The following is a 72089-nucleotide window of genomic DNA, read 5'->3' as shown; positions in this document are numbered from 1 at the left end:
TAAGGATACAGGTGGCTCCAAAGCCAATCATATGCCATGCGTGATCTCCTGTCGACACTCCGTCGACCACATTTAATGGTCCGTAGACTTCACTTGTACACCCACCGACACCTTATCACCCTCACTGGCCAGTCACCTCACAAACTTGCCCGGGCGAACGAAATCACAAACTTGAGCTTGAGTCACAAGCTCGGGTCACAAACTTGGTCACCTTCTCGGTGAACCGGATTCACAAAATTGGTTCATAACATGAATCTACAAACTTGGTGACCTCAGACTAAGTTGGACTGACTTCGACCAAGCCCTAACCGGCCCGAATAGTCCATCTAGGTCATGAGTTCAACCTCAAACTCACAAACTTCACAAAATTTATTCAAAAGTCACCCCGAGCCACAAGCTCAAGGGGTTTAGTTCCAAAATGATTCATATACATATGTCATGTACAAATATGTGCACAAACTAGGGTTTAGGTCGAGTGCGATAAAGTACACCCTCGCCTAGGTACCCTTTTCATACATATCGAAACGCATAAGCAACTAACATACAAAAGCGGCCTGAATACTTACTCAAAATACAAAAGTAGTACTAAAGCAAAATCGCTTCGCGCGTGTTCGCTAGTAGTGGGCCCCACCGGCTCCGCCTAACTCACCACTGTCTGAAATAGAAGATTGTGTCATAATATATCACAAACGGCCACTAACGTACTTAAAACAAGCAAAACGACAAAATTGGCACACGCAAGTGCGGAAACGGCAAAAAGGGGCACACGCGCGCGCGGAGGGGCAAACGGGACGGCCAAATCTGTCATTTCAAACCGTTTTGGTCAAACGTTAGGCTAGGAGTGTCGGATCAAGGTGGGTGAGACACCGTTTCGAAGCTAAGAGGAAGAGCTACAACTTTAATTTAGACATCTCAACCCAGATCTCAATAGGTATAGGTCAAAAATGCACGAAATAGTGCCAGCTGTTTCATTACGGGTTACCAAACAGGCCCTGTTTGCAAGGCCGTAACTCACGGCTCCGAAATCAAAATCAGGAAATTCCAAAGGCTTTAGAAAGCTGAGACATAAGGCTAAAACTTTTATGTTTTGGCCAAGATCTGAATCCACTCAGAATAGAACGAAAATCGAGTGCCAAAATACCCGTCAGAACTGTCCAAATACAAGGCAGTTCTGACGATCGATATTGTTTTGATCATAACAGGAGCTACGGAACTCGGATTTCGACGCACTTTATACCGTTTTAAAGCTGAGACCAAGATCTAAATTTCTTATGAAGGAGTCGACATCCAGATCGAATGGGATCAATACGGAAAAACCCACTGTCAGAAACTGAAATTCAAAACGTACACAAACGAACGTCTAAAACAGGCCTGATGGTTTTTTTCCATAACTCAGGATACACTAATCCGTTTGACCTGAAATTGTACAAGTAGATTCAGGACCTAAGGGGCTACAATGTTGAAGAAGGCCACTCAATCCAGTTTCGAGTATAACTAGGTCAAAAATGCAAGATACTACACCAGCATCGCAAAAACAGATTCACAAAACGTATTCTAGCACAAACATCATAAAACAGGCTACCTAAGTCCAAATTCCGAAATTCCAAAGCCATATTAAAGCTAAGATTTAAGACTACATTTCATCAGAAGACCATAACAACCAATTCAGAAGCAATCCCAACCAAAACAACCAATTACAATCGCAGTTCTTACATTCGGCCAAAACCAGAACAGCAAGGGTAAATTTGACTTTTCTCACTCTACGCTACTCCGATTGACCTGAAATTTTGTAGGCACCTCTAAAATGTCATTCCCTACAACTTTCATGTTTTAAGACAAGGCCCATTCGGCCTCTATCTATGACCAAAATTTTCGGACAGAATGAAGAACCAAGAACCCTAATTTTCCAGATTTCTTCCAAAACAGAAATTCCTTGCAATCTTCCACCATTTCCACCCTCTAGAATCATTATATACCATTTCCAATCATCATAGATAGCCACACAATCATGTTCATTTTAAAACAGAAAAATTACCAATAAATAGAAAACTTCACCAATCCAACCAAAATCAAGATGTAATCCATAAACTTGCATCTCATTTCATCACCAAGCATGAATTAAACATTATTAGAAGAAGAAAGTGGTCCTTCACAACTTACCTTAGAACAAGAGAGAGAGAGAGTACTAGGTCCTCTAGCTTTCCAACCAACTCCACACAACACCTTACAAGCACTAAACTAAGAGGTTTTATGGAAGGAATTCAAGATTAACCGGTTAGTTTGTGAGATTGGGCAAGATTGGAGTATGAAATTGAGAGAGGTTTTTCTTGTTTCTTCAAGGGAGAGAGCCGGCCAAGCTTGCTATGTTTTTGAGGGATTTTTGGTCAATTTTTGGTTTTATTTAGAATTTGGAAAAAGGTTGAACAAAAAGTCAAAACAAGAATTAATCATATGGTGACACATGTCACCCTATTTAATGCAAGTTTATCACTTTGTCTCTCTCCACTCTCATCCATATATCAACCTTCAATTATCTCATAATACCCGGTAAATTAAATCCAGTATTCAGAACTTAACCTAGTTGGCCGAAATTTTCCGAACTTTTCGCACTAGTGGGTCCCACGTCCGATATACGTTCTTAATTTCTCAAAAACTAACTAATACTAGAAAAATCATCTAAAAACTCTATTTACTCAATAAAAATTATCTGGGAAATTTTCTAATAAAGAAAATGTAGAAAAACGGGTTTTCAATCTTAACCGGAACTTAGGGTTTAAATCTTAATCCCTACTTAGGGTTTTCGAAATACTCCCAAAACCAAACGTTACCGCCCAATTAATGAATATATCAACGTAGAACGAACTGGGGCCTCACAGAACTACATTAAAAAACAACCCCCTTTGTAGAACAACTTTTTTTTCATAACAGTTTAAGAATTTTCTCAGCATGTTCTGCATGAGGGTCAAAATATACAGCACGGGCTAAGAAGGATATCAAGTATGATCTCAAAAGAAGAAGATTTGCCCAACAAAAGCTCTCCTCCTTGAGATCAAATCCATTCACAAAAAGTCCTGGTTTTGATTCACAATGGAAAACCAATAGTTGAGTTCCTTGTATTGTGATTCTCCAGTACATATAGATGAGGTATGGTAGGATGAGACCCCATTGTTACCATCTGATCCTTGCAAGAAGGCTTAAGCAAGGTTTCAGGTTGACTTTATTGACAAAAATGTCCTGCCACTACTATACTTCTTTGCCATGTTTTTGCCTTTCGGTTTCCCTTTTTCTTTTTCAGATAATGTCAGCCTATCAATTATAGAAATATGGTCAGCCTTTTTTTTTTTTTAGCAACACTGAATCTTTATTGATCAGCAATGAACGTGTACGCAAAGGAATGTACTCATTCCAACTATGTAAGCTGCTAGCACTATAACTATTACACAAAATGATGCCACAATCATCAGTTAACCAGAATACTTATCGATTGAAACACACATTAAGTAGCCCCAGCTGCACAGCCAAGCCCCAATTTTGCGTAGTTAAAGGCATGCATCTCCCGCTCCCAACTATATCTTTCATAGAATCAAGGACAGCAAATACCGAAACTTGCTGAAAAATAGCTTAGTTTCTTGCTTACCACAATTGATACACTACGCTAGCAAACTCCAAAAGCACAAGTCTCCTCACCTAGTCCATAAAAGAGTTTGAGCTACAATGATCACACAACCATTTCAACTAGGAAAATTTTACACTTTTTGCCATACTATGCTTGATGCTGGGCAATCAAAAATTATATGGTCCATGGTTTCAACTTCTCCTTTACAAAGCTCACAGAGGTCATAAGCCGTAGGAATTCCCCAAGCCGTAAGTCTGTCTTTCTGGACAGCTTCCTTTTGCATATAGCCAAACAATAAAAGAGTAACGTGGAAATGTACCTTTTCCTCACACAAGTTTAAACCAAGCCACCTTGTCCCCCTTGGTTCTAGTCACTGCCATGGCCGAATTAGAGGTGAACCAATCAGAGACATGTGTAGTGCAGTATACTTCATCCTTGCTGCTTGGATTAGGAAGCAATGAGAGAGCTAGTTGACTTGTTGCGCTAGTCAGTATTGTGTAGCTAGTTCCTATGATTTTTTCCTCAATAAGAAAGGCTTTTAACTTTCAATGAAACAGTTCCAGCAGGCTGATGTAATGCTAAAGCAGAGGTTGATATTTGCAACCTTATGTTGATCTTAACTGAAGCTGATATTTCTTTGAGATAGCAAGGTGGACAACCTGTAGAAATAGACGAGAGAAGGTTTTTACATTTTACCGACAAAAGATATGTGGACGTACCTTCTTTCTGTTGTTACATCTTTCTCTTATATCTCGGCCTTTAGGTGTAAGCAGTTGGTACCGTATGTCACTGTTTGGTCGGAATTTTTTGCCGTTCGAAACTTGCAAGACAATTATTAGTGATGGATGATAACAAGGGAAATCTGTCCTTTCTGTATCTTTTCTCATTCTCCAACTGTGATTAATTATTCATGCAAATATCCAATTATAAATCCTTCCGTTTACCTGTAAATGTTCACTGGGCTCAACATCCTTCATTCAATTCGTTCAAGAGAGAGAGTGAACGAAAGTCAATATAGAGGCCAATCGGGCACCTTTTTCAACATAGAGACCAACTCTCAAATTTCTTATGGAGGAAATTTTCTACGTGATTGAATGGCAACATTTCTCGTATGATCGTGAAAGAAGGTTGAAAATGCTTTACACTCAACTTTAAAGTCTTGCACAAGTTGTAACTAACCCAAAATAAATTCATCCAATAACACGAGATTGGGTAATAAGGTTCAATACACATACCATCTGTTACACACTTTGATTATTGTGTAATATGAAAAACCTCATGATGAATGTCAGTATAAGAAGAACCAGTTTGGATTGGAGTTGTTAAAAATATATATAATGTAGTGATGTGAGTACAAAAAGATATTTGAAAAATGTGTCAAGAAAATATTTTAAAAATTTTTCTAAAAATTTCGCAATCCAAATGAGACAGAGATAGTCTAAATTGGTTTAACAAACAACTACAATCATTTGGCATCATAGGCACAAAGAAACCAAATATTAATAAGCTACATAAGAATTTCATAATGAATTATGTCCACAGCTAATAATTTCAAAAACATTGGATATCCTCTTCAAGAACTGTTCTAACTCCCTTGAAGTATTTCAAGAATGGATGGATGCAAATTGCAATGTGTAATACTGATCAAGTGGGATGTAGAAGAGGTTAGCATCAACTTTAAAAAAAAGGCAAAAATTCTATAAAATCGTAGAGAAAGAAAAAGAAAGGATGAAGGATTATGTTTAATAATTTCTCTTGAACATGATTTTGAAGTTCACTATGTCAATTGGATTACTAAATGGGAAACAGTCTTTGTACCGCCATAGTTCCCTATCGAAATCCAGAGAAGAAAATACACTATTTTCTATTTTGACTTTGATAGGTGTGGCCTTTTTAATATGGCCACGAATATACGATGGTCTCATAATAGTGCCCTTTCAGTGTATTATAGGGGAAAACTAGTGGATCGAACAGGATCCTTGTAGAACGAGCGAGATCCCTTTCAACCTTTTGATACGTTAACATAGTTCTGGTCCTCATGATCGTGTTACTTTCATCTCTATAGAAGGGGTAGAGCTAGAGCTAAATGATGGCTTTTGAGCATACATAGAATTAATTTTTTACGTGTTGACAGTGTAAATTTAAATTTAAATTTATATTATGTGGTACGATCAAGATCTTGTTAGTATAAAAATAAGGACAAAATACACTTTATGCTCTTGTAATTTAGTAATTTTTTATACAATCCTCTTATAGTGTTAAAGGTTATATATAAAACTCTCATAGTTTGGATTAAAATGTCAAAAAGATGGAAATGATCATTTGTAATGAAACCTATCAAAATATCGAAATTACCTTGACAGGTTGTCAAGCCTGTGCAATAATAAATGCCTGCTCAAACGAAATATAATTTCTGTAGATAGTGATAAGCAGAGTCGAATCCTCAGGCACTAGGGATATTTGTCTCTTTTGAAGTTCAAACTAACAATGGGGGGTTTTTTTTTTTTTTTATAGAAATTAACAATAAGTTATGCTAATCGAATATTGCAATTAAATATAAATTAGATGGCAAATTGCAAAAACTCAAATAGTATTGGACAAGCTCTAGTTAAGAAGCAACTTCGGAAATGGTTCTCCTAATTGATTATCGATGCAAGAATAATTCCACATATAAACTGATAAACAAGTTATAATTGTCAAACAAGCGATAACAATCAATTTCTCCTTAATTATCGATAGTTAAGGTACGACCGTTAGCTATTACCCTAATTACAAAATAACTCTAGGTACGGCTGTAGAATTCAATTTTGCAATTGCTTTAAGATTTAGAGAAACCCTATTCTAACCAAACAACATGCTATGAGGGTTGTTTACAAATTAGCTCATATATTTCCAATCTTGATTGTGTCAGTTGCCACTAATTTAAAACAATTAAATAATTACGGATTTAATTACTCTAATTGGTTTTAGATTATTGAATTAATCTAACATCCGGGTCCAGGATACTAGAATAATACAACAACCATAAGAAAATAAAGCAGGAAAGATACGAATACCAGAAAATAATAGGAAAAAGTAAAATCAGTTAGATCTCACAATTTAAGTTGAACCAAATCCTCCGTTGTTCCTTGGCTAGAAATAAAAGTTTAGTTCATCTCTGTCGAGGGGATCCTACACAAAATTGCCGAAGTAAATGTTGAAGGCATTCTTCCTCCAATTGAATATAATGAAAAAACGATGGAATAGTCCCCCAAAAACAATGCATAGTCAACGCCCCAGGAGAACTAGCCAACAAAGTCCAAAAACAAAAGAAAGAAAAATCAAAGTCGTCTGACCACCTCTTCCTACCTAATTTTCCTTCCTATCCGGCTACTAAGAGGAATAAAAGGGAAGACTCCTAGTCTCTGTTAACCTCCTCCTCTTTTGAAAACTACCAAAAGAAGAAAAAGGAGAGTCCCCCAAAATTGCTCCTCGTCTACCGCAGTTGACCATTGGATAAGGAATACCATCTCCGTTTGGACTCCTGTTTCCTTTTACTACTCCAACTCTTCTATTGACTATCGTAAAAATTAATTTGACTAACCCGAAGGTGTACAACTTGACAAATTTGCACTTTTTTTATGATATTTTGTTCCAACTCCCTGCAATAAGCACAAATGCCAAAAATGAATAGAATCGGCTAATTAGTGCACATTCGGCAAGGTAATAGGAGGAAATTAATTATAAAATAAATGAAAAAATTGTGACCTATCAATTCCCTGCACACCTAGACCATGCTTGTCCTCGAGCATGAGAATAGCAAACCAACATCAATTCCTGATAATGGCTATCACTCCATCTACCTTATTGCCAAGATACCAAAAAAAACACATATCAAGCATCAATGGTCAAGATCCAAGAAACATCACCTCAGTTAGCTTCTATACCGCAAGCTCCTCCAATTTATGGCTAACTATTCTAAGAAAAAGGTATGGTCGATCAACATTTATCAGATGAAAGAGCCCGATTACTCAGTTGCAGTCGCTATAAGACCACGTACTCATAGAAATTACTACCTTTTGACGCGAGGATCGACATTTTTGGTATGGGCCCCTAGTTACTTAGCAGTAATAACTAGTGGAGTACTGCCAAATTTTTTTATAACCAGGCAGCAAAATAACTCAAGATATCACATAAAATAATAGCAGCTAGCCTCATTTCCTCATACATGGAGAACTAAGGTTAATAATTAGACCAATTTACAAGTAAAATGTCAAGCAGTTATTCTCTATGCTGAGAAAAGTTAACCAAAAATTGTAAGCATCACAAAAGCATCAATATTCACCAAAGAGATATTTTGGACTTAACCAAATTAACTTGATACACTTTATTACTAAAATTTGATAATAGGAGAATTAGAGTCAGCCAACCATCATCAATCCTTGGCAGTCACAGAAATGCTAATTACTAATAAAAATGAAAAGAAAATAAATGAAACAGAACAAATAACAAGAAATAAAGGAAAAAATCTAAAAACTAAAATACTAATTGTACCACAGCTTCCCCACACCTAAATCCAACATTGTCCTCAATGGAGGTCATAAAGCAAATAGGACAATGAAACTTTCCCGAATACGTAGTGGAGGGTCCCAACCGACTGTGGAATAGGTGGGAATGGCGGAGTGAAGCCAACATGGTGGAAGTAGGCGGCCAAATTCTGAGACATCTGGGCCACTTGATCAGCAATATTCATTACCCGCTCGTCCATATGATGAACCTATGCTCATAGGTATTGCCACTCAGAATCGGAGGCCAGCGGTGGAGGAGGTACAAAAGAGGAAGGTCCGACAGTGTCATTAGTAGATCCAAGAGTTGAAGAGGACCCTACTCGTGTAGAGGGGCGGTGACCTGGTGTTCGAATGGATCCCGGGAGTGTAAATCAGAGGGTATCATCAACCCGCTCTATAACTCCCATTTTTAATAGACAATCGTCATCCAGAAATTTCATGTCAAAAGCCAAATGGAGATTGTGGTTTTGGAGATTAAGAACCCCTAATTGGATTGCCAGACGTGTGATTTACGATCTGAGTATCAAGGGTTTGTTTTTCTTGGCTAAAACTGCCTTAAATTGAGATGCCAACCAACACCCCAAATTTACCTTAATATTGTTCTTCATACACCAGATAAAGAAGAACTCGGGGTGCGAAAGTATACCGGAGCTATCCTTGCGACCCGAGTAACTGTAAGCTAAGAAGCGCTGAATATATCGGGAATTGGGTTCCTTAAGATAAGAACTCCTAGATCTAGAAGGGTCATAACGGTCGCTTTCAACAGACATTTCCTTCCAAATATCGGGGTAGTGAGAATAAAATGATTCTATGTAGTCACAAGCACTCTCAGCGTACTCCCTAGTCTCAGCATATTCCCAAGTAATGAATCCAAATACCAAATTGAACTGAGTAATGGAGAAATGGAACTCTTGACCCATTAGTCGAAAGTGAATCACATTTGGGGTATCTACAGAGTACCCTGTAGGCAGGTCAAACTCAAAAGGAGAGTAAAACTCTTTAACCAGTTCTACAAAGGTGGGGCAAAAAATATCAAGATAAGATCGCCAACCAATGGCGGTAAACATCCGTTCAATCTTTTCCCTTATACTCAGTACATCCATGGTAAGCTTCTCATTACTTTTGTAGGGGATAATTCGCCGCTCACAACACATAGCATATCGCTGCTTATCAGCAACCTTACTGAAGTTTAAATGACCTTCAAAGTGTGTGGGTATAGCCACGTGGACTCCTTTACCCCTACCGAGGCATTTTCGTACACCCGAAGAGAAAGGTTGGTTGGTAGGTTCATTCACAGGAATAGTAGGTTGGGGTGTAGAGGGTTGAGGTCTACGGGTTCGAGATTTAGAAGTGGATATTTGTTTGACCATAGTGTCTACCATGCACAATCACCAAGAGAAACAGAATTTTCACCAAATATATGAAGCAAATAATCTAGAGGTTGTAACTACGTCCAATGCAACAATCAACTCATTAAGCACAGATTATTGCACAATTTATCCAACCAAAATTGCAACGAATGTCCCAAACAAATCAACACACAATCAATAGGAAGATTACTCCTTGTAGACACTAAAATTTCATTTATTTTATTCAATATTAGCTTTATTCTTGTTTTATTTTATTTTATTTTTATTTTTATTGATAGTTAATGTTCATTTTTCTTTATTTTTATAAATTAGGTTTATTATTTTTATTTTTAAGGTATGTTTGTATTAAATTTCTAAAAAAAAAAATTCTCACAAAAAATTCAAAATTTGTCTTTAATCCTTTTAGACTCAATTTTTTTAAGATAAATGAAAATTGTGCAATGCATTTGCAATTAGGAATTAACATTTATTTTGTTTACCTAAATTGTTTTTGAAAAATATATCTACCTATTATATAAGAAAAAAGCCAAGTTACTATAGCACCCCATCTTTTTGACACATGTATTGCACATATTTTTGATAAGTGGATTCTTGGTCATTTTAGCTAAACTTTTCCTTCCCCTTTTTGATTCAATTGGGCCAAAATAATTAAAATATTTTTTCTCCTTCAGAAAATCAACTGTGTCGCTTCTTCTTCTTCTTGCGGCAAGTGCTGTTATTTTTTATTTTTTAAAACTAATTTAACTAAAATTGTTGCCATGTTCTTTTTTTTTCGTCAAGATGATTAGCTACTTAACAAAGAGAAGTTTTTATTATTTTTTTTATCCCATTTTACATTTTCTTTTCTTCCTTTTTTTTCTTCTTGTCTAATCTCTCACATTTGCTCTATTCTTCGATCATAATGTTATAGTCAACTGGCATTTGTTTGTTAAATTTATAGGATGATGCTATTATTTGGTATTTTTCATGGATAAAAGGTGAAATATTAAAATATGTAAAAAGATCTTAGAATTCATTTTATACCAATGATCATTTTCTATGAAGAATAGAACAATAATTCTTTCTTTTCCTTTCTCCTCCCACGATTTGATTTCTTACTTCACATTTTTTTTCTTTTTCTTTGTTTTTGGTTATATTTTGTAATTATCTACAATTTTGTGTATTTTTTAAAGAGAAAAGATATATCATGTGATGCTTCCACCAAGATAAATCTAGCTAGGCATTCTTCTACCTCTGTGTTCTATAAGATTTTGTATATATTTAAACTAACGTTAATTTTTGTTTGTTTTTTAATTATTCAGGTTCTGTAGTATCAATTGGGTTGGCATATAAAAATTGTAGTTGGTGGTAGAAGTCACAATTAAAAATTGTTAGAAAATTCAATTTTGATTAGGAAGATGTTTTTGCAATAAAAAAAATGGTTCAATTCTAATTTGTATATATAGATTTGGAAACGTAGCAATTTATATTTTTTATCTAACCTTGCTATTTATATTCTGGAGCTGCAGGATAATGTTGTCACCTTTAAATGGGATTTAAATAAATAAAGAAAGAAAAATGTGAAACTTTAGAGTAAGTTATATTGATGTTGAAGATTGTGACATGTCTTAGTGGCTTTCTAAACTTTTTCTCATTATTAAAATACTAGAAGCATTATGACTGCTTTTGATTTAGTTACAACTAAGACTATGCTGCTAATTAATACAGCAATGCACTTGTAGTGTATTGATTTTCTCTCTTTTTTGGGTATTATCATAATAATAGTTAAAAAATCTTTATTCAAATCACAATAAATAGGGGTATTAACTTCATAGATGGAATTTCTCTTCACAACAAATTTTGAGGGAAATTTTATTTATACTCTATATTTTATTAATTGTATTCCTACAATAAATAAAAACTATATGATAAAAATAATAGTAAAAATGTGATTAACAAAAATGAGAGTTCAAATAATATTTGTTAATTTTAATTGTTTGAGGCCTAATTTTCTCCTATATTTCTATTGATTTATCATGTATCAAAATAATTTGATGTTATGTGTTTGACTAAATTTCTAGGGGCCAAGCTGTGCAAAGCACAGCTCAAGTACCTCTAGTAATAAATAAATGAAAATAAGAAGACAAGTGTATTAGAGGATCATTAGACAAGTGTATTAGGGGATATTAGACAAGTGGAGTGCATGCAAATAGGATAAATGTCCTCATTCTTGGTTGACAACACATGCAAAGGGGGGTAGGTGGCAAGACACTTGGAGGCTTAGGAAAATTCTAGAAAAAAAGAGGGAAATCTGGCAAAGGGATAGGCCATGGGCAACGAGGCAAGAGCAAGAAGGAGAAACCGGAAAAGAAAAAGAAAGGGTTGGAGGAAAGAAAGAAAAAGTCAAGCGAGAGAGAGAGCTGAGGGTGACGGGCTGGAGGAGAAAGGGTAGGAAACCAGAAAGAGAGACCAAGAAGAGACAGGAGATTGAGGGAAAAGAAAAGTTACGGGCAAAAGCAAGAAGGAAAGCTAGAGAGCTTTCGGGCAGTAGAGAGGAAACAAGGAAGGGAAGGCTGCGCGGGGGAGGAGCAAAGAAAACCAGAAAGGGCTTCGGGCAAGAGAGGTTTTAAGAGAGGAAAAGAAAAAGGGTTTCATGGGGAGAAATCCAAAAAAAAAAAAAAAAGAGGGGGGAACAGCTGAACAAGGAGGGTTTCTGGGATAAGGAAGCAACAGCAAAGAAAGAAAGAGAGCTGGAGGGAGAGAAAAAGCTTGGAGAGGCTACGGGCTAGGCAGGAGAAAAACCAGGGAAGAAAAAGAAAGGGGGGCTGCTACCAAGAGAGAAAAAAGAGAGCTTGGGGGAAATATGAAAAAAAGGAAACAAGAGGAAGGAAGGAGCTTCGGGCTGGCTGGAGAAGAAAGGAAGAAGGAAAAGTTGCAGAAAATCTGGTACCAGGCTGGCAGACCAATGCTAGACCAAGCTTCTGATTCTGATTTGTAGTTTTTGAGTGATTTCGTGGGTTCTGCACCTTCTTGGGAGGTATTAGGAGAAATTTTGTTCACAAAGCGCTGGGAGAAACGGCTCTAAGCAAGTGAAATCTCGGCCCAAAGTAGCGCCTTCATCAGGGCTGAAAGTTTTTTGCAAAAACAGTTCGTGGGTTGCGTCTTCCAGAACCGCTCGTTTCTTGGGGCATTTCACGATCGTCTAGCGGCTTTAGTGCTCTCAGGTAATCATGGATTCCTCTCAATGTTGGTTTAATACAACTTTCATAGAGATTTGAGTCACTGATGCATGATTTTCTTCCTTTTCTAAGTTTTTAGTTGTTGCTCATGCCTGATGACGATGACTGTGGGTATGTTTGAGGATGTTGTTGTGCTATTGATAGGCTTGGTGTCGGCCCTTTGTTCATTTAATGTGAATCTGAACTAAGAATTCAATCGAGAGGCCATGAGCAGATAGTGTTTCCCACATATGTAATCTGATGAACTAAATGTTGCATTTTTGGTTCCTGTTTGTGTGTGTAATTTGGTTCTGAGAATTCTTAGGAGGGCAAAGTACAAGATTTGGGTTTGATTGTTGTTTTGGCTTGAGAGTTTGGTGCTTGTTTGATTTTGACATGAAAACCCAGAACTTGAAACCAATGAACGAACCTGGGTTCTTGCAAGTTCCTCAGTTCAGATTTTTCCTTTTATGTGTTTAGCATCATATCTTGATGATGGGTTTGGGAATTTGACAAGGACTTGAGATTGGATTTGTTGTTAAAATTGCTGCATAAGATTCCAAGCTTGTTTCGGATGAACCCAGAAACAGCTAAGAAGAAGAATAGCTTCTGCGAAGCATGCATGAAAAGCTTTCCAAAATTGCAGTCCGACCCCTAGACTTTCTCCTTATTCTACTATGGCCCATAAAATTGGGAAATTTGACCAATCGGGTCCTTTTTAAATGTTATTTTTCTTTGATATGACTTAATGGGTTTTTGAATAGATTTTTAGTGAATTTTAGGATGAATTTGAAGGCTTAATAATTTTTTTGATAGATTTATAATCTTGATTTGAATTTTAGTAGAATTTTGGGGTAATTTTATTGTTTAACTATAGCAAATGGGTTTTCATTCATTTTTTGTGGATTTTAGCATTTAGTTTTGATAGACTTTATCTTAAACCTTAATTCTATTATTTTCATTTAGACCCTAATATTTGTAATAATAATAATTTGACCCCTCAAACTTCTTTAATTGTTTCAATTGGGTCCTTGTTTATTTTAATTTATTGAATATGGGTTGTTTATTTTTATTTAAATGATTTGATTAATTCAATTTCGTATTTATTTCCATTTCTTGTGATTATTTGTTAATTAAAGTGATGCCTTGACCATTTTATTGTTTTGGAGGTTAAATAAGAAAATTGCATTTCATTAGACAACCAATTCAAGGGAGGTACGCTCTACTTCTTTATTTTGATTTTATTTGACCCAATGTGTTCCTATGTGATTTTATGTGTGTAATTGCATGCTTTTGAATGTGTTTCTTTATTTTATTTTATTTAATTATTCACTTTATTGGTTTTTATCTTGTATATTCATTTTTTAATTTCGGTTATTTAAGAGGCATTAAATGCCAAAATTATAATAGTTAGGTTATTATTTCATTTTATTTAATTCTTTCCCCTTTTATATTGTAGTTAGGGTCCTCCGAATGTAATCGTTAGGTCTTTATTTGCTTTTTTTGTTTTGCGTGTTTTACATACTTGTGTGTTTATGTGTTACTCGCTTTCTTAGGGTCTTGCATCTAGATATCATGCTTATGTGCTATGTGCTATATATAATTTATATGTTTATTTGCTTTATTATGTTTTACATGATTTATTTGATTGTAATAAATGCATGACGTCACCATACTAGTTCAACGTTAGTTGTGGCCCTTTTTCTCGATTCCACACTAGTTCAATACTAGTTGTGGCCCTCCTTTCTAATTTTTCACTAGTCCAACGCTAGTGAGAACTTATAGATACGAGTTAGTCCAATGCTAGACCCTTAGAGACCATTCACGCGCTAGATCATGTTTGTATGATAATCACTACATTTGCATGCATATTTTCTATCTTTTAGGGTCCTTACCATTTTTGTATGATATTTTCCCCTTATGTACATCCCTTATCCATATTTTCCCTATATGTATATTCCTTACCCCTATGTGTGGAACATGGCATTTTAGGACTTGCATTCCATTTAAGAATTAGAATTAGATTAGTACATTTTTGCTTGATTAGATAGAAAATACCCCTTGAATATGGGATATGGACGAGTGTGGCTTTTCTATCCTTAGCACGCTCGTTTTCTCTCTATAAAAGGAAAAATTGAGTAACGAATTTTAGCCCCACACCTGTTATGATACATTCCTTTAGGTCATGTATATTATTATTTTCTTTTCTTTTCTTTCTTTCGAGTCTTATATTTTGCATGTTCGTGACCTCTTCGAAGAGTCACTCTTGGGCATTACAATTAATGTGATTTGCACCAATCAAGTTTTGAAGAGATATTCCGACCCCCTGATATCCTCTTAGATTTAGGTTTTGCATCCATATAGTGACATCCAAATGTGATAAATTCTTAGGTTAAAATAAGAAAAGTTTTTGATTAAATCACGCAACTGGCTTTGGTTAGATTGAAAGGGTGCCTTGGATTTTATCATTGCCTTCCCTTTTTTCAAATGTGACTCCCGACCCCTTTTCTCTTGATTTTTGCATACTTGAAATCGTTTAAAAAGGGTTTTCTCTACTTTTTTTTTTGAAAATTCATTTTAGGTAACTTGGTACACTTTAACTTAATACCAAGTGGCGACTCCTTTTTTTTTTTTTATTAAAAACCCTTTTTAACTATTATTTTTGGGTCAAAATCATCGCACTTTTAGTCCCATTTAGGCCCATTTTCTTTATTTAGTTTCTAAAAATCAAAAACTTTTTTTTCAATCAAAATCAATCAAAAAATTCATTTTTATAAACCCGTAATCGTAATTTCATTTTTTTCCAAAAAATGGGGCGCGACACTCCCAACAATGCAATTTAATTCAACCGATTTCAACAACCAAATCAAGGGCCACTGGTGTCTCCCAATTCAATAGTCAAATGCAGAATTTATCGAACCACAATATCAAAAAATTTCCGAACAATGCAGCAGTTTAAATGAAGAATCAGATGACTCCCAGATTCGGTATAATTCAACAGAGCATTTCCCAATTGAGTCAAATAATTACTTCCAGAAATAATACTTCAAAATTTGATACTCCAGGGAGTTAGTTGAGGGGGGAAATAAGTGGATTACATGTACCTCTGAGATAATAAAGTGTGGCGGTTGAGGGATTGGCGGTGGCGCATGTTGGTGGTTAAGGCAGCAGCGTGCAACGGCTTGTGACGGAGCTAGGTGGTAGACGGCCATGGGTCGGGCGCGATGTGTGTCAAAGCTGTGGTGGCGTGCATCGGATGCTGCAAGAGAGAGAGAGAGAGAGACGTGGCGGCGCAACAATAACGGAGCAGCAACAGTAGCGGCGCGCGACGAGAAAGGTACGCTAGGGGAGCAGTGGACAGTGTGGCAGTCATCCATGCTATGGTGGGCGAAGCAATGGAGAACAGCAGTGGCAGTGGTTGCGACAAAGAAGACGGCGACGGACGTCAAGGCGATAAAGACGGTGGTGGCAGCAGTCGTGGGTTTCGGGTGAAAAGGAAAAAGGGAAGACAGGGGAGGAAGAAAGAAAGAAAAGAGAAAGAAAGGAAAAAGAAAGAAAGAAGAAAGAGAACCAAAATAGGCTGCGATTTTTTTATATATAAAGATGAATCTAAAGATTTGAAAATTAAAAATTTGAATTTAAGTGAAATTTATTTTATTTATTTATTTTTTATACATACCTTTCCCTCGAACATGATGTAGCACGTCAAGAAGGCAAGAACCTTCTAATAAATGTCTGTTAAGTTCAAAGTTACCACATACCCGGTTGATGCTGACGTGTCATAAGGGTGGAAACCTTTCTGATGAAGATTTTGAGGATTGCACATTACCACGTGCCCAGGTGACGTGGGCACGTCATGAAGGCAAGGACCCTTCTAATGAGAGTTGTTGAATTAAAAGTTACCTCGCGCCTTGTTGACGTGGACGTGTCATGTCGGTCAGTCCGCTCCAAGATCGAAGGAAGAGCTCTTTAGGTGACTTGACGCAAGCACGTTATGAGGGTTGAAACCTTTCTGATAAAGCACCTGGGAGTTGTATATTACCACGCGCCCTGTTGACGCTGGCGCGTTATGTCAGGGGAACACCTACTAATCATCAGAAACGAAAAATTAAATCAAAAATTTGGAAAAACTTTAAGAAAACATATTGAAGTTATCAACTAAAGTTGAACAACAACTAAAGGAAATTGGGCTGCCTCCCAAAAAGCGTCTTTCTTTAACATCTTTGGTTAGACATGGTTAGGTGTTAGCAATTGGAGCAATTTGGTGCGTCCAAATGTGTCACCTTCACTTCTCCACTTGGAAAGCTCTCATAATAGTGTTTGAGACGGTGTCCATTCATCATAAACTTTTTGGCTGTCGTAGTGCTCTGGATTTATACTGCACCATAGTGAAAGATGTGAGTAACAATAAAAAGGTCAATCCATCTGGAATGCAGTTTACCTGGAACAGCTTAAACTTGGATTGGTATAGGAGAACCTTTTGACCAACTTCAAAAGTCTTCCTAGAGATTTGTTGGTTATGGAACACCCCACTTCTCTCCTTGTAAATTAATGCATTCTTATATGTTTTGCTCTGGATCTCCTCCAATTCTTGCAAGTCCAACTTTCGATGAGCACTAGCCTCCTCTAAATTCATATTACACTGCTTTATCATTCAAAAGGCCTTGTGCTCAAATTCCATTGGGAGGTGACACGGCTTCCCGAATATCAATCTATAGGGTGACATCCCTATAGGAGGCTTATACGCCGTCCAATAGGTTTAAAGTGCATCTTTCAACCATTGACCCCAATCCTTTCTATCGGGTCACACCATTTTTTCTAAGATAGACTTGATTTCTCGATTCGATACTTCGGTTTGGCCATTGGTTTGAAGGTGGTATGATGTTGAGACATTGTGGAGCACACCATACCATCAAAATAGCGTAGCTATGGTCTTATTGCAGAAGTGCATCCCCCTGTCACTAATAATGGTTCTTGGCATCCCAAAACGCACAAAAATATTGGAATTAATAAAATCTGAAACTACTTCTGAATCATTAGTCCGGGTGGCTTTAACTTCCACCTATTTGGAAACATAATCAACTGCCAAGATGATATAAAGGAAACCAAACGACATGGGAAAAGGGCCCATAAAGTCAATCCCTCATACGTCAAAAATTTCAACAAAGAACATTGAAATTTGAGACGTCAGATCTCTACGAAAAATGTTACATACTTTTTGACATCTTTCACACGACTTACAGAACATGTAGGCATCTTTGAATAGTGAAGGCCAGTAGAACCCGCTCTCTAACACCTTACGAGCTGTCCTCTTAGGTCCAATGTGACCTCTATAGGCAAAAGAATGAAAAAAAGTTAAGATTGAGTGATATTCATTCTCACTTACGCACCTTTGTATTACTTGATCAGCACAATGCTTCTACAGATACGGTCGTCCCATATGTAGTATTTGGCGTCGCTCTTTAACTTGTCCCTTTTTGCTTTGGGCCAACCTGCATGTAATTTACCAGTTATTAGGTAATTAACTAAATCAGCATATCAAGGCAATTTAGAATTTAGAGAAAATAATTGTTCATCAGGGAATGTATCTTTCAATAGCACGTTCTCCTCTCCAACTGATATGCGACTTAAATGGTCAGCTACCAAATTCTCCGAATCACTTTTATCCCTTATCTCCAGGTCAAATTCTTGCAAGAGCAATATCCACCTTATCAGCCTCGGTTTCGCATCTTTCTTGGTCATTAGGTACCTCAACGTTGTATGATCAGAAAATACAATAACTTTACCACCTAATAAATATGACCTGAATTTTTCTAAAGAAAAAATAACTGCTAAAACCTCTTTTTTAGTAGTGGAGTAATTCAATTGACCTCCACTCAAGACTCCGGACGTGTAGTAGATGACGTGAGCTGCTTTTCCTACTCTCTGCCCCAACACTACTCCCACTACATGATCACTAGTATCATACATGATCTCAAATAAGAGATTCCAATCAAGAGGTTGAATGATCGGTGATGATGTCAACAGCTCCTTTAACTTGTCGAATGCTCTCTCACACTCGACATTGAACTCAAAGGCCACATCTTTTTGTAAGAATTTGAATAGAGGAGCTCCGGTGTTCGAGAAATTCTTATGAACCTTCGGTAGAAACCTACATGTCCAAGGAAAAAATGCACTTCACGCACACTCGCGGGGTAAGATAAGACAGATATAATGTATATTTTAACTTAATCAATTTCAATACCCTTAGAGTACACTACGTGACCTTGACCTATCCCATGTTCAACTATAAAATGACATTTTTTCCACTTAAACACGAGATTAGTTTCTATACATCTCAAGAAGATCAATTTCAGGTTATCTAAACAATTATCAAAACTATCACCATATATACTAAAGTCGTCAATGAAAATCTCAATAATTTTCTTAACATATTCTGAAAAAAAACTCACCATACATCTCTGAAATGTTGCAGGGATATTGCACAATCCGAAAGGCATTTGCCTGTAGGCAAAAGTTTCAAACGGACACGTGAAGGTGATTTTCTCTTGATCTTCTAGTGCGATTGCAATTTGAAAATACCCTAAAAACTCATTTAAAAAATAATAGTAAACTCAACAAACTAATCGTTCAATCATTTGGACAATAAAAGGAAGTGAAAAATAGTCTTTTTTCGTGACAACGTTTAATTTCCAGTAGTCGATACACTGCCGCCATCTAGTGGGTTTGTGTACTGGCATGAGTTCACCCTTCTGGTTGGCCTCCACTGTCACTCTTGCCTTCTCTGGAACTACCTGTACCGAGCTCATCCATGGGCTGTCTGATATTGCATATATGATCCCCACATCCAGCAGCTTTAGTATTTCGTTCTTCATCACTTCCATCATAAGGGGATTGAGCATCCTTTGAACTTGTCGTATAGGTTTGGCATCTTCTTCGAACCTTATTCAGTGCATACATACAGAGAGACTGATATTCTTAATGTCGGTGGTAGTCCATCCTATTGCTTGCTTGTGATCTCTAAGAATTTGAATTAGCTTTTCTTTTTGGATTTCCAACAGTCGCGTCGAGATAATCAACGGAAGCATTTCCTTCTCGCCCAAATAAGCGTATTTCAAATGTTTTGGCAGAGATTTTAATTCAAATATAGATGCCTACACTACAGACGGTAATACCCTTTGGTGAGATTTGGACACGAAAATAAGTAGGAGCTCATACCTTGTCGTCTTGACTGGCAACGATTGCAACGTCCCAATCGTATTCTTCAGATCTTTACTCAATTCTACCTCATGAGTTGTGTTTAACTCGAGGTACTTGGTTACAACAACTTTTAACTTATTCCTGCCAATAATTTCAAACACTTCCTACACCGTTGGGTCAATAGCACTCATAGAAAAAACAGAGTTAAAATTAGAGTTCGAGGGGTATTTCATGATTTCAAAGATATTGAAATGAATAATTTTTTCATCAAATTTCATGGACAAGGTACCCTTATTAACATCAATTTTAGTTTGGATTGTGAACAACAAGAGTCTACCTAATAGCAAAGGTAAGGGGTCGGGGGAATGATCATTATTTATGTTAAGTACATAAAAATCAGTTAGGAATTTTAACCAACACATCATCGACCAACCCATCAGGATAAGCATTCATTCGATCAGCTAATTGGATTATTATCCTAGTTTCTTTTAACGGACCTAAGTTCAAAGAAGCATAGATAGATTTAGACATTACTGATGTTCCTAGGTCCAATATGACATTTTTAATTAAAGTATTACTTATTTTACAAGGGATAATGAACATATCTGGATCCCCGCAATTCGGTGGAAGTTTCCTCTGTAAAACCGCTGACACGTTCTCTCCCACAATAACTCTTTCGTCTCCTCTCAACCTTCTTCGGTTGACGCACAAATCCTTCAAAAATTTTGCATACTTCGGCACTTGTTTGGTTGCATCTAAAAAAAGAATGTTGATCTCTACTTTGCGGAATATGTCCAAGATCTTTTTCTTCTTGTCCTGTTTCTTTGGTTTCTCCAACCTGGTAGGAAAGGGAAGTGGATTAGCTTTAAATTCAATGATTGGGTTAAGGAGTACCACTGGATTTATGCCATTTATGTCCTCTGCCTCAAGCTTTTTCTCGATCTTTTCTTCATCCTTGTCTTTGGAGTCACAAGTTCGGATCCCTGAATTTCCTTTCCACTCCTTAAGGTCATCGCACTTACGTTCTTCGGGTTCAGTTCAGGTTGAGACGGCAATTTTTCGTGAATTTGGGACTCCAGACGGTTGATTGATATTGCCATCTGACTTCTCTAACTCTGCATCGCTTGCATCTAACCTATTTGATTCCTTATATTTTATAGGTCAGATTCCGTCTTTTGTTGACTAGCAATTAATTGTTTCATCATTTCTTTCAAAGATAGGCTTGAACTTGGAGGAGGTAGTGGCTGTCGAGGTTGGTATTACTGTTGATACCCTTACTGTCTATTCGGTGCAAAATTTAATTGTCTATTTTCCCCATAATTGAGGTTATGGTGATCTCTCCAACCCGAATTGTACATATTAGGGTACGAATCATATGGCTTTCTTGGTGCGGGCGCATGACCAGCCATGTTTACTTTCTCCACACTCTTTTCTTGAATCATATCTCCATAGAATGACCCATGGCAGTGCAAATTCCATACACTTTGACTTGTGGTGTATTTGCTATAGCCAATTGCATAACAAAAGATGTTAAGTCAGATAACTGCTGTTAGATAGAGGATGTTTCTATCTCATTCACTTTGCGTATCGGGATATCCTCCCTTATACCGAACTATTATGAGTTCTCGGTCATTCCTTCAATTAACTACCACGCTTCTCGAGGAGTCTTGTTCGCCAACCCCCCTCCACTTGTAGTATCAATAATATTCTTGTCTTTGAAAAGTAACCTCTCGTAAAAGTACTAAATGAGCAACTGCACACTTATTTGATGTTGAGGGAATTTGATACATAACTTCTTAAATCTCTTTCAGTAATCAAAGAGCGACTCTCCTGAATATTGCTTAATACCGCATATTTCCTTCCTCAGACTTGCAGTTCGAGATGCAGGAAAATACTTTTTCAGGAATTTTTTCTTCAACTGCTCCCAAGTGGTGATACTACCTGGAGGTAGTAGTACAACCAGTCTTTTGCTGAATCCTTAAGAGAGAAAGGAAATGCTCTCATTTTTATTTATTCTTCCATGATTTTCGGGGGTTTCATAATGTTGCAAACAACATCGAACTCTTGCAAGTGCTATGAGGCTTCATACCTGATAAACCATGAAAAGATGAAAAAAGATGGATTAGATCAGATATTAACTCAAACTGGGTGTTATCATTTAAATTCGGAAAAGTAATGCATAAGGGCTGCTGATTTAAATTAGGAGCAACCAACACCCTTAGTATTCGTGCATTAGCCATAGTGACTTCTTCTTGATCCAAGTCACTCGAAGTATCACCAAACGAATTTGTTACTTCAACTTCTAGATTAAGTCTTTGAGATGCAACACTAGATTGCTCTTCTCTGAGCTGTCTGGTCTCTTTTCAGATTTGGCGCACAGTTTTCTCTACTTCAGGATCGAAAATTAATTCACCTGTACGAGAAAAACAAGACATAAACTAGAAAAAGTACCAGAAAATTAAAACGAAAATGAACTTAAAAAGAAACAAATTTAACTAACACCAGTCCCTGCAACGGTGCCAAAAATTGACAGTTGCCGAGCCTGTGCAATGATAAATGCCTGCTCAAACAAAATATAATTTCTATAGATAGTGATAAGCAGTGTTGAATTCACAGCGACTGGGGATATTTGCCTCTTTTGAAGTTCAACAAACAATGGGGGGTTTTTATAGAAATTAACAATAAGTTATGCTAATCGAATATTGCAATTAAATAAAAATTAGATGGCAAATTGCAAAAATTCAAATAGTTTTTGACAATCTCTAGTCAAGAAGCAATTACGGAAATGGTTCTCCTAATTGATCATCGATGCAAGAATAATTCCATATATAAACTGATAAACAAATTATAATTGTCAAACAAGTGATGACAATCAATTTCTCCTTAATTATCGATAGTTAAGGTAAGACCGTTAGTTATTGTCCTAATTGCAAAATAACCCTAGGTACGACTGTAAAATTCAATTTCGCAATTGCTTTAAGATTTAGAAAAACCCTGTTCTAACTAAACAACACGCTACGAGAGTTGTTTACAAATTAGCCCGTATATTTTCCTGATATAACCCCGATTATATCAGTTGCCACTAATTTAGAATAATTAAACAATTACAGATTTAATTACTCTAATTGATTTTAGGTTATTGAATTAATCTAACATTTGGACCCATGATACTTGAATAATACAATAACCATAAAAAAATAAAATAGGAAATATACGAATACCAAAAAATAATAGGAAAAAGTAAAATCAGTTAGATCTCACAATTTAAGCTGAACCAAATCCTCCGTTGTTCCTTGACTAGAAATAAAAGTTTAGTTCATCTCTGTCGAGGGGATCCTATGCAAAATTGCCGAAGTAAATGGTGAAGGCATTCTTCCTCCAATTGAATATAATGAAAAAACGATGGAATAGTCCCCCAAAAACAATGAATAGTCAACCCCCAAGAAGAACTAGCCAACAAAGTACGAAAACAAAAGAAAGAAAAATCAAAGCTGTCTGACCACCTCTTCCTACCTAATTTTCCTTCTTATTCAGCTACTAAGAGGAATAAAAGGGAAGACTCCTAGTCTCTGTTAACCTCCCTCCTCTTTTGAAAACTACCAAAAGAAGAAAAAGGAGAGTCCCCCAAAATTGCTCCTCGTCTGTCGCAGTTGATCACTGGATAAGGAATACCATCTCCGTTTGGACTCTTGTTTCCTTTTACTACTCCAACTCTTCTGTTGGCTATCGTCAAAATTAATTTGACTAACCCGAAGGTGTACAACTTGACAAATTTGTACTGTTTTATGATATTTTGTTCCAACTCCCTGCAACAAGCACAGATGCCAAAAATGAATAAAATCTGCTAATTAATGCAGATTCGATAAAGTAATAGGAGGAAATTAATTATAAAATAAATAACAAAATTGTGACCTATCATACCCTTATTTAGAAACTAAAGTAGTTGAAATGACTAAAATATATATACATAATATGCATGACATTTTAATCCCGTACGATTTATGTTTTACCATACATCTCTCTTATAGTTTAGTATTTTACCATATAATCCCCTCATGATTTTTAAAATATATACATAACTCAACCTTTTGATACGTTAACTTAGTTTTGACCTTTACGATTGAGTTACTTTTGTCCCTATAGAAGGGATAGAGCCAGCCACGGATTTAAGGGGGGGCTGGTGGGGGCTTAAGCCCCCCCCCCAAGATTTGGACGGTAAGGATAAGATTGCATTTGTCAAAACAATTTTTCTGAGTCCGTTGTTTCCTTTGTCAATTAATTTCTTACCCTCGTGACTGCCTGTAGTCAAGAGTAAACATTTTGGTTTAGAGTAGGCCAAAAAAAAATTTTTTTTTTTTTTTTTTTGGGTTAGAAGGAAGAGTAGACCAAAGTTCAAATAGAAAAGTCAATTGTTGCTGGTGTCCATGGCCCATGGATTTGACTGACGTTGGGAAAATGGACAGAAGGCCCATCGAAGCGTGCAATTCTTCAGCCCAGCTCAACTGGTGTCAATTGTTGCTGCCTCAAGAAGTCACGAGTGGTGCCGTTGGAATTAAACAAACATTTATTCTCTTCACAAAAGTGCTGCTACGAATGTTGCCCCGGTTTGGCAAGCGAGTTTTTTGGATCTTTGTTTAAAACTTTACTGTATCTTATTATAGAAGTTTTTTTAAAAAATTTTGAAGTGCGTAAATTTTTCAATATTTTGAACTGTGTAGTTTAAAAATTTTGAGAAATTTTTGAGATTACTATAATTAAAGTTTTTAAAAAATTTGTAGCAAATAAACTTGGCAAAGCTCTGAAGCTGCCCCAAAGTAACTGTTGCTGGGAATCCTAATCCATTATATTACGGTGGTAGGTAAGAGCAGAGGTCCATCTTCCGACTGTGTTTTTTTTTTCCTGCAATCCCACCGAGAAGGATATTTTTGCAACAATTGAAAATGAGCAAATATTGCAGCGTTTTCAACGGATGAAAACTCGCAGAATGCAATTGCCTCCTCTTCGTTATTCGAGTGCAACAACTACCAATACTTCAAGTGTTAATCAATAACAAATTTTTGGGTATGTATAATTACATGTTTTTTTATTTTTATAATTATTGATTCTAAATTTTACTTATTAAATATATTTATTTCGTCACAAAAAAAAATTTTTAATACACTTCAGCCCCCCCAAAAATAAATTTCTGGCTCCGTCCCTGGATAGAGCTAGAGGTAAATGATGGCTTTTGAGCATATATAGAATTAATTTTTTACACGCTAACAGTGTAAATTTAAATTTAAATTTATATAATGTGATATGATGTAAATTTGTTGATGTAAAAACAATTATATACTGGCGGTATATAAAAAAATTAATTCTAGTACCCATTGTCCGGACCAATTTAGACATAAGATGTGGTGGGGTACTCTTTTCTTGTTTTTTTTTTTTTTTTTTCGTGGTTTAGTTGAATTGTCTATGTTCATATTTTTTCTTATTGAACTTAAATAATGTGCAAACCAGGAACAGAAAAAGGAGCGAGAGAGAGGGAAAGACAAAAGCTTGAATGTGATTACTTAAGGAGTGACGTCAAATTCCTTAAGACTCTGCGTAAGCACTTAGCTAAAAACTTGGGAACCTAGTAATTAGGGACCAGCCGCAGCAGCTACTAAGTAGACAATCAAGAAAAAGAGACCATAACCTTTTCCGTGGACGCAAGTTTCTGTTCCTTAATTTCTTAGTCAGTGTTTTAATATTTAGCAGTTTAATTTCCACCAGGCCGCTGATTTGGTTTGAAATAACTGGTAATGGGAATTATTTTACTTAAAATTACCAGAATCTTCTGATTCATTAATGGAGAAGATAATGGCGGAATTGTGACTACAAAAATTGTCACGTAATTTTGTGCGATTAGGAACAAGAAAGCAAGACAAGCATCCTAGAACAAGTTCTAGACAACGAATATTCCAGCACAAATAAATAATATTTATTTGTTGAGTTCTACAATCCTCTACTACCTTTGATTTGATTGGGGACGGCAGTCAAATGGCTTTGTATTTATCTCGAAATATTTATTCAAATTTAGAGAAATTGAAAAATAACAAGCCAAAAAGGTTTTAATATTTGGTCGTAGAGACAATGTTGCAACTTTTTTTTTTTTTTTTTGTCATACATCAACTATGGGAAAAAAGGGTACAGGAGCAATCGAATTCTAGAAATCGAGGAAAGCTGAACAATCATTAGATCACACGAATGCAATAAGTACTTACTGGATTTAAAAGTAGCAATTGGTGGGAGGCCACAAAATTGTGAGTAAACAGCAATTATGCACACGTTATTAATCTCGTGAACTTTCTATCAATTTCTAGTGAGTAACTGGAAAAGGAAAGTTAATTTTGTATTCAAAATATTATAAAGTAAATTAAGTTACATGCTAAAAATTTGAGCATATATCAAACCAAAAACGTGCTAGTATAGGTTGTAAATTCCTAAAGTGGCTTTCAAGAATCTTAAAAAAAAAAAAAATTAAAGAGTCAAAAAAGATCTAATTAATAACACATGAAAAAGAGACCCTTCATTATCTCAATATTTAGAAATTCTGGTTCTAATCTTCCTTCCCTTACCTTTGAATCCTATCCCTACTGCTTGAAAAAAAAAAAAAAAACCTGCATTTTGACTTGTGGCCTAGACGACCCAAGTGTCCTGGTACAATCAACCACTTACCAACCATTATTCCTTCATGCTGCCATCACCAGCCTCTCATTCACTATAAAATGCAAGACCCCGGTTCTTATACCTTGCCCATAATTCAGCTATCTTTTCATCACCTCTAGCGAAAAAATCCTTTCTTTTTTTTTTTTTTTGCTTTGCTCGAATATCATCTGAAAATATGGCCGGTGACAAGGTGGTTGTGTTGGGTACATATGGGAGCATGTTTAGCATGAGAGTCCAAGTTGCTCTGGCCGAAAAAGGCATCGAGTATGAAAACAAAGAAGAAGACTTGGCTAACAAGAGCCCACTTCTTCTTGAGATGAACCCTGTTCACAAGAAAATCCCAGTTCTGATTCATAATGGAAAGCCTGTTTGCGAGTCGCTTATCATTGTTCAGTACATAGATGAAGTGTGGCATGACAAGAATCCCTTGCTGCCATCTGATCCTTACCAGAGAGCTCAAGCTAGGTTCTGGGCTGACTTCGTTGACAAAAAGGTAACATTTTTTTCTTATGGAAACTCTAATGTTGTCAACTGCTGTTAATCAGTTATTCGGGCAAGCATTTCTACTGTCTTTACCAAGATCGTCTAGTCGTGGAACTAAGCATTTCTTAACCTATTTTCACTAGATTATTTTAGGCAAACAACATAAGCAAGCAGGACAAGTTAGATATGGGATAAAAATATTATGTTAAGGAGGGATTTTTCTGTTCAATTTTTTTCTGAGAAAATTAAGGTGAAATGCAGGTTTATGATTGTGGAAGGAGGATCTGGGCCACAAAGGGAGAAGAAAAGGAGGCAGCCAAGAAGGAATTCATAGGGATTATGAAAACATTGGAAGGAGAACTTAGAAATAAGCCTTACTTTGGAGGGGAAGACTTTGGATATGTGGATGTGGCTTTGATTCCTTTCTACTGTTGGTTCCATGCCTATGAGAACTTTGGGAATTTCAAGACAGAAACGGAGTGTCCAAAGCTGGTGGAATGGGCCAAAAGATGCATGCAGAGGGAGAGCGTTTCCAAGTCCCTTGCTGATCCTCACAAGATTTACGAATTTGTTGTGTCCTTGAAGAAGAAGCTTGGGATCGAATAAAGTCTCTTTCAACTTTTGCCTAAATGGAGGATCAAATAAAGTCTACGCATGAATCTGTATTTGGGATTGCTTTGCTTTTTGTGGGCTTCGTAGATCTGTCTTAGAATCCTTTAGTTTTGTTTGCTTGGCTTTGTGAGAATAAAAGAGATTTAGCGTCGTCTTCCTGATATCCTGAACTGGTAGTAAATGATGTTTACCACTACTACTAGGATTTCATGGATAGGCTGTTTATATGTATAATTTCTTCCACAAATTTATAGGACAATTGTCTGTGTCTTTAGTTAAGCAGAGTGTTCGTACAATGTCCAAATTATGTTAATGTGGTACTACTTTCTTTTCCAGGATTGTCCCATATATTTCATATCATCTCCTTAGATAAATTTTTTTTTTCAACTCTCTCCCTTCCTTTGATTCCTTAGTTATTGACTTGTGAAATATGTGCACTTCATTTACAAATTCTGTAAATCTCTAGACCAACTCATAAAAACAGCTCACTGACTTGGGGCGTGGAGCTCGAAGGTTCCAGGAATGATCCGGTACCATTTCATGGTACTCGTTCAACTTAAATAATAAAATCCATGACGACTAAATGTACTACTATTAAAAAAAAGGAGGAATCTGTACACACTTCTTTTGTGGTCAACCATCAATTTTCTTTAAAAAAAAAAAAACTAGCAAACCAGAGAAAACTCCTCCTCCTGCTTCGTACCATCCTCTGAGAAAATGGCTGGTGAAGAGGTGATTTTGTTGAGTGTCTATCCGAGCATGTTCAGTATGAGGGTCAGAATAGCACTAGCCGAGAAGGGTGTCAAGTATGAACTCAAGGAAGAGGACTTGACGAACAAGAGCCTGCTTCTTCTTGAGATGAATCCTGTTCACAAGAAAGTTCCAGTTTTGATTCATAATGGAAAGCCAATACTTGAGTCCCTTATAATTGTCCAGTACATAGATGAGGTATGGCATGACAAGAATCCATTGGAACCATCTGATCCTTATGAGAGGGCTCAAGCAAGGTTCTGGGCTGACTTTATTGACAAGAAGGTACCCTGCAAGATTTCTGTGTGAATTTTATATTTTTCTTTTTTTTTTTTTCCGGAGAAAGTCTTCTTTTTGGAGTTAGATTCTGCATGAATTAAAAGAAAATTTTTTTGACTAACTAATGTTAGGTGTGAAATGGAATATAACTAAAAGTTACATTATGCAAGAAGAAACAAATTTGACTAACTAATGGAGAAAATGCAGGTTTTTGATCCAGCAAGAGGGATCTGGGCAATAAAAGGTGAAGAGCAGGAGGCAGCCAAGAAGGAATTCATAGAGATTCTGAAAATATTGGAAGGAGAACTTGGGGGAAAACCGAGCTGAAACTTTTGGGCTCGTGGATGTGGCTCTTATTCCTCTATACAGTTGGTTTTATGCCTTTGAGACCTGTGGAAACTTCAAGATTGAGAGCCAATGTCCAAAGCTTGTGGCTTGGGCCAAATTTTGTATGCAGAGGGAGAGTGTGTCCCAGTCCCTTTCTGATCCTCACACTGTTTATGATACTGTCCTTTTTCTGAAGAAGATGTTTGGGATCGAATAGATTACCACACAATGTTCCATTTTCTTCCTGTAGATTATTCACAAAAATTATTTGGGAGACCAAAGATGTTCTGGTTTTGTAGTCGAGATGCACTTGTACTGAACTTTCAATTCGGCTTTCTTGTGGCCTTTCATTTATCTTCTATATAATTCACAACTCGGTCCAAGGTAATGTTCCGAATTCAAAATTAACTTTGTGGATTTTATTTTAGGCTCTTTTGTTTTTTTGGTGGGAAGGGGAAGGGGCTGGAATAGCAGGGAGAAGGAGGGATTCAAGCATAGTTTCTTGGACTCGATCGGTTTGTCAGCTGTTTGAAGAGTTTAAGGAAGATAATTGAAATGCATCACCCATATCTTGAACAAGTATTAGGGGGCGTTTGGTAAAAGGGTATCGGAATGAAGGAATGGAATAAACTCCATAATTGGCGTTTGGTTCACTGGTATAGGAATTGAAATTTTGGAATGATTTTTAAAAATTTGGCATCCCTCCATTCCTTAGTAAAAGGGTGGATTTTGTCCAAAACCCAAGTGTGATTCCAAAATCTTATAATTACATAATATTTAGTACAATTAATATTTATATATATTATATATTTATATTTATATTTATATTATATTATAATATTATAATAATAAAATTTTATTATAATTATATATTTTATTATAATATTAGTATATTATATAAACATATATTATAATTATTTAGTTAAATATAATTATATTTATATAATATATATTATAAATTTCTTAATATTATATAATAATATATTTATAATATATATGTATATTTATAAATGTATATTATATGTGCATATAATTATAATAAATACATGTATATAATATTAATAAATTATATAATATATTTATTATTTTAAATATAATAATATATAATAATAACTATATCTAATTAATATGCATTATATTTATATAAAATATTAGTACAATTAATATTTATATATTATATAATTATAATTATATATTTATATTATAACATTCGTATAATTATAATTAATTATATAAATAATATTTAATTTAATTAGTTACAAAATTATAATAATGATATTATTATATTATATAATTATATATTATAATTATTTAGTTAAATATAATTATACTTATATAATATATATTATAAATTTATTAATATTATATAATAATATATTTATAATATATATGTATATTTATAAATGTATATTATAGTGCATATAATTATAATATATACATGTATGTAATATTAATAAGTTATACAATTATAATTATAATTATTATTTTAAATATAATAATATATAATAATAACTATATTTAATATGTAATATGTATTATATTTATATAATTAATATTTGTATATATTATATAATTATAATTATATATTTATATTATAATATTTGTATATTTATATTTAATTATATATATAATATTTAATTTAATTAGTTACAAACTTATAATAATATTATTATTAGTTATATGTATTATATAATGTATATTAATTTATGTAATATAATTAATATTATCAATTATACTAATAATTATACATATTTACTAATAGAAATTATTAATCAGTTAGACTAAATTTACTAATATATTTATATTGATATATTTAATTAGTGAAAATTTCTTATATCCCATTTACAAAGAGTCAATAACTATCATTTACGATGTGGTTTATAATAATTTATTATATTCCATTTCGAAAGAGTCGACGAACCAAACATCAACTATAATAATGATACACATTCCAAATACTTGAACCAAACTAATGTATTGGAATGAAGGATCTCATTCCAAACCCAGGATATCCGATTTCGAATCCGAATCCGATTCCGATGTGCGAACCAAACGCGACCTTAGTGTGGTACAGCTCTAACTCTCTGGCTTCTCGTACTGTATTCCATAGTTTATGCACATATGAGGACAAGGCGGAGTTCCAACTTCTAAGTTCTAACCATAGAGATAGAGAATTGCCTAGTCAAAATGTTGCACAGTAGTTGAAATATAGTTTAAGTACTCAGATGCCAGTATTCTGTCTCTTTTTTTTTTATTTTACTTAAATTACACTAGATAACAACCCTTTCAAATTTCAACGAATTAAAAAAATTAATCCATCAAGTAATGCTCTAATCACCTATAAAATTGACATATGAGTACTAAAATTTATACAGTTGACAAATTATGCAAGTGTTCATACCAAATCAATCCTGTAACTTCTCTTATTTTGATGCAAATCATCTGAAAAAATGGCTGGTGGAGTTGTCTTACCGGATGACTATCCTAGTATGTTTGGCATGAGGGTCAGAAAAGCACTAGATGAGAAGGGTGTGCAGTACGAATACAGAGGAGAAGACTCCAACAACAGAAGCCCTACTCCAGATGAATCCTGTTCACAAGAAAATCCCAGTTCTGATCCATGATGGAAAGCCCGTTTGTGAACCTCTTAGTACAATTGTTCAGTATATGGTATAGCTCACTGATTTTTTTTTTTTTTTTTTTTTTTTTGTTGTGAGCTTCCATATAGATAGCAAATGTTCCTAAGCTTTTACTGTTTGACTGATACTATGCCCTACTTTTTTATAACACCAAATTTGAGGTGTTTAAAGCTACTTTGATCTCTGATAGGTAATGTTGTGTTAACAATGATTTACATGTATTACCATTTACTAGTGTTGTTCTTAAATTCACATTTGCCCAGGTTTATACTGTAGGGATAAACATTAGAGTTTTCTTTTTTTAAGGCAAAAACTTGAGCTTATTAGTAGTGTTGTTCTCAGATTCATATTTGCCCAGGTTTATAATGTAGGAAGAATAACTTGGGCTACAAAGGGAGAGGAGCAGGAGGCAGCCAAGAAGGAATTCATATAGAGATCTACAAAATTTTGGAAGGAAAACTTGGAGATAAGCCTTACGTTGGAGGTGAAAATTTTGGATACTTAGATGTGGCTCAAATACCTCTCTATATTTGGTTTCATGCCTACAGACTCTTGGAAATTTTAAGATAGAGACTGAGTTCCCCAAGATTGTGACATGGGCTAAAAGGTGCATGAAAAGGGATAATGTGTCAAAAGTCCCTCGCTGATCCTTGCAAGGTTTATCAGTATGTTTTCACATTGAAGAAGAAGTATGGGATTGATTAAGAAACAAAAGTACCAATTCTTGTTGGTTTTTGTTACTCTTGACTAAAAATCCCTTGTGTAGTTTACGTTTCAAATAAGTCCAGAAGCAAATATTCTGTTTACTACTGGCAAAAAACTCGAATCATTTGTACATGTTCAACTGGGGAATGAAAATTGCCGGGGATTTGCCTTGCTGTGGGAGTGTAACTGCATAAAATTACAATTATGAAACTAGTGACAACATGATTAAGTGAATCCAATGTTGAGACACATGCTAAGATTTATGATCATACGTGATATTGGAAAACAAAGCCTAACAGTAAACTATTCAGTTTCCTTATCCGCCGAATATTGTTTCAGAACCATTCATTCAATTAGAAGAAGAAAACTATATCCATTAAAAAACTGTGCATATTATTTCATGGCTTACGAAATCACAACCTGGACCTACCAACCATATGTTTTAGCTCCAACTCAGGCAACTTATATTATATATACGAGTCAGTAAATGTGACACTAGCCCCAATCAATTCCATTGCTTCTATCACTATCTCGTGTCCAAATTAAAGTCTCTGTCATTGTTGCTTCAGGTCGTTGCTGAAAAAATGGATGGTGAAGTGATTCTGTTGGATGCATATATTAGTATGTTTGGCATGAGGCTAAGAATAGCTTTAGCTGAGAAGGGTGACAAGTATGAGTTCAGGGAAGAGAACTTGCCCAATAAGACCCCATTTCTTTTCCAAATGAATCCCATTTACAAGAAAGTCCCTGTTTTAATTCACAAGAGAGCCCTTCAATATATTAATGAGGTTTGGCATGATAAGAGCCCATTGTTGCCATCTGACCCTTACAAGAGAGCTCAAGCTAGATTCTGGGCTGATCTTGTTGACCAAAAGATACTAGGATTAGCATATGGACTGTCTCTGTGTGTGTGTGTGTGTGTGTGTGTTTTTTTTTTTTTTGTGTTGTGTGGCTGCACATTAAAAATGAGATGGTAGAACCAACCATACTCATTTAGATTTTTGAAATGAATTTGTTAAGAATTGGACAATAAAAATTGCATGCTATGGTCAATTATATTCCCATACGTATTTATTGACATCTGCAGTTGTGCAATGCAGGTCCATACTTTAGGAAGAAAAACCTGGGCCGCTAAAGGGAAAGAACTGGAGGCAGCCAAGAAGGAATTCATAGAGGCTCTCAAGGTACTAGAAGGGGAACTTGGAGATAAGCCTTACTTTGGTGGTGAAGAGTTTGGATATGTAGATGTGGCTTTGATTCCTTTCTACAGTTGGTTCCATGCCTATGAGACTTGTGGAAACTTCAAAATTGGCGCACAATGCCCAAAGTTTGCGGCTTGGGCTAAAAGGTGCATCCACAGGGAGAGCGTGTCCAAGTCCCTTGCTGATCCTGAAAAGGTTTATGACTTTGTTCTGATGCTGAAGAAGTATTGTGGGGTTGAATAAAGAAACACATATAGAGCACTCACTGGATTGCAAATCTTTTTTATTATTTACATGTTTGATTTTTATTGCCTAAATTCCCTTGATTTCATCAGATCACAGGTTAGGTTACTTCTTAACTTTGTCATCAGGATCAGTAGTAAACAAGCTGTCTGCTACTAGGGCCATTTGCATTCAAGAAGAGCTATGAAGAAATAATTGAAGCTAAAACTTGGTTTTGCTGGTATGGCAACGAGTTTCTGACCTGAAACAATCTTTCATTATGCCTGTTTTATGCATCAGTTGACCTGTTAACCATCTGAGCTTTTCTTTGAGATCTAGAATTTTAATCTTCTAAATTTGAAGCCAGTATGAACATCAAAGTTTGTCTGATCTACGAGCTACAACTTGGAACGCGAAAGCATTGATTATTGTGGCAAAAGGGTTATTACATCCTAATCCACTTGTAATGCAAACTGTAAATACACAAAATTCTCCAAATAATCACACTTAACGAGGTATTATCCTTCAAATCTATCTATCTATCTACTCTAGTTTCAAATGGATGATGAAATTAATATAGTCCGACATAAATCCCCACAACAACGTAATTAAGCTAGCTTCTCCATGTTACTCCTGTCCACGAAGCTTTTGCCACAGCAACACAGATTCATAGACCTTTATGGGGTCAGCAAGAGACTTGGAAACACTGTCCCTTTCCCCAAGCTATCAGCTTGGGGCAATCGGCTTCTATACTGAATTTACCAAATTTCTCATAGGTATAGAACCAGTTATAGTTTCCAAGAAGAGCCACATCAAGAGACCCAAAATTGTCACCTCCAAAATAAGGCTTGTCTCCTAATGCTCCTTCCTCCAGCGGCTTTAGGCAATTTATGAAGCCAATCTTTGCTGCCTGCTGCTCTTCTCCTTTTGTCGACCATATTTTACGAGCAAAACCGTCTAGCTGCAATAGGTAACATGACACTCATGAAATCATGAACTTACATACACGTATTCCTGCAAACAGAAAATCACAATTTGTTACCTTTTTGTCAGTGAAATCAGCCTAGAACCTAGCTTGAGCTCTGTCATAAGGATGAGAGGGCAAGAGGGAAGCTTTGCCCTTTTATACCTCGTCAATATACTAAACTATAAGTAGGGACTCACAAAAAGGTCTTCCATTGTGGATAAAAACTGGAATTTTCTTGTATATGGGATTCATCTTTAACAACAACGGACTTTTCTGTAAATTCATTAGATCTTCTTCCGTGGATTCATACTTGACTTCTTTCTCTGCTAGAGCAATTCTAACTGTGGTAGCGAAAATGGTAGTCAAGAAGTCCAAGAGAATCACCTTCTCACCCGTTCTTCCACTTTGATGGCAAAGGTGACAGACATGATTAAGATATAGTAGCTACCCTCCGCATATTTATTTTTTGGTTGACAAAAATGTAGTTTTGGTATTTAAATTTTGACATATGAGCGGTTTTAGTTCTCAAACTTTTGACAAAAACAAATTTGATATCCAAATTTTCAACTTTTGAGCACATTTAGTATCTTTGATAGTTTTTATCCAAATTGCAACTAAAAGAGCATAATAGTCATATGTTCGGCAAACTATTGTATTAAAAATGTAAAAAAAAAAAAAAAGAAAAATATCAGACATGAAGTTCAAGGACTAAATTTTACATTTTTTGGCATTTTATTATACAATAATTGGTGGATATATGAGTATCACATGATTTTTTCTGATAGCAATTTGGAAAAAATCGATTAAAGGTATTAAATGTAAAATGTGTTCAAAAGTTAAAAGATTAGATACCATATTTGCTTTTATCTAAAGTTTGGGAACAAAAGCCATTCATGTGTCAAAATTTGAATATCAAAACATTTTTCTCTCTCTGTTTTTTTTTGGTTTGACAAAATTACTTTTCTTACACTTTGAAAAATTTTCATACATCTTGAATAATCTACCAAGTACTTTTTTGACTAAGGACGTAAACGTCAGAAGTCACCATCAAAATAGGTCATTGCTCCTGTCATATAAAACCTCACCGAAACTAATTTTTAAGGGATAATTTCAGAAACCTCCCCTGAGGTTTCTGACAGTCTCACTCACCTCTCCTGAACTTTACAAAATATCAGATACCTTCCCCGAACTTATAGTTGGAGTAACAAGATTAGCCCATGTCAGAAAAATGAGCATTAAAAAAATATTTTTAGGAGTGAGATGATATCTGTGTTCCACATATGCCCTTTTTGCTTATCCACAACTTGAGCTAAAGCAAAAGGAAAAAAACAAAAAGAAGTAATAAGTTGAACCAGATAGAGACAAATGCAGATGGTTTCTTCAAACAATGTTACAATGCTATTTATATTTTTTTGTTTTAGCTATTAGACATTTATTTAGCTAATATGATCATTCAATTAATTGAAACATACTTCTGGTGATATAAAAAAAATGTATAGTTTTATAATTTGAGTGATTAAAAGTATAAATTTTTATTAGTTAAGTCATAAAAAAAATATTATTTGAGTGAATAAAAGTATAAATTTTTACTAGTTAAGTCACAAAAAAATTTTCACTATTTGGTTAATTGAGTGAATGGCAATTGCAATTAAATAAATAGTGTAACGATCAAATAACCAAATTCTCAATAGTTTAAGAACTCTTTGGCGATTTTCTCTATGGAAAATGAAATGAAGTAGCAAGATACTTCATTTCATTTAGTGCTAGATACTTTAGTTGAGATTTTTAAAAAAAAAAATTAATTCACACTGTAGTTAGTCGAATTTATTCAACAAGCTTCGTTTGAATACCATAACTTAGGTAGATCTGATTTTCAAAAAATTCAATAACCCAAATTGTGTTGCATCACTTTATGAGATGATGTAATATACAATTTACGTCATTGAATTTTTGAAAACCAAATTTACCCAAATATAAGTAATGAGTTACACTAGATAATTGTCTTACAAAAAAACACATGAAATGCATGACTTTAGAGAAAGGTAATACTAGTGCTAAACACTTCATTGGTGATTGTACTACGTATAAAAAGTGTAAAGTGGAATACAAGGTATATCATAAGTTATATCAAAAGTTATATCTCTATTACTCATTTAACTAATTTTGTCAAAATAGCTTCAAAATATATCATAAGTTATGAGGGTATATCTGTCAATTCATTATCAATGATATCACTAGGGCCCAATAATCTAACAAGGGAGGTATATGATATTTTGCAAAGTTCAGGGGAGGTGAGTGAGACTGTCAGAAACCTCAGGGGAGGTTTCTGAAATTATCCCAATTTTTAATACATTTTTAGAATTACCTTTTCTCACTAAAATAATATTTTTCTGTATTAACTTATCTGGTCAGAAACTAAGATAATGTTTGGTTTTACACTACACTTTTAATTACAATTTTACTTTTTATTTTCAAGCCTTTGCAATTTTACTTCGTGTTCCTCTGCCTTTTTATTGAATCTCATTTTAATTTATTGATGATAAAGGGGGATAAATGTAAATACTTGAATCAAGTTTAATGCTAAAAGTATGATAGAAATGAAATCTCTCAACCTCTTCAACTTTAAAAATTCTTCTTTCGTCACGATTGTTTTACTCAATTAATCATTCCATTGAATGGATTTAGGATGTTTATCCAATATAACCTTTTTAAAGTTAAAACAACATGTCTTTACATTGTGTTTCTCTATCAAGGTCTGACTATTATTGCTAGGGCTCGGATTCCAGCAGCCATAGCAATTATTGAAATTTTATTATGTATAGCAGAAGTGAAGATTGTCATTTGCTTGATGCCACCAAATTAATATATACACCAATAATTACAATTTAGCATGTTATAGTCGACCAGACAGTACTCCCCATTTATGACATCTCAATGTGTTAAAAGCTGCTTTTTTAATGTATGGGTAGTTTTAAGATAACATAGGAGAAGCTGACGCTGAACATCCCCTTACTCCATTGAAAGGGAGGTTTTTTTTTTTTTTTTTTTTTTGGTGATGGGTAACAAAAAGAAGTAGTAAAAGAAAAAAGTTCGAGAGCTGCATATGGATATATGGTATACCTCAAATGGAGGGATGCCTTTTCAGGCAATCAGAGACAAGCTGAAGAAGATGATGAGAAGTTTTCGCGCTTTGTTACGTAATATAAAAAGAAATAGGACTAGCAAGCTTTGTACATCCTTAATAGAACTAGCAATTACATTTATTATTATTAGCAATTACATTTACTGTTATTAGCAATCCAGAATTCTTTCCAGTAAAAGGATATGATGCGTCCAGGGATTGGAGATAGCAATGATTCGAATCTTGATCATGGAGCTGGATATATTTGAAGATAGGAAAATGAAAATGTGATCTTCTGTCCAATATATCTGTTCATTTTTTCTATTCAATGTAAAATTACATAGTTCCACTAACTAATATTGTTGATGTCGCACATAACATTGAATGCATATTTGGAGAGTATTTGGTAAATGAGTTTCAAATTCAATTTTAGCATGGACGGCCTACTTTCTGAATCAACATGATTACACGTAACTGCAACTCCTACTTTCTGAATCAACATGATTACACGTAACTGCAACTCTGACAAATTCAAGGATCTCATCCTCAAATGCTTGCCTAATCTCATCTGAGCCATGCAGCGTATAATTCCAAAGTAGAAAACTATGGATACAATTAGGCATAAACAAACATCATTTGTGGATATTATTGAATTTGAAACCGTTTACCAAACACTTCCTAAATATGCATTCAATGTTATGTGTCATATCAATAGTATTAGCAATTGAAACTACGTAGTTTTGTATTGGACAAGAAAAATGAACAGATATATTGGACAGAGGATCCCGTCTGGGAAAATGCTTCAACGGTTTTAGAGAATGGGAACAGACCTTTAGGGTGAATCACCGGCTTCAGCTTCCCCTCCTCTGTGAAAGGTTTGAGTTTGTTTAAGACAGAGCCAGTTGAAGTGACCACAAACATGAAAACAGGAGGAACCTCCGATCCGTCCCCCGCGATTGTCACCACCCTTCCGCCTTCTTTTAAAGCCTTGATACCCCTATCACTCTCACCTGCTCATTTTCGCACATTGCAAAATTAAATTCTAGCAGCAGAACCTTTTATCTACTGCCCAAAATAGAGAGAAAGGGATTCGTTCTTAGTTCTTACCAACGGTATCATATACCACGTCAGATTTCTCTGGCAAATCTTCATACTAGTTGTTTTTGTAGTCGATTGCCAAATCAGCTCCTACGGTTTTAAGTAACTCCAGTTTCCCAGCGCTACAAGTTGCTGCCACTTCGGATGCACCAAACACATTCTTTGCCAGCTGCCTCTGATCAAGAAATCATTTCAGTCATGCATGAATTTAGGTAGTAAAATGATTTATCGTCGGGTTCTAATCAAAGGTTAACCTTCAGAACTGCTTTTCAATTTGTCTAGTAATTCAAAAGCCAAACCTTAAATTTCTGCGAAGGTTTAGCCAAATATGAAATTTTGATTGATACAAAAAGTTACAAACATTTCTTCGTCTCTGCCAAGAATGGCTTAGCACAGTACTGCTACCAGTAGTTGTTTATTGATCCTCAATAATTATCACTAATTCTTTGGAAATGACCAACTACATCTGATTTTTCTAGGGTGTTTCAAAGTATTGGAAATTAAGGGTAAAAATAAACACATGAAATACCTGAATGATAAAAGATCCAACTCCACCAGCACCGCCCAGAACAAGAAGTGATTTACCAGCTGAAAGCCCAGCGCTCTCAAGGCCCCCATACGCTGTTTCAACAGCAACAGGAAGGCTTGCTGCCTCTGCAAAACTCAAATTCTTTGGCTTCAAAGCTAGTACCTTCTCCTCCACTGCAGTGTACTCCGCCAGTGACCCACATCCCTTTGGGTACAAAGCGTGCTCGTGAATGTATCCGTATACTTCATCCCCGACCTTGACTTCCTTCACTTTGCTTCCAACTCTAACTACCACAGCCGCAACATCATATCCAGAAACAGTCTACCAGATTGAAAAAAAAAAGGAACAGTAAATCTACACAAGGACTACCTAGTAAATAAAACAAACAACAAATTTTCCGCTGAAAAAAAATGAAAAAAGGTATTTACTGGGGGTGGAGAATCAATGGCCTTGAAATAACCATGCATGTGTTTGAAGTCGATTGGATTCAGTGATGCAGCAACTACTTTGATCAAAACCTGGTCATCATTTAGGTCAGGAACATCAGCCTCGGATCCCAATTTAAGGACATCTTCGGGTGTCCCATATTGGCCATTGAGGATGCTCACCTCGGTCGTCCCGCGTGTCCGAGGTGAACTCACTTCGTCTCTCATCGGAGCTCATCCGCGTCTTAAGCATCACCTCTAAGCTCGGCCGGATCCCTAGTCTACCGTGTAGGTGACCTCGGCACATCCACCTCAGCTGCACGCTGATGATGTCAAGCCACCTGACATCATCCGGGACCAGTGCTTTACCTGAAAAGCACTGGAGGCTCTTAATGGCACCTGCACAGTACTCTCCGTCATCATACACAGGCGGCTACAGTGTCAGAGTCAGATCTCCTGACAGGAAACAGAGCCGTAATGCCAGGATGCGGGTCCCACCAGCATGAGCCCTCCGATCTGTCCTTTGCTCCTACTCTATAAATACCTCTCATGCACACCTCAAGTAAGCACACTGTTCATTTGCTTATAATTTAGCATTTTCTCGTTCTCATACTAACTTGATCGTCGGAGTGATCCCAGGGGAGAAGCCCCGCCTTCCACTTCGACCGTGCAACCTCACTTCATTCCATCCGAGGTGAGATAAGCAAGTTCACCTCATCTCAGAGAGGACTGATTTAGGTCGGCTCACTTATCCGCCAAAAATCGCCTCTTCAATTGGCGCCGTCTGTGGGAACGAGATCACTATTAACATGAGATCCACGCGCTCCAGAAGCGGAAGAGTTCCCTCAACTGGGGTTGGGCAGACCTCAGGAGCCCAGCAAGACAGTATCTCTGAAGAACAAGGGTCCCAAAGGACCCGGCCCAACAACGAGGACGCCATCGCCAGGATGGCCGAGTTCGTATCAGACAACCCCAACATTTTTGAAGAGCTAGGGAGGTACCTCAAAAGACAGGGGAAAGAAAAGGCCGAGTCTTCCAAGAAGAGGCCGACGAAGTCCCCTGAGGTGCTTTCAGGTGAAGACTCCGATGAGGGGCGTCTCTCTCGGAGTACCTCCAGGCGTGCCTCCTCCAAGGCGATCTCCAAAATTGCCTCCATCTCCCGGGCATTTTCCCGGGGACTGATAGGAAAACGAGCCGAGGACCCACCTCGGCGCCCCGGGGGCCTAGCTTCGGACTACATGAGGGCTCCGCCCTTTACGGATGACATCAATGGGGAGATGGTTCCCCCGAATTTCAAGCTCCCAAACTTGCACACCTATGACGGCCGAGGTGACCCCGAGGATCACCTCCGCGCCTTCATCTCCGCATTCCGATTCTACTGCGTCCCCGACGCCGTGATTTGTCGGGCTTTTCCCATCTTCCTACATGGGACTGCCCGGAAGTGGTTCTGGAGTCTAGAACCAAGGAGCATTTCTTCCCTGGATGAGCTGATAGACCGGTTCATCCACCGCTTTGTGTCGTCTCGACCAATCACCAAGACTTCAGCTTACCTCTTGAACCTGCAACAGGGTCAGGGCGAGTCACTTCGCTCGTACGCCCAACGGTTCAACGAGGAGAATGTGCAGATACCCGATCAGAACGAGCAGGTAACTATCGCTGCCTTCACCAACGGGTTAGTGGCAGGGATCTTTAACACCGAAATCCATCGGGAGTACCCCCATACACTTAGGAGCTCTGGGAAAGAGTGGACCAGGGAATCCGAAGTGAGGATGTAAATCGCATGAAGCGAGAAGCCCAAGCATCTCGTATGGGGCAAGATCCCCGGAGGAGGAAAGACACCGGCCGAGGTGAACCAGGCCCAAGTGGCACTTCAAACCAACCCCGAGACCGCCGGAGTGTCTTCGACCGGATTGTGAAGGGAAGATCGTCCACCTTGGACGCCGAGCTGACGCCGCTAAATTCCGGCCGATCCCATGTCTTGGCTGTGATGAGACAGAACCACCTCGGCCGAACCCCTCCTGAGATCCCGGGAAGAAGGGATAAGAGGAATTCTAACCTCTACTGTGCCTACCACAGAGATGTGGGGCACGAGACTGAAGACTGTAACGACTTAAAGCGAGAAATTGAAAACCTGATCCGACAAGGATACCTGAAGCAATTCGTCCGCAAGGATGGGGGCTTCAACCGAAGCGCCTCTCACCGGGAGAGCCGAGGTCCCCGCCGAGAGGACAAGCGGGATACGAAGCTTCATTGCCGAGGTCCCGAGGAACCTAAGGGGGAACAGAGGCCTCCACGCGACAGATCACCAGGCTACGGCCCAAACATCGCCGGGGTAATCAACACCATCTCGGATGGCCCCACGGGAGGAGACAGTCAGAACTCCCGGAAACGGACATACCGCCAGGCCGGCATGGAAGCTGCCGAGCCGAGCTCCCGGTTATCCGAAGTGATTACCTACGGTCCCAGCGACCCCGTCCCCGCCGCCTCCAGCAATCACGAGGCCCTCGTGATTGAAGTCCTCACTAACAACTATATAGTCAAAAAGGTCTATGTGGACCCCGGAAACTCGGTAGATGTCCTGTACTACCGAACTTTCGAGAGTTTGAAGCTGACCCGGGAGCAACTCACCCCGGTCAGAACTCCCCTTGTCGGCTTCGGGGGACACGTCGTCCACCCGGAGGGGATGGTGACCTTGATGGTGACTATTGGGAGCCATCCCCGCTGCCGAACTGTGCCTGTTAGCTTTGCGGTGGTCAAAGCGGACTCTCCTTACAACATGCTGATAGGCCGACCCACGCTCAACGCCTTGAGAGCCGTATACTCCACCTACCACCTGAGTTTTAAGTTCCCAACACCCGCAGGGGTGGCTGAGGTGAGCAGCGACGTGGGCGTCGCCCGGGAGTGCTACCTCGCCACCATTCAAGCAGCAGTCGCACCTCGGCCCTTGCCGAGGTCAGAAGAAAAGAGGCCAGCGGTCCTCTCCATAGACTGCATCGACCCTAAGAAGGCAGGAGAGCCCAACAGGTTTGAGCCTGGGGATGAGGTGGAACTAGTGGTTTTGGATGAAGCGAACCCTGACCAAGTGGTCCAAGTAGGGGCCGGACTCCCCTCACCCCTGAAAAAAGAAATGATCTCCCTGATCAAGGACCACCGAGACATCTTCGCGTGCTCCGCAGATGAAGTGGTCGGAGTGCCACCCGAGCTCATGACTCACCAACTCAACGTTAACCCACAGACCCGACCTGTGCGGCAGAAACGAAGGCACTTCGGCCCCGAACGTAGCAAGGCCATCTCGGATGAGGTCGACAAGTTCTTGCCGGCTAAGATGATCCACGATGTCCAATATCCCACCTGGCTGTCCAACCCAGTCATGGTCAAAAAGGACACCGGTGGATGGAGAATGTGTGTAGACTTCACCGACCTCAACAAGGCCTGCCCCAAAGATTGCTATCCTCTGCCGAGGATAGACGCCCTCGTCGACTCGGCGATGGGGTATGAAGTCCTCTGCTTCCTAGATGCCTTCAAAGGGTATCATCAAATAGGAATGAGTGAAGAGGACCAAGAAAAAACGGCGTTCTACACCGACCGAGGTACTTATTGTTACACTACCATGCCCTTCGGGCTAAAGAACGCCGGGGCGACCTACCAAAGGCTGATCAATTGACTCTTCAAGAATCAGATCGGCCGCAATGTGGAGGCCTATGTGGATGACATCCTCGTCAAAAGTCTCGCCACTTCATCCTTCCTATCAGACGTGAGGGAAGTCTTTGGTGTCCTGCGAGACTCGATGATGAAGCTGAATCCCAAAAAGTGCGTCTTCGGCGTCACCTCGGGAAAATTCTTGGGGTATCTGGTTTCCCACAGGAGAATCGAGGCCAACCCCGACAAAGTCAAGGCCATTCAGGACATGTCCCCACCTCGGAACGTCCGAGAAGTCCAAAGGCTGAATGGACGCCTAGCCGCACTTAACCGCTTCCTGTCCCAATCAGCTGAGAAAGCTCTGCCCTTCTTTAAAGTGCTGAAAAAGGCTGACCAGTTCACCTGGACTGAGGAGTGTCAGGCTGCCTTCGACCAGCTGAAGCAGTACCTCCATCACCTACCCACTCTCGCTTCACCTCGGCCCGAGGAGAAACTCTACCTTTACCTCTCGGCAGCCGACGAGGCTGTCAGCGCTGTGCTTATCCGAGATGAGGGCACCCAAGTGCCAGTCTACTATGTCAGCCGAGCTCTCCGCGGGCCGGAGACTCGATACACTCAGATAGAAAAACTTGTGTTGGGACTAGTCCACGCCGCTAGGCGGCTGAAGCCCTATTTCTTAGCTCATCCCATCTCCGTCAGGACCGACCAGCCAATTCGGCAAATATTGGTGCGACCCGAAGCTTCTGGTCGCCTCACCAAGTGGGCTGTCGAATTGGGAGAGTATGACTTGTCATATGAGCCCCGCACGGCCATAAAAGCTCAAGCTCTGGCCGACTTCCTGGCCGAGCTGACTTTCACGGAAGGTCCAGAGTCCACCTCCACCAGTGCCGAGGTGTTCACCCCATCATCGTGAATTTTGTATGTCGATGGGTCCTCTAATGGAGATGGTAGCGGAGCCGGACTGCTCCTGGAAGGACCACAGGGAGAGGTGTGCTCGTACGCCCTCCGCTTTGGCTTCCTGGCCACCAATAATGAAGCCGAGTACGAGGCTCTGATCGCTGGACTCCAGCTGGCCCGTAGGCTCGGCGCCCAGCAAATCCACGTCCGCAGTGACTCCCAACTCGTTGTACGCCAAGTCCTTGGTGAATACGAAACCAAGGATGAGACCATGCAACGGTACCTCACCAAAGTTCACCAACTCACCGCGTATTTCGAGTCGTTCGAAATCCAAAGAATACCCCGATCCCAGAATAAGCGAGCCGACGCCTTATCCCGGCTGGCTTCCACTTCATTCTCTGACCTCAACAAAACAGTCTTAGTGGAGGTCCTGAGTGAACCAGAATACGTGGAAGAGGTGGCCTGCCCCGTGCACTCTGAAGAAACCTGGATGACCCCGTTCATCCTTTTCTTGGGTCAGGGAGCCCTCCCTGAAGACCGAGCCGAGGCGAGAAAAATACAACGCAAGGCGGCTCGATACGCTCTCCGCGATGGAGAGCTGTATAAACGCTCCTACCTCGGCCCATGGCTGAGGTGTGTCACTCCCGAGACAGGACGCCACGTTCTCCATGAGATCCACGAAGGCTTGTGTGGAGTTCACGTCGGCCCCAGAATGGTAGCCAAGAAGGCAGTGCTTCTTGGATATTTCTGGCCCTCAGTTCGGCAAGACGCCCAGGACCTCGTTCTCGGCTGCCCTTCCTGCCAAATCCACGCACCCGAGCACCACCAGCCCTCAAACTTCATGGTTCCCATCACTTCACCCTGGCCGTTTGAGCAATGGGGGACGGATATCATAGGTCCTTTCCCTAAAACGGTCGGGGGCTATACCTTCCTGGTGACCGCTGTGGACTACTTCACCAAGTGGGTTGAGACCGAGCCTCTGCGGACCATCTCAGGGCTGGCCATTCAAAAATTCTTTTGGAAATGCATTATCTGCCGCTTCGGCATACCACAGATCATCATCTCGGACAATGGAAGGCAGTTCGCCGAGAACCCCTTCAAGACTTGGTGCGAGAACCTAGGCATCAAGCAACACTTCACTTCGGTGGGCCACACCCAGGCCAACGGTCAAGCAGAAAACTTCAACCGAACTCTCTTGCATGGCCTCAAGACCCGGCTACACCGAGCTGGAACATCTTGGGTCGAAAAACTTCCCAGTGTCCTGTGGTCTTATCGGACCACGCCGAGGTCAGCTACGCAAGAGACCCCCTTCTCTTTGACCTACGGAGCCGAGGCTGTCATCCCTGCCGAGATCCTTACCCCCAGCCCTCGGCTAGCAGCCTATGCAGTTGAGGTTAACGAAGAAGAGAGACAGTTGGATCTCGACCTCGTCGATGAGCGAAGGGACCTCGCCTCAGCCCGGATAGCTTCCTACAAGAACCTACTGGCACACTATTACAATGCCCGCGTCAAACACCGTAGATTCCAACTTGGAGACTTGGTTCTGAAGAAAAACTCAGTCAGCCAAGCTGAGCCACAAGGCAAATTGTGCCCGAAATGGGAAGGCCCCTACCGGGTTGTCGAGTCTAATCTTAAGGGATATTGTAAACTAAGCTACCGAGATGGCTCACTAGTGCCGAGGTCTTGGCACGCCGAAAACCTTAGGTTGTATTATGCTTGAAGTTATGACTTCATTCAGTTATTTCATCAAAGTTGACTTCATTCAGTTATCTTGTCAAGTTATGACTTCAGCTATTTAGTTATTTTTCAACAATATGATGCCCGGCATCCGTTATTAAAAAATAAGGGGGACAAGCAAGGGACGAAGCAAGAAATTGAAAGAGCCGAGATGAGAAGAAGTAGATATTCCATTCAATAAAAAGGCATTACAAAGAATACAAGACCGAGGTCGGAGCCCTACTAAGCACTCCTCACCTCGGCCACCTCCCTAATGACTAAGAGCCCAGACCCCCGTCTCGGCTCCCTTCCCCGCCTCGGCCCCATCCTGGGCAGCCTCCTCTCCGGCCTCTTCTCCACCGGGGTGAACATCTTCTCCCCCGCCGGGGTGAATCCCATCTCCCCCATGCTTTTCACCGATGTCCCCTCCGGCTTCGTCTCCCCCAGTTTCCTCTCCTTCAGCTTCTTCTCCTTCACCCTCCTCGACCACTTCGTCGAGTTCGGACAGCCATTTGTTGAACTCATTCTGGACTTCGGCCAAGTTCCTTCCTGCCTGGATGCCTTCGGCCATCCGATCGCATAACTCCTTGGAGTCCTCGTTATAACTGGCATGGTTTTTCAGAGACTCCAAGACTTCGGAGGGGAGGTGAGCCGCAGCCTCGTCTATGGCTGAGGTGAGCCGCAGCCTCGTCTATGGCTGAGGTGAAGCCAAACATGAAGTTCGGTGTGAGTAGCTGGCCGAGATCCTTGATGAAGGCCTCGGACCTCCGAAATGCGTCCACTGCTGAGGCTTCAGCACTGTTGAGGGCTAGTTCATGGGACTTCTTCACCTCGTCCCCCCTCTTCTGCTCTTCCTCGAGGGCCGATCTGAGGCTGTTGACAGTGGCCACGGCCTCCTCATCCTTCACCTCGGCCTCCTTAAGCCGTCTTTCTAGCTCGGCCTTCTCAGACTCGGATACCGCCAGTTTTTTCTCCAACTTGGAGATCTGATTCTGCAACTTGCCGGTGTCCTGCTCCTCGACCAGAGCACAGTACCGGTGTGTCATCTCGGCCACAAAGGCTGAGGTGGAAGCTGTGGACACCATGAGGCTCTGGACCTTCTCAGCCGGGGACAGTTTCTTCATAAACTCCAAATCCCTTGGCAAGGGGGAGTGCATTACTAGGTCTTGGGCAACCCGAGAATGCTGGCACATGTCGTTGACCGAAATTTTCCAGTTCGGACAGCAATGCCCGCCGGGGTGCGTCTTCTCTTCCCCGGGAAACACCGGGGGGCTATGGAAACGATTCCAAGTGAGGTCCCCGAGACTGCATTGGCCGGGGGCTTCAACTGCTTGCCTCGGCCATGAGGAGGTGGGAGTGCTGTAACGACTCCAAGGGGCACTCCCTCTGGCACAGACGAGGTGGATCCAGTAGCCGCGGTGGCCGAACTGCTCTGGCCAACCTTGGTGGGAGTGTTTTTAGCCGCCGAGGTCTTGGCGGCCTGTCCTTGTGACTTCTTCTTCGGCGGAGGTGCCGATGTCTCGTCGGTGCTCTTCCTCTTCTGCCTCTTGGCCACTTCGGATGAGCCCGATACGACGATGTCAGACAGTTTAGTCACTGCACAAGAAACAAATATTATTATTTGCTACAGCAGAAGTCAAAAGAAAGGCCATGAAAGAAAATTACGAGGTTTCTCAAGTTTAGTGGAAAAGAAGGGAGTCTTGGTAGTATTGATCACGGCTCGACTTATTCCCCCATCGACGAGCACGGCTTCGGGGTAGTCTTGGCTGAACAGCCGAAGTCCAGACTTCATCAACTTCTGGAAGGACTCCTTTTCGGCATCCCCCGCAGAGGAATCGGCTTTCGCCTTGATTGGCCTCCACCAAAAACCCCTAGGGAAGTCCACTCCGGATACGAAGAAGTAGTCGCGCTTCCAATTTTTGATCGAGCTGGGAGCACCAATCACCAACTTCGGGATGGCGTTGTTCCGGTTGCAAACGTAAAACCATCCCTTATCTGTCCCGTGTGCCTTGAAGGTATAACATCGGCGGAAGAGGTCCACAGTCGGGGTCACTTCTTGATGTCGGCATAGCATCTCGAAGCCTACGAGAATGCGGACCGCGTTTGGGACGAGTTGAGTGATCCTTATGCCGAAGTGACGAAGTACGTCTCTTAAAAACCTCGACGTCGGCATCCTCAGCCCGGCCTCCAACTGTTGGACATGTATGGCCACCATTCCAAAGGGGGGCTTCTCGGCTGACTCATCCACCCCGGGCGGTAGAATTTCGTACCCCGACCGGAAAGGGTACTTATTTATCACCTTCTCGACCCTATCTCTTCCTACGCGACTTCTAAACTTCGGCATCTTGCCGAAGTCAATGTTGGCTACATCCTTAGGAGCGACGGGCTCCAATACGTCCTCGTCATGTGGTATCTCGACGCCGAGCTCCTCATTATAGTCCACCTCGGAACCACCTTCGCTCATCTCGGACGACCCCAACTCCGAGGCTGCCTCTCCGGCTCTCACCTCGGTTGATCCTTCCTCAGAGCTCGGTGTCGACCCCTCCGAACTGGATGTCGTCGTTTCTTCCTCAGGATCCGGCCTCACCTCGGTCTGGAAGCTCGGTGCCACGGTTTCTTTATGGGTCTTAGCTGTTTTGGCCATGAGTGAAAGACGAGATAAGAAAGAAAAAGGATACTTACTATTGTCTACGGAACTGTACGAAGTAGATGACTTCGGTTGTGATCTCGGCTAGAAAGACTGACCTCGGCAGCACTCGCGAATCTGGCAAGTCTTAGCAAAAGAGGAAAAAATGCGTGGAGCTGATGAAAGGGACCCCCCTATTTATAGGGGTTTAGGGGAATCCGAAGAGGCGGCAAGAATGCGAAAAGACGACCACGTCTGAATTCAAAACGCCGTGCCTCCCTCTCTCCTCATTAATGACCCGTCCTTTCGACTGACACCCCATCAACGCGAAACGTTCCACTACTCCACGACGTGACGGTTGCGTGTCGACTGACCCTCTACGTCCTGTCAACTGACTCGCCCACGTGTCACGTCCCCGCATCTTCCGGAGCAGTTTCGGGACCCCGACTCTTCATGATTTCGGCACAAGGAAGCCTCAGTACCTCCCTTGCCCGGAGCATCCGAGGCTTGTGGGGCTTATTGAGGATGCTCACCTCGGCCGTCCCGCGTGTCCGAGGTGAACTCACTTCGTCCCTCATCGGAGCTCATCCGCGTCTTAAGCATCACCTCTAAGCTCGGCCGGATCCCTAGTCTACCGTGTAGGTGACCTCGGCACATCCACCTCAACTGCACGCTGATGATGTCAAGCCACCTGACATCATCCGGGACCAGTGCTTTACCTGAAAAGCACTGGAGGCTCTTAATGGCACCTGCACAGTACTCTCCGTCATCATACACAGGCGGCTACAGTGTCAGAGTCAGATCTCCTAACAGGAAACAGAGCCGTAATGCCAGGATGCGGGTCCCACCAGCATGAGCCCTCTGATCTGTCCTTTGCTCCTACTCTATAAATACCTCTCATGCACACCTCAAGTAAGCACACTGTTCATTTGCTTATACTCTAGCATTTTCTCGTTCTCATACTAACTTGATCGTCGGAGTGATCCCAGGGGAGAAGCCCCGCCTTCCACTTCGACCGTGCAACCTCACTTCATTCCATCCGAGGTGAGATAAGCAAGTTCACCTCATCTCAGAGAGGACTGATTTAGGTCGGCTCACTTATCCGCCAAAAATCGCCTCTTCAGCCATAAACCCAGGCCTTCATTTTAGAGGGGATGTTAACTGGAGTACTGGTTGCCATGGCCTGTAGGCCCTCAAGTAATATGTTAAAACAACCCAAGTTATGAATCAGAGCTAAATCGCAACGTTGCTGTGGACAAACGAGGAAAAGACAGACGACTAAACGAAACGAAACGAAACGAAACGAAACTGGGAGGTGACTTTATTGATAGGAATGATACATTAACAAGCCAGAAAAGGTCTTTATATAAGACCATTCACTGACAAAACCTAATTTGAAGTTAGAACTAAACTATCAAATCATACTAACAATCCGAAACCACAATTGAATAATAATAAAACAAGTAGTTTGTTGAATAATTAAACTAATACTAAAAAGATTTGGTATAATATCCGAGAAGTCTGAATAATTTGACATTCTCGTAAGTTCTTGTTTAACAAATACAAAGTCGATTGCTTCAATTACTGGAAACCGTATCTCCAATACAACGTTGCCAGAAATGTTAGGGGCCACTTGGTTTAGGGGTTTTGGTACTTGGAAATACAATAATTCCAATACTGCACGCTTGGTCCAGTATAATGGAAATTAAAATATTGAAATCATGCCTTAAAATTTGGCCATTCATGATTCCTAACTAAATTGGGAGAAATTGACCAAAACCCTCATTAGTAGGCCCTCTATCCATTATTCTATTTCCCTTTCCAATTCCAAAGTAAGAACCAAGTGCCCCTTAATGTCAACCGCAAAACCAATCCCTTGAAGGGATTCGTTAAAAAAGACAAAAATGTTTAGGTGATTGAAAATGAGCATGCAAATTGTATTAGAATATTATTATGGTGGAATACGATAACCTATTATGAATAATGTATTGTTTTACTCAGCAATTATATTGACAGAATATTATGTAGTACAAGTTACTACACCTAATACAGACAGATTTTTTTTTCCAGTCATTAGAATTTCATCTTAATCCTACGCTACTTGGGAAGGGCGGATTCCAACCAGGCAATATATGCGGGTTAGAGGGAGAGAACTTATCTCTAAACCAATTAAGTGCACTACTGCACCCTTTGAACTTTTTGCCGAAGGGAAGAACGGTGCTTCACTTCTTATACACCAGCAATGGTCGAACTTTTAACTTAGTGCACGGTAGAGCCTTAATAAAGATAGATACGTACAAAATATCTTAAAGTTATCAACTGATATGATATGATTAAATCGTGCTTTTTAAAATAATTCTTAAGGTAAATTACTCATAAATCCATGTGCTTTTGCGTGACACCACATTAATTTCCTAAGGTTTCAAAATATCCATAATTGTGATTTTATGTGATATGATTAAATCATGATTTTACAATAATTCTTAAGCTAAATTACTCATAAACCCATGTGTATTTGCATGACACCACATTAATTTCCTAAAATTTCAAAATATCCATATAATGTGATTTTATGTAAAGCAAAAATTTAATGAAAAAAATAATATCTATAATGCCATTAGTTGAAATGCAAATATTGACCTAACTTAATTATTAAGGGTCTAACGACATTGAATAAAATTAGAAGGGGGAATTATGTTGGTAAATACAAAATTATATGAAGGTTAAGTCGATATTTGTGCAAAATCAAAGATTATGTGAATATATTATAATTTCATCACACACAATTTTAGAGTGAGTATTGGTCAATTGCAGTTTCCTGTTTTGTCCATTGTTAATCTTTAATAGAGTCACCTAGTATTGTGCAAAAGCATATGGGTTATGTGAAACTTACCCTAATGCTCACTTCAACTTGGCCTAGGCGCAGTGGTATATTTTATAATGAGCCTTTTACCATCCCTTATGCAGTTGTTTTTTTTTTTTTTTTGGTTTTATCTTTCATCTGCATTAACATTCCATACTATTGCCCAGATTCCCTATAAATCTGAAATTAGGCTTTTTTTTCCTCCCATCTACATTAACACCCTTTACCATAGCCCAGATTCCCTACAAATCTGAATTTTGGCTTCTGTCTATAAAATTCAGGTTTGATCACCAAATGAATTGCTTAGACATTGGAGAAATAATTATGATCACTACAAGTTTTTGTCCCATCTACCTGTTTCGATTAAAACTAATTTGTCGGCTAATGAGCTTTTTTCCCTTCTCTTTTCATTGTTACTAGTTGCAATAACTCTGAATTTTGAGTTCCATTAACAATATACAGGTTTATTCTCTATATCTTGCAAATGTTGTGACATTTATAGAATGCATCTTGAGAAATTTTTGATAACCTATTCTATCAACTTCAGCCTTTTCCTTTTCTTGACATAGCCTTTTTATTTTCTTTGTTAGTTTTGCTACAGACTAGCACAGAGAGGATGGCTTCAAGATCGTCTTCAATAGGATGTTGAGAGAAAAATGACGTGCAGCTTACTTGAGAGTTAAAAATGTCAACAAAGCTTAGATGATGGAAATTGGATTTGCATCTAAAAATGAGCCTGCAAACTGTGTTAGAATAAAATTGTGGTCGATTTCATGACCATATGATAATATAATTAATGTTTTGTCTCGTCAATTATATTGGCAAATTCTTGTGTAGGACAAGCTACTACACGTAATCCAGATAGATTAAGTTTAGAGTTTGTTGTAGTTTAATAACTGAAAGGATAAATAAGTCGCGCTTTTACAATAATGTTTAGCTCGACTTGAATTGCAAAATCAGGGCCGCACCCGAAAGTAGAGTGTGAGAGGATTTTCAAGGGCCGGGAATGTGACCTTTGCGTCGCAGTCCTGAGCAGTCGCAGTGCACTCTGGAATCACAGGGAAACATGCCAATTCTCACGTTCAAACAATGTATAGATCAACAATTAAACTCAACAGTTGTATATTCACATTTCCATTACACAACAGTAGTAAAACATATTGGACCGTTTTTTTAGGGGGTTCTATTCCATCTGTGTTAGAATCGAAGCGCGAAACACATGACTATTGAAATATCAAGTATACAATAATTTAATGAGAAACAATCCACAAATATAAAAGATAAATGACACATAGTATTTGACGTGATTCGACTCTACCATTAAACCTACGTCCACGGAGAGAAATTTGTTCTTTATTATGAGAGGAAAAATCCTATATAAGAAAACAATTTGAAACCAAATCCAACCCTTAAATACCATCTCTTATCTTCCAAGGACCCTCTCTCACCCCCCATGTATAAGGCTACATGTCACCCTTGTGTGCTCTTGTGTGTCTCTTTGTAGTATGCTAACCCACCTATTTATACTGAACATTATCTAGTCAAAACCCAAATAACAATAGGAAACAATGCTAATTTCTAAACTTGTACAGAATAGGAAATAACCTCTAAATCCTAAACAAAATAGGAAATTTTTTTACTACCACTTCAAGTAACTAAAACCAAGTACGAAACTAGTTACTTTCGCACAAATTAATAAATCTGCTTAAAAGAAATTAAGTCAATTTCCTAACAGTCTGGCTAATTTGGGTGTACAAGATGAATTCAGGCTTGACAACAGTAGAGCAAGGCTGGTCGCTCTGGCTTGCAAATGATAGAGCGGTTATTGAGCACATTTTACACTATTATTTTGTCCTAATTTTGGCTACTCATTGTGCTAAGTATTAGGAATTTGCTCATATTTGATATTTGTGTAAATTGTAGGTGGTTGGTGTTGAAAGTAATCTTTTGAGGCAAATTTCCAGAAGACCCTTTATTTCAGGACGTGCCCACGCCAGAAATTGTAGAGGATTACCCAAAAACCGGACCCGCAAGCTTAGTAACAGGAGGAGACCCAATTAAGGAACCAGGTCCACGTGGACCAGATGTGTGGGATTGGAGCCCTTAGAAAAAGCTTGCTCCTGATCTGACTTCCACTGGCGGCGGCTTCAAATAGAAAAACAATTACAATAGGCCAGATTCACGTCTAATAGGGACATTAGCTTCAGTTTCCTTTTTTTCGGCTCTTGGTCAGACGTTGGAGCTTTTCTTCTTTTCTCTAGCTTTTTGCTTTAGGCGACTTTGACTCTGGAATTCGTTTCTTTTGCTTGAGACAATTCTTCATTGGCTTTTGCTTTTTAATTGCGGCTCTAGTATGGAGACGAAACTCAAGAAAAAAAAAAGGAGAGATAACACTTTCTCATCTACCTCCTCATTATTTCTCCAATTCCTTGGCAATTAATTCTTGGGCAATTGTGTGGATGATATCAATCGAATCACGCAAAGTTGATACGATGAGGAGCGGCTAGTTTTCTCCTCTATCCAAAGGTCGACGCGAATGCGCGGTCCATAATATCTGTGAGATCTAATTGAATTTTCATTATTTCTTCCAATTTGTTGCTATTTGTGCGTTTCCTGAATTAATTGTTCATGGGTATTTTATTAATTGAATATCAACGGCTGGATATTTGATTTAATATAATAGCCTACTGCCACGTTAATTAAATTGAATCCGTAATTGTTCGTTTAGTTGATAACAAGTGGCAACCACCATAATTGGCTTTATGTTGGGGAAATGTAAGATCTGATCTAAATAAACCCTCTCAGCGTATTTATTGGTTGGGGTTGGGTTCTTCTAGATTTAATGCAACTGGATAATTAAATTCCTACGGTCGTACATAGGGTTGTTTTTTGGTTAGGGAAGCAGTCAATGGTCGTACCTTGACTGTCGAAAAAATAAGGAAGAACTGGTTGTCAGAGCTTGTTGATGACTATAACCAACCTAGTAACGAACAAATGAAATATCTTTGCATCAATGATCATTTAACTGGCCCATACCTGAGCAGTTGATCGTTTAAGTAGAATTTTATTAACTGCTATTTTTAGTAAATTGTACTTGTGGAATTATCAGTTGAATTTTATTTATTTTATTTTCATTTCCATCCTATTATTCATCCCCCAATTTTATTCTATTGACTTGGAAAGAAATAACTTCCTACCCGTTCCCTGTGGAATCGACCCTACTTGCCATTGTACGCAAAATTAATATTTTTATAGACAAATCTGGTATCTCGAATCAAGCAAACTCTTCGTGAATAGGGTGAATCAAGTAACCCATTGCACACCTAGGGTCCCTACCCCAATACTTGGATTTGCTCTATAATTAATTATAGTGATAATTAGGACTTTTAGTAATTATTATTGCACAGGTTCGGCACCTATCAGCAAAATGGTTGGAGGTGGCAGTGATGGTTCTTTAGATCTGTGTGCAAGAGTTTTGCCCCATCAATGAGTATGAAAGGAAAATCCTTCATACATATGTCAAACCACAACTTCCCGTCACAAACGATAGGTAATGACGCAACAAAAAGATTGTCCAAATTCACATCCTACATATATAGGCACATAGAAAGTGAATTGACTCTAGAGACTGACTTTGAAGTGTGAAAAATTCTTCTGCAGGTATGAAGCAACTGGAATACGACCAGAATTTCTGAGGGATGCAATGTCGTTGAAACAAGTGTAGAGAAAGACTTTGACACCTATGAAATTTTTTGGCAGGGACACGGCCAAATATCCACCACTTAGCAAGTCGCTCAAGTATCTGACAAAAGCATACCTTGGCTGGACACGGGGCACAAACGGTTGCACCTGCAACCGTTTGTGCCGGTTGTATTCATTTTCAATTGCGCTTAATTTCCATTGCACATGATGTAACTTACTTTGCACACGACGTAATTTTACAACACTTTTTTGTGGGCCCCACACATGGCGTGAAAATCGAGTTACATGCTGTAATCTGAGCCGCACAAATTTTTGAGGCCACATCGTGGCCGTGAACCTTCAGGAACGGTTGTCACCGTTCCTGACAACCGTTCCTGCCCCATTTCCTACCTTGGTAAGTAACTTAATTAACTTTGGCTATTAGTAGTACATTACATCAAGAAGGACATCATCATTTTTTGGGACTCTCCTAGTGAATTTTTTTTTTTTTTAGGTGGCAGCCATGACGTTCAAATGGGCCCGCAAGATCCCTATGAAGGCTGTGTTGCGACAATGTGGCTTTAGATGAGAATGAGATCACAGTATCACGATATGGAGGACTACCCTCTTGCATTTGACCTGTAAAAGCGCAACAATTTTGCATCATGGCGGTAGAACGAGCTTGAGAGGATTGCTAGAGAGCTCGAGGTCTGACTATTATTGCTGGTGCTTGGATTCCAGCAGCCAAAGCAATTATTGAAATTTTATTATGTATAGAAGAAGTGAAGATTTTTATTTGCTTCGTGCCGCAAAATTAATATAGACACCAAAATTACAACTTCGCATTTAATCCGTCATTATATGCTTTGTTTACAACAGCATCGTGCAAAGTGCTTTCTAATCCGAATTTATGAATAATAACTGAATAAATTACTTATAACTGCCTATGATTTTACACAATGCCAGATGATCCCTCTTAGGTTTTAAAATAGCTACATAATCCCCCAATGGTTTTATATAAAGTGAAAAATGAACGGAATACACAATTAATTACGGCATTATATCAAATGCACTCTAAAAATGTGTGATAAAATTTTAATCTCCATGTAATTCCCTTATCATTTGTATAGATATCCATTTTACCCTCCACAATTTTTTCTCTATGAAATCCCCATATACTTTATATAAGGCAATTAAGTCATTGATTGATTTAGTATTAATATGAAGGCACTATTGGTATTTCAATTAACGGCGTTATATAGGCTACTTTTTCATCAAATTTTTACTTTACATAAAATCATAGTGGAGTGAAATGAAAATTTTGAAATGTTAAAAAGATCATGTGATAATAGACAAAATCACTGGAAGGTTATATCTAATTTACTTATAATAAATTGATAATTTACTTGCTCGTACATCTTTTTGTTCTGTTTTGTTTTGTTAACAGCATGAGGTAATTGCTGCATGTCCCACTGACTAACTGTGTTTGGCAAATTTCGAAAGAAATTTCTACTATTATCTACGTTCCGCTCACGGATTCTACTAACTGGGAACAGTCAACCCGACAGTACTCCGCAATTATGACATCTCAAAATGTTTTTCTAATGTAAAGGTAGTTTAAAGATAACATCGGAGAAGTTGGAAATGTGAAGGCTGACGCTGAACATCCAATTATTCCGTTAGAAAAGAGATTTTTCTTTTCCTTGTTAAATTATACTTTAGTCCTTTATGATTTAGCGTTTTTTCACATAATTTTTCAATGATTTTAAAAGTTATGCATAATTCTCTGATGGTTTGAACCAAAGTATCAAAATGTTATAATTTGCATTTCATAGCGGAATCAACTAAAATATCAAAAGTATCCTTATGTAAATTTGAAAATTATTTGTTAACTATAAGGAGATTATCTATCTATTTTGAAAATCACAAGAGTATTATGTGATAAAATACTAAACCATTAGGGATCATATGATAAAACACAAAATCATAAGTGATTAAAATGTTATACATATTATGTTTATATATTTTAATCACTTTAGTTATTTTGATTTTTGAACAAAGGTAATATCGATATTTTCGTATTTTCCATTATAGTGGGTTATTTATGTCATTTTGACATTAAGTCCAAATTGCAAAAGATTATGCATAACTTTTGAAATCACATGTAGTGTTTTAAGGACCGAATCGAACTGGCCAATTCAATCGGTCAAACTGTGAATTGACCCTGATATCAATCCAATTCTCTGAGAAACCATAAAAGTTAAAAAAATCAGTCAAAACCATTGTACCGGAGTGATGCCAAATGAATCAGCCAAACCGGTCAAGTCCAGTTTTTAAATTTTGACTTGGAGCTTGGACCCTTTTTTTTATGGGTTGCTCACTTTTTTGAGATTTTGAATTCTATCAAAACCCAACAATTACAACTAATTGTGTGCTACTCTAATTAAGTTGGTTGATGGGCCGTTTTTTCTCAAATTAAAAAAAGCCCTTAGTTACTCGAATGTAAAAGGGCAAATTTCACTTTACCCTCTTGTAGTTTAGCATTTTTTTTTTACATAATCCCCTTATAGTTTCAAAAGCTATACATAACCCCCTCATGATTTGGATTAAAGTGTCAAAGTGACGGGAATGATCATTCTTAATGGAGTCACCTAAAATGTCAAAAATACCTTATACAAAATTCCATAAAAATTTTGTTCCAACTCCCTACAATAAGCACAAATGTCAAAAATGAATAGAATCTGCTAATTAATGCACATTTGGTAAGGTAATAGGAGGAAATTAATTATAAAATAAATGAAAAAATTGCGACTTATCAATTCCCTGCACACCTAGACCATGCTTGTCCTCAAGCATGAGAATAGCAAACCAAAATCAATTCCTGATAATGGCTATCACTCCATCTACCTTATTGCCAAGATACCGAGAAAAACACATATCAAGCATCAATGGTCAAGATCCAAGAAACATCACCTCGGTTAGCTTCTAAACTGCAAGCTCCTCCAATTTATGGCTAACTATTCTAAGAAAAAGGAATGGTCGATCAACATTTATCAGTAAACGGTCAAACTATTAACCAAAATCTCAACATTAGACGCATAGATCAACAGGCTAACTTTAATCACACATTTACACAACTTTCACATTTTTTATATTTTTGACTAGATAGTAATAATAATAGATTTAGTCTCTAGCCATTAGAACCTTTTGACGCGAACTCAAACATTGTCAGATGAAAGAGCCCGATTACTCAGCTGTAGTCGCTATAAGACCACGTACTCATAGAAATTACTATTTTTTGACGCAAGGATTGACATTTTTGGTGTAGACCCCTAGTTACTTAGCAGTAATAACTAGCAGAGTACAGCCAAATTTATTTATAACTAGGCAGCAAAATAACTCAAGATATCACATAAAATAATAGCAGCTAGCCTCATTTCCTCATACATGGAGAACTAAGGTTAATAATTAGACCAATTTGCAAGTAAAATGTCAAGCAGTTATTCTCTATGCTGAGAAAAGTTAACCAAAAATTGTAAGCATCACAAAAGCATCGATATTCACCAAAGAGATATTTTGGATTTAACCAAATTAACTTGATACACTTTTATTACTAAAATTTGATAATATGAGAATTAGAGTCAGCCAACCATCATCAATCCTTGGCAGTCACAGAAATGCTAATTACTAATAAAAATGAAAAGAAAATAAATGAAAAACAGAACAAATAACAAGAAATAAAGGAAAACATCTAAAAACTAAAAATACTAGCTGTACCACAGCTCCCCCACACCTAAATCCAACATTGTCCTCAATGGAGGTCATAAAGCAAATAAAGCAAATAGGACAATGAAACTTCCCCGAATACGTAGTGGAGGGTCCCAACCGACTGTGGAATAGGTGGGAACGGCAGAGTGAAGCCAACATGGTGGAAGTAGGCGGCCAAATTCTGAGACATCTGGGCCACCTGATCAGCAATATTCATTACCCGCTCGTCCATATGATGAACCTATTCTCGCAGGTATTGCCACTCAGAATCGGAGGCCAGCAGTGGAGGAGGTACAGAAGAGGAAGGTCCGACAGTGTCATTAGTAGATCCAGGAGCTGAAGAGGACCTGCTCGTGTAGAGAGGCGGTGACCTGGTGTTCGAATGAGTCCCGGGAGTGTAAATCAGAGGGTATCATCAACCCGCTTTATAACTCCCATTTTTAATAGACAATCGTCATCCAGAAATTTCATGTCAAAGGCCAAATGGAGATTGTGGTTTTGGAGATTAAGAACCCCTAACTGGATTGCCAGGCGTGTGATATACGACCTGAGTATCAAGGGTTTGTTTTTCTTGGCTAAAATTGCCTTAAATTGAGATGCCAACCAACACCCCAAATTTACCTTAATATTGTTCTTCATACACCAGATAAAGAAGAACTCAGGGCGCGAAAGTATACCGGAACTATCCTTGCGACCCGAGTAACTGTAAGCTAAGAAGCGCTGAATATATCGGGAACTGGGTTCCTTAAGATAAGAACTCCTGGATCTAGAAGGGTTATAACGGTCGCTTTCAACAGACATTTCCTTCCAAATATCGGGGTAGTGAGAATAAAATGATTCTTTGTAGTCACAACCACTCTCAGTGTACTCCCTAGTCTCAGCATATTCCCGAGTAATGAATTCAAATGCCAAATTGAATTGAGTAATGGAGAAATGGAACTCTTGACCCATTAGTCGAAAGTGAATCACATTTGGGGTATCTACAGTATACCCTGTAGGCAGGTCAAACTCAAAAGTAGAGTAAAACTCTTTAACCAGTTCTACAAAGGTGGGGCAAAAAATATCAAGATAAGATCGCCAACCAATGGCGGTAAACATCCGTTCAACCTCTTCCCTTATACGCAGTACATCCATGGTAAGCTTCTCATTACTTTTGCAGGGGATAATTCGCCGCTAACAACACATAGTATATCGCTGCTTATCGGTAGCCTTACTGAAGTTTAAATGACCTTCAAAGTGTGTGGGTATAGCCACGTGGACTCCTTTACCCCTACCGAGGCATTTTCGTACACCTGAAGAGAAAGGTTGGTTGGTAGGTTCATTCACAGGAATGGTAGGTTGGGGTGTAGAGGGATGAGGTCTAAGGGTTCGAGATTTAGAAGTGGATATTTGTTTAACCATAGTGTCTACCATGCACAATCACCAAGAGAAACAGAATTTTCACCAAATATATGAAGCAAGTAATCTAGAGGTTGTAACTACGTCCAATGCAACAATCAACTCAATAAGCACAAATTATTGCACAATTTATCCAACCAAAATCGCAACACACAGTCAATAGGAAGATTACTCCCTGTAGACACTAAAATTTCATTTATTTTATTCAATATTAGCTTTATTCTTGTTTATTTTATTTAATTTTTTTGATTGATAGTTAATGTTCATTTTTCTTTATTTTTATAAATTAGGTTTATTATTTTTATTTTTAAGGTATGTTTGTATTAAATTTCTAAAAAAAAGAAAAAAATTCTCACAAAAAATTCAAAATTTGTCTTTAATCCTTTTAGACTCAATTTTTTTTAAGATAAATGAAAATTGTGCAATGCATTTGCAATTAGGAATTAACATTTATTTTGTTTACCTAAATTGTTTTTGGAAAATATATAATAAATAAATGAAAATAAAAAGATAAGTGTATTAGAGGATCATTAAACAAGTGTATTAGGGGCATATTAGACAAGTGGAGTGCATGCAAATAGGACAAATGTCCTCATTCTTGGTTGACAACACATGCAAAGCGGGGTAGGTGGCAAGACACTTGGAGGCTTAGGAAAATTCTGGAAAAAAGAGGGAAATCTGGCAAAGGGATAGGCCATGGGCAACAAGGCAAGAGCAAGAAGGAGAAACAAGAAAAGAAAAAGAAAGGGTCGGAGGAAAGAAAGAAAAAGTCAAGCGAGAGAGAGAGCTGAGGGTGACGGGCTGGAGGAGAAAGGGTAGGAAACCAGAAAGAGAAACCAAGAAGAGATAGGAGATTGAGGGAAAAGAAAAGTTACGGGCAAAGGCAAGAAGGAAAGCTAGAGAGCTTTCGGGCAGTAGAGAGGAAACAAGGAAGGGAAGGCTGCGCGGGGGAGGAGCAAAGAAAACCAGAAAGGGCTTCGGGCAACAAAGGTTTTAAGAGAGGAAAAGAAAAAGGGTTTCATGGGGAGAAATCCAAAAAAAAAAAAAAAAAGAGGGGGGAACAGCTGAACAAGGAGGGTTTCTGGGATAAGGAAGCAACAGCAAAGAAAGAAAGAGAGCTGGAGGGAGAGAAAAAGCTTGGAAAGGCTACGGGCTGGGCAGGAGAAAAACCAGGGAAGAAAAAGAAAGGGGGGCTGCTACCAAGAGAGAAAAAAGAGAGCTTGGGGGAAATCTGAAAAAAAAAAAAAGAAAACAAGAGGAAGGAAGGAGCTTCGGCCTGGCTGGAGAAAAAGGAAGAAGGAAAAGTTGCAGAAAATCTGGTACCAGGCTGGCAGACCAGCCCCCTTCCAGATTGACTTCTGATTCTGATTTCTAGTTTTTGAGTGATTTCGTGGGTTCTGCACCTTCTTGGGAGGTATTAGGAGAAATTTTGTTCACAAAGCCCCGGGAGAAAACGGCTCTAAGAAAGTGAAATCTCGGCCCAAATTAGCGCCTTCATCAGGCTGAAAATTTTTTGCAAAAACAGTTCGTGGGTTGCGTCTTCCAGAACCGCTCGTTTCTTGGGGCATTTCACGATCATCTAGCGGCTTTAGTGCTCTCAGGTAATCATGGATTCCTCTCAATGTTGGTTTAATACAACTTTCATAGAGATTTGAGTCACTGATGCATGATTTTCTTCCTTTTCTAAGTTTTTAGTTGTTGCTCATGCCTGATGACGATGACTGTGGGTATGTTTGGGGATGTTGTGGTGCTATTGATAGGCTTGGTGCCGGCCCTTTGTTCATTTAATGTGAATCTGAACTAAGAATTCAATCGAGAGGCCATGAACAGATAGTGTTTCCCACATATGTAATCTGATGAACTAAAGGTTGCATTTTTGGTTCCTGTTTGTGTGTGTAATTTGGGTCTGAGAATTCTTAGGAGGGCAAAGTACAAGATTTGGGTTTGATTGTTGTTTTGGCTTGAGAGTTTGGTGCTTGTTTGATTTTGACATGAAAACCCAGAACTTGAAACCAATGAACGAACCTGGGTTCTTGCAAGTTCCTCAGCTCAGATTTTTCCTTTTATGTGTTTAGCATCATATCTTGATGATGGGTTTGGGAATTTGACAAGGACTTGAGATTGGATTTGTTGTTAAAATTGCTGCATAAGATTCCAAGCTTGTTTCGGATGAACCCAGAAACAGCGAGAGAAATTTTCAATTTTGTGGTGAATTTTAAAAAAATTCTATAAAAGGGATAATTTTGGTGAGGGAATCCGTCGGGGGGTCTTCGCATTCGCGGAATGCGAGCTCAACAGAGCTCGCATTTCTGAAATGCGAGCTCAATAGAGCCCAGAAAGTATAAGTAAAATTTTTGTGCTTATTTTTTTTTCGGAGGCAGAGATTTTTTTGTATTGAAACAAAATGTTTAAAGATCTCGCATTCGCGTTCGCATTCCTTAAAATTTTTTTTTTTCGGAGGTCAATAGAGCTCGCATTCCGCGAATGCGAGCTCAATAGAGCTCCCACACTAAGTATAATTTAATTTTTTTTGCTTTTTTTTTTGGGACTAGAGAATTTTTTCCAGAAAATAGTAAGAGCTAAATACGAGCTCCTAAATGTTTTTTTTTAAAATTTTCAAATAGCTCGCATTTGATAAATTTGACCTCCAAAAATTGTATTTAATTTTTTTGTTAGATTTCGCATTTATAAGTATGACTTTCAGAAAATTAAATTCAAACTTGCTAGAAAAAAAATGTAAAATGAAATTTACGAGCTCCAAAAAAATATAAAATTAAATGTAAATGTTGTTTGTTTTGTAGAATTTGCCTTTACTAAAATGCTGTCGGTAGTAAAATCTTATTTTAAAATCTCTACTAACATCTTATATTTCGGAGAAATGTTAGAGAAATTTTATTTAAAAATCTGTAATTGGCAGAGGAATAATTTTTTTTTATTTCAAAACTTGCACGTGCCTAAAGTCATCAAATATGTGCTCTAAAAAAAATCATATTCACAATAATCTTTTTAATATAATTTACTATACATGCATATTTCTTTTATATTAAAAAAAATTGGTAATTGTAAGGTTGGAAATACGTTATTTTATTATAATACATTTAAATGGTGGAAAAAGTACACATGCATAGTTCTTTCTATTTCATAGATCAATGTAAAAATAGAATGAAATTGTTAACATGTAAGGTGTTGACTATATTTTATGAATAAAATACTAACTTTTTTTTCCTTTTTTATCAAATAAATTTTTTTTTATCAAATTCTAATTTTCCTTTGTTATTAATGAATCGTATTTATTTGTTGACACCGATGAATATTAGTTATAAGAATCTAATAATTAATAGTCATTAATATCTGTTACAATTTCAACTGTAATTTTAGAAATTCCATAACGCAATGTTATTTAAAAAAATTATATAAGTTATTTTTATGAAGTGCATGTTATTTGTTTGGTAGTTGAAAAGGAAAAGAAAAAAATTTAAATCAAATATCTAGCGATTAAATCTTGCATGTTTTACTAATGTCTTTGATTATGGTGCAGTGTCCAGAGTCTAAAGACGGAGAAGAAATTTGTGGTGAATGGTCATCGTCTCAAGCCATATTATGATAGGGCTCCAGTTAAATGGGTAGAGACAATGCATTTGGAGGACCCAATTTGCTTGGATTAAGCAAATTATATGCTATGTCTAGCCAAAGACACTAAAGAAAGGCGCTCTTTTGGGAGGCAACCCGAATATTGATTTTATTGTTTTTAGTTGTTTATTTCTTTCATTTTATCGTTTCCTCGTTGGGTAGTATCAGTATTAATATTTCCTTCACTGCAATCAGGAAGTGAAATCTTGGCGTGCCCACGCGTTGTTTATGTCTCCTGAGATCAGAGGACGAAAACCGATTTTGGCGTGCCCACGCGGTGTTTGTGTCTTCTGAGCTCAGTGGATGTTTTGTAATCTTGGCATGCCCACGCGGTGTTTGACGACCGAAAACATGAATTCAAAAAAAAAAAGAGAAAAAATTTATTATTATTATTTTTACTACTTTCATTAAAAGGAAAAGAATAGATTATTTTTCTTTCTAAGCCTTTAAAAAAAAATATATATATATATATATAATAATAATAATAATAAAGAAATAATAAAAATAAATAAAAAAAATTTCCTTTTCTTTTTCTTCTTTTCTTTTTCTTTCTTTCCTTCTTTTCTTCTTTCTTTCTTTCTTTCTCTTCTTTCTTCCTTCTTCCCCGCTGCTTTCCCTCTTTCCCCTTTTCTTTTCTTCTTCAACCGCCGCCGCCTATCCACCCAGCTCCCCCTCTGCTCTCTCTCCACTTAGCGAACGAGCTGCACTTCAGCTCACCGCCACCAACTTGCGCGCCTCTCTCCGCTGAGCTACGCGCCGCCGCCTGCTCAAGCTCTACAACCACCATCACAGCAGCCCCGCGCGTCGCTGCCTGTCGCGCCGCCTGCGTGCCCGCCGCACTTCGGCAGCCGCGCCACCAGCTCACGCCGTCCCTGCTGTCTTCCACCTCGTGCACGCGCAACTCCAGCCCACTCACGCCGCCGTCCACCCCAGCTTTCCTCTGTCCCTCGCGCGCCGCCAGGAGCTGCCGCGAGTTTGCTCGTCCGCCACCAGATCGTGCGACTTCCACCAGCTCTCCCTTCCTCTGCTGTCTTGCGCACACCACCAGGCTCGACAGCCGCAGGCCGCGCTTTTCTCCCTCCCTCTCTCCACTTTACCCACAGCCCACGGCCGTGCCTCCCTACCTCAGCACCTCTTTCTCCTACCTCTTCGCAGCCGCCTCCTCTAAGTCACCACCTATCCAATTTAGACAGGTGGAGGTATTGTAAATTCTACCCCAATTAGTTTCACTCTCTAAAATTAGTGGTTGGATTTCTTGATGGTTAAATGAAGTGATAATTTGGGCATTTTCTAGGATAAATTTCGGACAGAGTTGGGTTTAATTGCTGCCATAGTAGGGATATTTTCTGCTATTTATTGAATTGTTGGCCGTTTGCTTTAATTTTTCCCTGTGACTCACCAGTAGTACTGGTTGAGATCTTTTGACTATCGTTGTTGCTTCTATTTGAGGATACTTGATTGTTTTAAAGTTTGAGTTCTTGTGGTTACATTGTTGCTCAAATTCTGATCTGCTGTGCTAGGCCTTTTGGTTGGTTGCCTGTGCCATTAGCTGTCCAATTGGCGGCAATTTTTTAGATTTTGGGTGCTAATGTGTCTTATTGCATTGTTGGGGGCTTTGTTTTGGTATTGTGGGTGACTACATTCTACATTTGTTAGTTGATTTGGACGGCTATTGTGGTCACTGCTTTGTTGGAGTTGTTTTTTTTATAACACTTGAGTCCATTTACTACATTTTTGGGTAATCTCTGCATCTATTCGTATATTAGAAGCCTACTGTGGCACTTCCATTGCTTATTGTGGTTGGGCTGCGTTGTTTATGCTTTTGACTAAATTGGACTTTCAGTGCTTGTTGGTTGCATTTGCTGTTTTTATTGAGGTAATTTTTATAACCTGTGGGTGCTTGAATTGTGCTTTCTATTGATTGGGTCACCTGCTAGCTACCATGGTCAAATCACGGTCTTCCTCTTCTAGGTCTAGGACCCTTAGGACCCCACAGCCCCTTCCACCCCAGCACTCCATTCCCGCCTCTGACCCCTCGCACGACCCTTCCTCCTCTGGGAGGAGGGCTCGTCTTGGGAGGCAAAGAGGCGTCCATATCTCTGACCCTATACATTTTGGGGGTTAATTGGACTTCACCAGGTTCGCCGACAAGCGGCGATATGCTGCGGTTTGTGAACGGCGGATTATCCCATGTCGTTATCGGGACGCCGCCACCTTGGGCCTCCTAAATATTCGCGTTGGTTTTGACGATTTGATTGAGGCCATTGGGTGGCTCCCCTATTCTCGTATTACTGTCCTCGCGGCCTTTGTTGAGTTAGTTAGGGAGTTCTATGCCACATTTGAGTTCGACCTCCCCACGGGTTACACAGTTTCTACCCCTAATGTCATCCGCTTTCGTTTAATGGGTCAGGAGTTCCACTATTCCATAACCGATTTCAACCTGGCCCTGGATTTTATTGATCCTATCTATGCGAGTCTCGGGAGTATGCCGAGAGTGCCTGTGACTATGTCCAGTTTTTTTTCTCCCGCTATCGCCATATTTGGGATGAGATGTCTGTAGACAGGGATAACTATGACCCTCGTCTATCTAAGGGTTCTTATCTGAAGGACCCGGCTTCTCGCTATATCCACCGCTTTTTATCCTATAGTTTCTCGGGTAGGCGAGATAGTTCGGGCATTCTATCTAAACCCGAATTTTTCTTTATATGGTGCATGCATAACAATATTAAGGTTAACCTTGGATGTTGGCTCGCGTCTCAGTTCAAGTCCATTTTGCCTAAAAAGAAGCGCCCCTTGATTCTTGGGTCTTACATTACTCACTTGGCTATTAGTTTGCATGTACTTGATATTTCTAACCATAACTTGTATATAGCCTGTCAAATGGAGCCTTTGGATATCCCGTGCTTAGAGAAAATGGGTTTAGTTCGGGAGGGCGACAATGGTTGGGAGGTAGTTCCCCCGGGTCCGCTACGCCCTCCCCCTCGGTCATCTTTTGCCCGAGCTTCCACTGAGGGCGGCGATCCTGACCCATCATCCTCCGCTCCACCCCATCCCACCCCAACGGCCGAGGAGTGGACCCAACTTCGCAATACCGTTGAGAGACTGGAGACTCGCGTAACCCACATTGGCATCAACTTACATAGCATGGCACAAAATCTGGCGGGAATTGCTCCTCAGTTCGCGCCCGATCCATCCCTGTTTTGACGACTTCAGGGAAGTACCGTTGCCCTTCTTTTACAATTATTGGCAGGATCACTATTTTGATTAAAAATATAAAGCGATAATCAAGGCAAATTTTAAAACCCTAACAACTATGAGCCGCCTAAGAATTGCAAAAGAGAGTTGATTGACATGCGATTTGGAAGAATATTTAATCAATTTTTGGGCTCCACATCCATATAGCTATCAAGATCTATGTTCATATACGTATGCTATTTTCATCAACAACACAATAAGATTTTTTTGGCTATATCCAAAGGCCACTTGACAGCATTATCTGTTATTTTCCTAACCTCGACATGCATATATTGTAAATATAGACTACAAGATTAGATTTAACTTTAAATCCATCGATTCGACTTAAAATAAATCCATTAACATGTTCTAATTTCCTCTTCTACATCCAGAAGTTTAACAAAACATACTATTTCAATTCGGCGTCAAAAATCCAAAAGTTGTAATATAAAATATATTACCGAATGACTTGTATCAAATTCGAATCTAGCCAACTTATGTGGTCAGGATCTTAGAGGTGTGAGAACCCTGAAAAATATATATATAAATATCATTTTGTATTTCATTTGCATTTCTTTTAACTTTTTAATAAATTTTAGCATTAATTTCCCTTGTCTGCAAATAAGTCCGTAAAAACAATTTTATGTGAGAAATAATATAATTTTCCCAAGATATGAATTTTCTTGACTTTGCTAGACTAAATTAATACATCTGGAGTTAGAATAATTTATCGCCTTAAAATAAAATGCTAAAATACTTAGTTTTCTTTATGTTAAAAATTAATGCTACCTGAGTAGATTAATTATATAAAATTCCTTGAATTCCAATAATTAAACCTAATTAGTGAATAACGTTAAATACTAATAAGAAATTTCACGTTAAGACCAAAACCAATAAATTTTATGTGCAAAATAAAAGAATTGTGCTAAACTATTAAATTTCTAGTTTTGTTTCATTAAATTCATATTTCGAAGGTAAATTATTTCATTGATTTAACAATTAAACCTCTTTGAATTCCGATAGCTAATCTTAAGCGTTAATAATGATTAAGTTAATAAATGTTGATATAAATAGATAAACGAATATTAAGAACGTCAAATTTTTATATTAAGGTCAAACTTGATTTTAATAGTTTAAAATAATTAGGTAATAATGTTAAATGTTAATAGGAATTCTCGCGTTAAGATGAAAACCAATGAATTTTAGATAAACATGATACTAATATACTAAACATACTTAAGGCGTGAAAATTACGATAATTATAGTCTTATCCTTCTTTGTTTTCACAATAAATGCGTAAAAATAATTTTTATGTGCAAACTGACACACTTGTATTAAATTATTATTTCACTTGACTTTATTATACTAAATCGATAAATTTCGAGTTAGACTAACTTTACTTCTTGAGAAATAATAATTGGAAATTCTAATAACTAATTTAATCGCTAAATAATATAGGAATTACTAGGCACCTTAATGTTTAAAGTTTAATCGATAATATTCGATAAAAATGGTTTAGGTATACTAGTGGATGATTAGGCGTTCAAATCACGCTTGGGGATAATTTTTAGAATTAAGTTAGAATTGAGAAATTAAGTTGAGGTTAGGGAGCAAAGTGAAAAGTCTAAAATGCCCTTACATTTCCATGCAAACCAAACAAATCCTCTGACCGCAAGTTAAATCACTGCAACTATCACCAATTCGATACGCAACCTACTCGTACACACGCAATCCTTTATCTTAAACCACGGCACCACAATACCATCCTCTCTATTTCACATCTAAAACCACAATTCCAATTCCTTCTCTGCACAACCAAACCGCAAACCATTTCCTTCCTTCTTAATACCGAGATACCGCCCTTCACTATCTCATTTTCTCTGCAAAACTTCACCGCAGCCTCTACTCTCCCTCACCATAACTACACCTCACCTCTTCCTCTGCCTTAGACCGAGAGCAAGAGGGAGTGAGAGCTGTAGCCTCGGTTCCATCGACAAGAGTGAGCAAGAGGGAGCCGAGCTTCTTGTTTCTTTTCTTTCTGTCCGTAACTTAGAGAGGGAAGAGAGTGACTTGCGATCCATTCTGCCTTCCATCCGTGAGCTGGTGAAGAGCTTGAGACCAAATTTCCTTCATCCAGCCGCAAGCCAGAGCAAGGGAGAGAGAGAGAGAGATAGCGGTCTGCCATTTCTGGGCTGTTGAAGGGAGGAAAATTATTTCTGCTGCCAGCCGTGTGTGTGAACTCCAGGTTGAGGTAATATCTGGACTTGAACTAGTTGATTATGGGTAGATGAGGCTGTTTAGAGGCATGCATGTGAGAGTTGTATGTTTGGATAAAGGATTAAGTTACCAGAAATTGGTTTGAAAAAAAATTGGTACTGCCGAGAGCTTGAGCTGGGAATTTGCAGCCTTAATTCGTTAATTTTGGGATGAGCAGAGTTTGTAATTGTGTTTAACCACCTGAAAACAAGATGATAAAGTCATGCATGAAGTTAACTAGCCTGGATTACGCTAGAAAATAAAAATGAAACAGAATCTGCTACATGCAAGCTCATCCGAGAGTAGTTGCACAAAATTCTGGAGTTATGGATGAATATTGTGTTGCCGAACTGATTTCTGGTCTGGAAATGATAGCTAATTAATTCAGCAGTTGTGCGTGTGAATTTAAGTGCAAAATACAAGGTTTAGCCGAAAAAAAAAAATTGGATTGTGACTAAGCAAATGCTGGAAGAGTTTCTGATTTTGCCGAGAGCTTAGCTTGATTTTTTGCAGCCTGTGTTGGTTTAATTTTGTTGTTTGAGCTTATAACCATAATTAGATAGTTAATAACAAGTTAATTAGGCTCTGCATGTAGTTAATTAGTTAGTTTAAACCAGAAAAATAAACTAAAAATGCAATCTGCCTATGCATGTTCATCCGAGCCAAGCAGGAAAATTTTTAGAAAATTTTGATGTTAATGGCTGTTAATTGAACTCGATTTCTGAACTGGAAATGTTTACTTTCTAGCTAAGTAATTGCATGAGGGAGTTGAGAGTTTAAAAGCATGTTTTAAACCCAGAAAAATAAAATGAAAACAGAACGTCTCTTCATGCATGTTCATCCGTGGCTGATAGACAGATTTCTGGATTTTTCTGGATGATTTTAGTTGTTGTATGAATCTGGTTTTGAAGTGGAAATTTTTAATAGCTAGCTAAGTGTTTACATGCTGGATTTGAGTACCTAACACCATGTTTAAACCAAAGGAAAATTTGATCTAAAGTATATTCGTTGCTGGAAAAATTTTGGAAGCCGCAAGTTTGAGCCAGAAATTTCAGTTTGTCTTTTGAAAGTTTTATTGGTTTCTGGAAATTTATTTTATTTTATTTTATTTTTTCCTTGGAATATAATGGTTTAGAAATACATAAGAGTTGTAAGTTTTAAGTTGTGTAAGTTGTTTAGCAATGAAATATTTGATAAATCGGAAGATGGAACCAGAAATGTTGGTATATACATGCTGGAATTTCTTTTGTGGTAGCCGAAGGGTGAGTTGGAATCTTAGCATGGTTTTTAAATTTTTTTTCCTTGAGACATGATGGATGGAAATGCCTGGAATGTGTTGTTTTGGAGTTTTATAAGAAATGTATGGATGGTTTGAATAAAAACATTAAGGCGTTAAAAGTGAAAAAGGAGCTTTTCACAAATGAAAAATGAAATTTCAGATTTTCGGATATCCCTGACCAGTCTCAGTGAAATGCATGTATCTTGGTGTAGGAAAATCCGTTTAAAGTGCCGTCAGTGGCATTTGAAACTAGAACCATAGGCCTTTGTTCTGTAGAAATTTCATATTTTTCCTCCATGTGTACTGCTGTCTGTGAATCCTCAAAGTAGACTGTTTTGTATGAATGTCCTGTTTCTTCGTGAAATTGAATTTAGATTTGGATCGAACATTTAGCTTACTTGTGGTTTGAATTCTTGATTGAATTGTGGTTGGAAGTGATTGATGTTGTCAAGGGATAATGATTGATGAAGCCTTGGCCATTTGAATGATTTTATAAGTATTACTGGGTTATGAAATTTAATTGCTGGAATTTCTTGGAGGCCTTACCTTTATTTTTATTTGTTTAAGATGAGCTTGCTAAAACCAAGTGCTAATGATTGACAAAGCCTTGGTCATTCATTTTATTTTTATCAGAAATGCATCTGTTGAAATTTAGGGCTAATGATTGAAGAAGCCCTAGTGATTTGCTATGTGATTTTTGCCATGTCGCCAAATTTGAGCCATAATATGATTTCGAAACGGAATCGAAGCTGTGGAAGTCGTTTCAACCTTGTGAACTCGAGTAACTGTGATCAAACTACTCAAAAATATTTTTCAGCTAGTATTAGTTTATAAAACTCAGTATCTAGTGTTTTGCCTAAATTTTCCAACCCGACAATTTTTCCTTTAGCTCAAACTAGCCTTGCTAGTTATAGAAAATAAATTCTCTAGCTTTTGAAAACTCTAAGTCTTATTTTAATTCCTTTTTCTTTCTTTAAGTTTTGCCTTGGATAGTTGTCGGTAGGAAAAGTTCCGAAATAAGAATTTTAATAATTTTCGTTAAAAGCATAGAAACTTGCTCGGCAAGAAACCTTATTTTAGGAAAAATAGTTTTAGTGATAATTTTTGCAAGAGCCGTAGC

General features: G+C 38.3%; 2 protein-coding genes, 2 long non-coding RNA genes and 4 pseudogenes across 4 annotated transcripts; 6 read left to right on the top strand and 2 right to left on the bottom strand.

The window, feature by feature from the left end:
* The first annotated feature begins 11872 nt into the window (after positions 1-11872).
* Positions 11873-16387, top strand: LOC140010261 (uncharacterized). The gene is made up of 2 exons (XR_011817562.1): positions 11873-15717; positions 15796-16387. It is a non-coding gene; the product is annotated as an uncharacterized lncRNA (long non-coding RNA).
* A 10337-nt stretch (positions 16388-26724) lies between these two features.
* Positions 26725-27856, top strand: LOC113698119 (probable glutathione S-transferase parC). The gene is made up of 2 exons (XM_027217820.2): positions 26725-27116; positions 27368-27856. The coding sequence occupies exons 1-2, from the start codon at positions 26799-26801 to the stop codon at positions 27710-27712; spliced, it is 663 nt and encodes a 220-aa protein (XP_027073621.2). The 5' UTR covers positions 26725-26798; the 3' UTR covers positions 27713-27856.
* A 544-nt stretch (positions 27857-28400) lies between these two features.
* On the top strand, positions 28401-29457 carry LOC113697931 (probable glutathione S-transferase; annotated as a pseudogene).
* Positions 29458-33002: 3545 nt separating this feature from the next.
* Positions 33003-34070, top strand: LOC113697949 (probable glutathione S-transferase parC). Its single transcript, XM_072056537.1, has 2 exons — positions 33003-33322; positions 33536-34070. The coding sequence occupies exons 1-2, from the start codon at positions 33003-33005 to the stop codon at positions 33861-33863; spliced, it is 648 nt and encodes a 215-aa protein (XP_071912638.1). The 3' UTR covers positions 33864-34070.
* Positions 34071-34447: 377 nt separating this feature from the next.
* Positions 34448-36752, bottom strand: LOC140010696 (probable glutathione S-transferase; annotated as a pseudogene).
* A 1642-nt stretch (positions 36753-38394) lies between these two features.
* Positions 38395-50040, bottom strand: LOC113699899 (2-methylene-furan-3-one reductase-like; annotated as a pseudogene).
* Positions 50041-52379: 2339 nt separating this feature from the next.
* Positions 52380-56164, top strand: LOC140010695 (RNA exonuclease 4-like; annotated as a pseudogene).
* Positions 56165-61205: 5041 nt separating this feature from the next.
* Positions 61206-62586, top strand: LOC140010233 (uncharacterized). Its single transcript, XR_011817529.1, has 2 exons — positions 61206-62171; positions 62259-62586. It is a non-coding gene; the product is annotated as an uncharacterized lncRNA (long non-coding RNA).
* The last annotated feature ends 9503 nt before the right edge of the window (positions 62587-72089 follow it).

The sequence above is a fragment of the Coffea arabica genome, chromosome 7c, assembly GCF_036785885.1.
Source record: "Coffea arabica cultivar ET-39 chromosome 7c, Coffea Arabica ET-39 HiFi, whole genome shotgun sequence".
Classification (NCBI taxonomy): domain Eukaryota; kingdom Viridiplantae; phylum Streptophyta; class Magnoliopsida; order Gentianales; family Rubiaceae; genus Coffea; species Coffea arabica.
The sequence above is the reverse complement of the archived record's forward strand: the minus strand, read 5'-3'. Positions and strand labels throughout refer to the sequence as shown.

Coding starts and splice junctions, on each gene's coding strand:
- LOC113698119 (XM_027217820.2), top strand. CDS start 26,799: ATGGCCGGTGACAAGGTGGTTGTGTTGGGTACATATGGGAGCATGTTT. Junction 27,117..27,367: donor CTGACTTCGTTGACAAAAAG/GTAACATTTTTT, acceptor GGTGAAATGCAG/GTTTATGATTGTGGAAGGAG.
- LOC113697949 (XM_072056537.1), top strand. CDS start 33,003: ATGGATGGTGAAGTGATTCTGTTGGATGCATATATTAGTATGTTTGGC. Junction 33,323..33,535: donor TTAGCATATGGACTGTCTCT/GTGTGTGTGTGT, acceptor TACTTTAGGAAG/AAAAACCTGGGCCGCTAAAG.